At 43.1% G+C, this 72,089-nt stretch overlaps 1 protein-coding gene across 5 annotated transcripts; it reads right to left on the minus strand.

Annotated features, from left to right (window-relative positions):
• Positions 1 to 4,944: 4,944 nt before the first annotated feature.
• On the minus strand, positions 4,945 to 38,235 carry LOC112434484 (NACHT, LRR and PYD domains-containing protein 12-like). Of its 5 annotated transcripts, none has more exons than XM_076882544.1 (11): positions 38,160 to 38,235; positions 35,676 to 35,768; positions 35,414 to 35,563; positions 35,194 to 35,307; positions 32,001 to 32,077; positions 30,018 to 31,881; positions 28,334 to 28,507; positions 26,438 to 26,614; positions 8,773 to 8,949; positions 6,229 to 6,402; positions 4,945 to 5,553 (listed from the first exon to the last, which is right to left on the minus strand). In XM_076882544.1, exons 2-11 carry the CDS (start codon positions 35,762 to 35,764, stop codon positions 5,544 to 5,546), a joined length of 3,006 nt encoding a protein of 1,001 aa, XP_076738659.1. In that variant the 5' UTR covers positions 35,765 to 35,768; positions 38,160 to 38,235; the 3' UTR covers positions 4,945 to 5,543. The 5 variants fall into 5 exon arrangements, with proteins under 5 accessions (XP_076738659.1, XP_076738657.1, XP_076738658.1 ...); XM_076882542.1 differs by having other exon boundaries at positions 30,018 to 31,884; XM_076882543.1 differs by having other exon boundaries at positions 30,018 to 31,884; positions 35,676 to 35,765; positions 38,160 to 38,210.
• Positions 38,236 to 72,089: the final 33,854 nt, after the last annotated feature.

The raw sequence follows: 72,089 nt of genomic DNA on the forward strand, positions 1-72,089 counted from the left end.
GTTGTGCTAAGCTAACAGGCAGAATGCTACAAGCATAGCTCTAAATAATGTAGCATCATGGGCAGAATGGACTGCCATACACGTTATGGGTCTGTGAGGGCGAGGAGGGAGAAAAAGGGGAGTGGAAAGGTACGAGCTGTCATCGAGAAAAAACGGGAGCTGGAAGCATGTAAATATAATAATAACCACTTCAGCCAAGAAGAGTGCCTGACGAGCCCAGTTGTAAGTAAGCTATTAAGACTCGACTGTACACCGTGTTCGTGTTTTCCTCCAAAAACAATAAGTTCCGTTGGAGCAGTCTTTCAACGCCTCTCTCTGTCTCTCGCAAGAAAAGTTGACCCACACAACAAAGTAAAGCTGTTTTTCAGCTACGAGCCGACAGGGACCCCGCCGTATTAGTCAGAGGTCCCTTTACTACAGTTCGGAGTCGCGGACCTTCAGTAATAGTAATAAATCACACAGCAATAGTACATTCATGTAGTTGTAAAAAGCATGATAATATATTAAGTAATCCAAAGTATTCAGAATACGTTACTGTCATTGAGTAACGTAACGGAATACGTTACAGAATACATTTTGGGGCATGTATTCTGTATTCTGTAATGGAATACATTTTAAAAGTAACCTTCCCAACACTGCATTTACAAGAGAGACCTGTTCCAGACAAACATATTAAAATTACAACAATAAAAGAAAAGTTTGTGTAATGTACTCAGTCACATTAAAAACGAGAACAAGTTCCCAGAGATGGTTTCACAAAAACATGTGTACGTCTTTTGAAGTCTGCAAGTGAAATCAACGGAGAGCCTTAAATCCTTCGGTTATGTTTTCCATGAAGACGGAGCAGAAAAGGAGAACGCCTTCTTCCCAAGCTCTGCATGAACTGATGGAACAGTGGATGTAATGATGTCCTGAGACTGCAGGCTGTGACTAAACTGTTTGCCTAACATGTACTCTGATGAATAGGAGGCAGTAACCCAGAAACAGATTGATAGATAAAATGATACTAATGGACCATCCTGTGTAAGACCAATGAGGACCAGTTAACCAGAGAACACAGAGTACAGTGGTGTGTTAAAGGTTTACAGACAGTTATAAATCTTAATGCCCCATGATGGACAAAATCCAACAGATGAAGAGAGCGAGCAGAGTCATTCATATAAATCATGTCATTGTAATCCAGGGCAGGTAAAAAAAAGGTGGCAGCAACAAGCTTTTTCCTGTGAAACATGATCTGTTCCTGGAAGAGAAGCCCAACTTCAGCCTCAGTGTCTTTATTAGATGTTCAATGTGTGGCTTATAGGAATGACTGTCATCAACCACAATACCGAGGTCTGTGTACGAGGCCACAGTTTCAATAGAAATACTTTGAGCAGATACAGGAGAAGGAAATAAAGCCGGACCCTCTTTCTGTTTGTGAACAACATGACTTTGGTTTTTTCTACATTTAAAGCCAGTCTGAGCCAGCTGAGACTGAATACTATCAACAGCTGCTGTAATGGTTTGAAAACTATGTTGATGGTATAAAATGAACAGATGCATCTAGATTTTGTGCCACACCGTTGACATAAGTAGCCCAGGACAGAACCCTGTGCACTCGTTCAGTGACATTTAAAAAGCTGGAATAGAGACCATTGAGCTGAACGCACTGCTGATGTCCAAAAGAACATTAGAGAAGCAGCCAGCTGCTCGGTCTGAAAGGCCTATTTCCAGTAATCTATGACATAAAATGCTGTGGTCAGCAGCTCAGCTCATAAACCAAGGGACTGGGAGCAGCTGCTGCTGAGTGTTGCTGGAGTTCCTGTGCTGTTAGATCCTCATCCTCTCCACGCAGCTTGGAAGTAGGTGAAGTTGTGCCAGAAGAGTTTTTGTTGTGGTCGACAGTGTCAAAGACTTTGATAGATCAATAAAAAGAGCTGCACAGTAGTTCTTTGCATCCAGCGCTTCATAGACGTCTTTGAGAACTTTTATCGAAGCAGTTCCAGTACTGTGCAGTTTCCTAAAACCAGACTGGAAGGGAGATAAAATCATATTTTCATCCAGATAACTTTGAAGTTGATTATTTACCAGCCTTTGAAGAACCTTAGATAAGACACAGAGTTTGGAAATTGGCCTGTAATTACTAACTGTTGAAGAATCACCAGCTTTCAGTGGGGGAGTACAGAGGCACACTTCCACATCTGTGGTAAAGCCTTCTGTTGTAGAGAAACATTAAAACTATAAGACACTGGCTCAGCTATGATATTTGCAGCCAAGTGCAAGAAGGAAGGAGAACGATTGTGAGGACGAGTTTCTGGTGTTGGGGCTATTCAAAGCCTTACAAACCTCTTCTACTGTGACAGGTGTGAAGGAAAAGGTATCAGTAACCAGGAACTACGAGCAGAGTTGTGTGCAAGAGGTTTACCATCAGATACTGTGCTGAACAAAGAACAAGAAGCAACAAAGTGTTTGTTAAAGCAACATTTCAGTTTTGTCTGACACAGGAGTGGAGTCGATATTTAAGTGAGGAGGAAGCTCTGAGGAGTCACAGCTGGCAGAGACACTTTATAGTTTGCCAAAACCTCCTACGGTCGTTTGGACTGTCAGTCGTTAAAGTAAAAAATAGTTACATCTTGATGATGGAGGCAGTAATCCGATTACACAGCTAATGAAAACGTAGCCAATCAGCATCAGAGCCAGACTTCCTGCCCAGGCCTGGTTTCTCTCATGTAGGAGATCGGCCGGTACTGAACCAAACCAGGCCTGTCCCGACCTTTCACCCTGACCTGGCAAAAAGGGGCGTGTCTGTCCACAAAGTAGACACAACTCTCCTGTAAATGTTCCCAAACTGACATTGTCAGCCTGTTTAATACGACCCCAGTTCAAACTGATGCGGGCTCGGAGCGTGAGAGTGTTTCTCACAGCACCAACTACGCAGTGATCACTCAGGTCGTTGGCAAAAACTGCAGACGTGGAAAACTTACGCAGCATATTAGTTAAAAAAGGTCAATAAGAGCAGATTTATCTGGGTGTTTAGGATCAAGACGTGTGAGGCTTTAAATAATTTGAGTTAGTTTTAAAAACAAGCAGCGTGCCTTAAAATCATCAGACACAGAAGAAAGCCAGTCCCAATGAAAATCATCCATCTGAAAGACATCATTAAAATGCAGCTCAGATAAAAGTTGAACCAGAGACGGTGATGTGCTGGGGGAAGCAGATGGAGGCTGATAGCAGCCAACAACAGTCTGATTTCCAAACAGATCAATAGTTAAGGCCAAGATTTCAAATGGCTGAGGTGCAGATGGAGAGAACAAGACTTGAGCAGCAAGACAGACCTTCACATAAACTTCCAGACCTCCGCCTTTTCTGGGACAGTCTGAGTGCTAAATGTTAAATCCATCAGTTGCTACTTCCCCCCAAAACAACAGAAAGACATTTGAAGATAATGAATGACATTTATCCCTCTAAAGAAGGACTTAGACTACGATTTAATATGAATGAGAACATGTTCATAAATGGATGCAATCAAAGATTTCATCAATCCCTGATTTAGAGACAACAGAACATTTGGTTTGATTTCACAAGATAAGAATGACGACTGAGTTGGAAGATTGTTTTATGTTTAGTCAAATCTTTCATACATAAAGTCGGATTACAAAATCATCCCCTAAGTTTGTTGTTTTATTCAAGGAATTGAAATTATAGAGAAAATCTGTGAAATGACTTAAAGAAAACAAACCACAAAAACTCTATGATGCTCTAAACCCCCTGGTTTAGGTCGGCAACCTTTCTGATGTTGAGTGCATCTAAAATTTCCTCAGAAGTCAATGTGCCATATGATTGCATTAGCAATAAATTACACACTATATAGAACCACTTTATAGGATTATATTTGTGTGCAGATGTTTGCAGCTATCAGTGAATATTTATCAGCTATTTTGAAACAAAAAAAAGACTTTTTATCCATAACAGCAAATGAACTGTACAACAGAAAATACAAATGCTATTTATGGTCACCTCACAACAATGATAAGAAAAATAAACTGGGCCAATATGTCATGTTTGTTAATACAGGGACACACATATTAATGTGATCTCTGGTCTCCTCTGAGTGGGAGTTATTATAACTGACTGTAAAAAGTCAGCACAAGGAAAATAAACTGCACCTAAACTTGGTTTATATCTGACCCAGATAGACTGCAGGCCATAACTTCTTACCTGAAGTTCAGTTCACCTGACACTCGGACCGGCAGCCGCCTCGGGTCTCTGCTCCTCCTGCCTCCCCTTTCCCTCATCCACCTGCTGCCTCTGTGGAAGCTCCGCCATAGCCACCACCAAACAACTGACTTATTTCTACACATCGACCAGCATCCGGCCAATCCACCACCTTCCATTGTTTATACCGTTACAAAAAAACAAAACAAAAAAAACATCATCAGCCCATAAAAATGAAAAATCACCATCAGTATGCCCGATGGCCAGTCCAGCTATGGTCGTGCCATCAGTTAACCCTTCATGTGGCAGCTGTGACACGCGTGCCCAGGGTTGCCGACCCCTGCTCTAAAGCATCTGATTTGGATTCCTGAGATCAAATATATTTTCCTTTGTGTTTGTTTTCTTCCCATTTGTGGCTTTAATGTAGTGTTACATCCTGTTTGTTTGCTTCCATCTGTATACATGTCCAGATTCACTGTTATGTTTCTATTCTTACATTGCTGTGTGATCACTGTTCCCTCTGCTGACTGATGTGACCTTTTGTATCTCACACTGATACTTGTCATATTTGTATCTGCGCCTAAAAGATAAAAAGTTTTCCATGCTAAAACACAGCTCCACCTCCTGCAGTTCTCCCTCTGAACCACTAGATGTCTCTGTTATCTAAATGAAGACGTGCAGCACAGCAACCACAGCAGCGCTCAGATCACACGTGTCCTGTTATTATGTATAAAAGCATGAAACAGGTGAGACAGGTGGGATCAATATTAATGTTGTGGAAATATATGAAAAAGCAACAGAAGAGTGAAAACATTTCGTGTTTCTAGAAAGATCTTTCAGCTCACAGCTGCTCACAGACTGTATTTACAAGTGACAAACTGCAACTCTACAGTACATCTACAGTATATATCAAATATATTCTGTATTCAAATCTACTGAGTGATGTTTGAAAGTCTTTCCAGGTGAGTTTGATCCATGAGGGTCTGAAGCCAGAGTCAGACAGAGACTGTGCAGAGACTGTAGAAGGACAGAGCAGCAGCAGAGCAGTCCAGATACACTGATGATCCTCTGTCAGATCCAGAGGGACACACAGGGATGATGCTGGACTCTACATTGTGTCTGACAGTGGAGCTGTTCTCAGAGCAGTTCACTCTGCAGCACTGACAGTCATCTGCACTTCTTCTCATTCCTCTGTCAGTCACTGCTGGATGAAGCTCTCCTCTCCACCTCCCAGTAACATGGCCCAGTCAGAGCGTCTCTACACACAAGCTGCTGCTGCTTCAACCTCTCTGGATCATCAGGACACAGCTCCTCCTCTCTCAGCACACACACCGTCCTGTTTACCATCATCAGCTCCACCTGCAGAGAGAAGAAGGAAGAGCAGAGGAGATAAACGAGTGTTTCCAGAGACTCTTCATCAGCTGTCAGTCAGTGATGCAGCACATCCAGTATAAAGAGCAGCAGGGACTTCAGTGCTGGGACTGTACTAGGACTCATTGTTGCTTCACTTTTTCTAATCTTTGGATTTTTATTGAAGTTGATGAAAATGTTTTTCCCTCCTAGTTTGAGTTTGGACTTTCATTCATTAGAAGAACCTTGGTGTGTCCACTCTGAGCTCTGTAGGAACCCCAACAACAAGCCCAACAATCCAGATGGACGGTTCCAGCTGTTAACTGGAGGAATTCCATCCAAACATCTGCTCTCACTAAATTCTTCCTCACCTACAGACTGTGTTCTTCACTGCTTTAAACTTGGAAATGAATGCAGTCATTGGTCTGCGTGCTGCTTTGTTCAGAGAGCTGATTGGCTGTTGACAGTGTTTGATCAGAGCGTGTCAGCCGTTACTATGGTGACCATAAAGGTCAGAAACAGGAAGTGTTTGTGTCCAATCCTGAAGCCTGTCACCATTCTCCTCTCACAGCTTCACTGAGAAGCTGCAGCTTTACAGGAAACACTGGATCTTTGTTTCATACTGACTGTGTTTAGTACAATACTGCTGACAGCACCACCCACTCACTCCATCACTCTACTTACACCAGAGTCTCCAGTCTGTAGTCTGGACTCTGCTGAAGATCAGACAGCTGCTTCACATCTGGATCCCTCAGGTTGTTGTATCTCAGGTCCAGCTGTCTCAGATGGGAGGGGTTGGACTTCAATGCTGCTGCCAGATAATCACAGCTGATCTCTGACAAACCACAGTCGATCAATCTGTATAAAGAATGAAAGATGTAAGTTTATTAGACAAAGTGTGAGCTTGAAATCATTCAGTGTTTCATCATCTGTTCAGAGCTGAAGAAGGTTCAGAATGTAGAAGTTTAGAAAATGGAAACTCCAAACAGCTGAAGCCAACAGGAAGCAGCTTCAAACAGGAAACTGTGCAGAGTTTCAGACTATATGTCCTGATGCAGCCAGTTGGATTTTGGAGATTTGAATCTCTGTTCTGTGACTAAGTCCTTGAATCATTTCTTCCAGTTGGTCCAACAAGACAGACTAAGTGTTGGACATGTGTTGTGGCTCCATTAGGGGAGCTTCTAAATGTGATGTGATGGCCCCTCTGGGTCTGTCAGGTCACAGGACTGAAGAGAGCTCAAACTGGGCACACAGTTGTTCCAGTCTGGACCAAAGACTCTATACTGGGACTGAGGGACTGCTTTGACTGCACCCACTGGGACTTTTTAAAGGCTCATGTTCTCACTTAGATCATCGATTTCTACTTACATTTCTTTCTGGGAAAAATGGGGATTACTTTGGAAACAGGAAGTATTTTCCCCAATAAGCAGCCCTGGATTAGTAAATCACTCCAACATGTTCTCAGGCAGAAGAAGCTGTCTTGTTATGAGGGAGAGAAGAAAAAGATTGAGGCACAGAAACTTGTTGAAAGAGAGATAAAGCAGCTAAAATCAGGTGTAAAAGTAAAGCAGAGGATGAGCTGAATAAATGACACTCAAGGCTGGCTTGGAAAGGAATGAAGTCCATGGTGGGGATGCAGAACAAGGAGCAAAGATGAATGTGATGCTGAATCAGCAGAAGACTTGGACTCATTGGATTCCAGCTTTGATATCATTGATTTCAATGAAGAGCTTTGTGATTGTAGCAAAGGGCTGGTAGCTCTGAGAGTCCCACTGATGAGGTGTTTGTGTGGAAATCTCTTAGTGGGATCAAAGAGAGAAAAAGCCCTGGTCCTGATGCTGTGGGAGGGAAATGATTGAAGTGTGCTGTGAGGAACTGACTGGGAGATTTTCACACATTTTCCAGTCCTCCTTGGAACAACAGGAAGTTCCCAGCATATGGAAACAAAGGTTAAGTGTCCTATGGCACTCAGTGATGATGGTGCTGTGGCCCCACCACCTCCACCTCTTTGTAAAGGAACTAACTGTAATCTGAAGCTTCAAATGGAACTAAGACTTCCTCCACTAGGTGGCAGTGTCTGATGAGAAAGTGTTAGTGGAGCTGGCCTGGAGTCAGAAACAGGAAGATGCAGGATTTGGGCTGAAATGGGGAAAAGTGGTTGGCACTAGTGCCTTAAAGCAAGAAGGTTGTAGGTTGAAGCTTGTTGGCCTTTCTGTGGAGGTTGGATGTTCTCCCACAGTCCAATGAAATGCTGCTTAGGTTCATTGGTGCTTCTAAATTGGCTGTAGGTGTGGATGTGAGAGAGTGCTTCTCTGTCTCTCTCTGTTGGCCCTGTGATGGACTGCTCACCTGTGCAGGTGGACCACGCCTCTTGCCCTATGACAGCTAGGGCACAGGCTGCAGCCCTGTGAGCCTAAGCTGAATAAATGGTTAGCAAAAATGATTCACAGATGGCCTGAAATCCCCCAGTTAGCAGTTTGGTAGATAACTATGACATGCTAATCCCATCCAGCAGCTGTATTCTACCTGTAAGATGATCCCTGCTGAGCCAAAGCACTTTTTCATATACAAATTACAACCTTTAATAGAAACCTATTGGTCAGCATCTTATTAGCCTGCTGTTAGCTTCATTCCACAGAAAACTGAGAGAAACTAACAGAGTTGATAAAGAATAAAGAGAAATGTGCTGATTTAAAGCCTTTGAAGTGCTTAAAATGATCTCTGTCCACTTCTGTCCACTCATTCATTCATGTAAGCTTTCTAATGCAGCTTTGATCTTCACAGTCTGCTTCATGAAACTCATTCTAACCCTGAATGTCAGAGTGTTCCTCCTTCTCTTTCCCATCATTCATGCTGGCAGTGGAGGAGATTTGGATGTTGGACTGTGTTTTGGATGATGTGTGTATGTTTGTGTTGGACTGCTGTCTGTAAAGCAAACGCACATTTTGCTTTGGATTTCAGTGTCAGACAGACTTTAAGGTGGAATGAAGAGTTGGAGAGTTTCACAGTGAATTATCCAGTGGAGGATTTTTCTTCTTCTTTGAAGGTTTGAAATGTGAACATTGTTCTGCTGCAGTCAATGGACTAAACCAGAGAAGAAGAAAACAGACTTTACCATGAAGATCCTCAGTGTGGATCAGTATAATATCAGCCTGATGTCTGCAGTTTAGTGTCAGCACAACTTTCACATCATATTCATCTCAGCACAACTAAAACATGCTGGCTGACCTCAGAGTTTCAAGTCCACATCCTGGACTCTCCAGGAAACCACACAGATGCTTCACTCCTGAATCCTGCAGCTTGTTGTTGGAGCTCAGGTTCAGCTCTCTCAGATGGGAGGGGTTGGACTTCAGTGCTGCTGCCAGATAATCACAGCTGATCTCTGACAAACCACAGCCCCACAATCTGTATAAAGAATGAAAGATGTAAGTTTATTAGACAAAGTGCTTGAAATCATTCAGTGTTTCATCATCTGTTCAGAGCTGAAGAAGGTTCAGAATGTAGAAGTTTAGAAAATGGAAACTCCAAACAGCTGAAGCCAACAGGAAGCAGCTTCAAACAAACACAACAAGAGAAAAAACTCTGAATGTTTCACATTAAAGTCGTACATTTATCATAAAAACAGGAAAAAGACTTGAAAAAGTCGTGTTTTTCCTTCCAGGAACCACAAGGCTTCACTTTTAAAGGTGAAGTGTGAAAGAAATGGACATATTTGAAGTCCAACACCTTTTTCCAGTCACATTATTAAAGCAGACAAACTACCAGCTCATTTTCATTCCAACAAGTCATCTTCTGACCTGGACTAACAACACTGGTCTCTATGTGCAGCTGGCTGTGAGACCAGTGCTCAGGGAGCGTCTACAAAGTGCAACACTGAAAGAACATCACACACTAATTTGCTTCCAGCACTTTCACACAAACATCTACTGTCATTATTGTCACCAAACTCTGTGGATCCTTTATTGCAAATTCAAATGGGATCAAATGGTCAGACAAAAGAGGGTTATGAGGAAATATGATGAAATGTTGTGTATTAGCAGCAAGTTATTGAATCATTTTCCTCAGAAACCAAACAAAATGATTAACAAACATGTTTTTATCTGTTATCTGTCTGTCACCACTGAGAACCTAAATAATCCACAGAAGTTCTGGAAAATCATTGAGTCTCTTTCAGTGAGTAAAAGCTCCCACACTCTACCCACCTATATTTTTAAGGATTCTGTTCCTCTTCATGATAGGAAGGAGATGATGAATTGCTTTAACAAGCACTTTATATCTTCTGGCTCTTTGTTTGACTCTCTGAACCCAGTCTCTGTAAAATCCGGCACAAACCTTCCGGTGTACACTGGTCAGCCATTTAACTTTGTTCCTTTCTCTGTGCAGGAGGTCTGTAAAGCTCTTAAACTGTTAGATCCTAGAAAATCTCCAGGGCCAGACTTACTAGATCCTTACTTAATGAAACTGGCAGCTGATTTTGTGGCAGAGCCTCTCACAACACTTTTCAACCTCACACTGGATACGAATAAAATTCCTTCTGTATGGAAATCAGCTTTTGTTGTTCCTCTATTAAAAGGGGGTGACCCAGCAGTGTTAACTAATTACAGACCAATATCTAATCTATCTGTGCTGGCCAAAGTTCTTGAATCTCTTGTGTGTGAGCAGTTAAAGGAGTTTTTACACACCAATGCCATTTTATCTGAATATCAACCAGGCTTTAGGAAGAATCACAGTACTATCACAGCTGCAATTAGAGTGGTAAATGATATTACTATTGCACTTGATAAAAAAAACAACACTCTGCATCCCTTTTTATTGATTTGTCAAAAGCATTTGACACTGTTGATCATTGTGTTTTAAAACTTAAACTCTTCCAGGCAGGACTCTCTGAGAGAGCAGTGGATGGTTCTCAAACTACCTCAGTAACAGGACTCAGTGCATTAAATCTGACGGTCTATGTTCTGACTTTGTTACAGTGCACAACGGAGTGCCACAGGGTTCTGTATTAGGTCCCCTTCTATTTATCATTTACGTAAACAATCTTAGTCTAAATGTGCCAGATGCAAACTTGCACTTCTATGCTGATGATGCAGTTATTTACAGCTGTGGTTCAACTCTTGTCCAAGCCATTGACTCCTTGCAGAAAGCCTTTTCTGCTGTCCAGCACTCATTACTTCAGCTTAAACTTGTTCTCAGCGCAGACAAAACAAAGCTCATGCTGTTTTCTAAATCAAGGAATTTGGCCCAAATAATCCCACCAGTAACCACTCTTGAAGGTAATAAAATAGAGTTGGTTCACACCTATAAATATCTGGGAATCTTAATTGATGACTCGCTCACCTTCAAACCACATGTAGAGAATCTTGTAAAAAATCTGAAGTTAAAACTGAGATTTTATTTTCAAAATAAGTTTTGTTTCTCTTTTAATTCAAAGAAGCGGCTTGTTGTTGCAACATTTTTGCCTGTGCTGGATTATGGTGATATTCTATATATGAATGCTTCTGCTCAATGTCTTCGAATGGTTGATTCTGTGTGTCGTGCTTCTCTGAGGTTCATCACTAACCGTAAATTTCAGACTCACCACTGTGAGTTATACTCTCAGGTAGGATGGCCTGCTTTGGTAAGTCGGAGGAACTCTCATTTATACACTTTTATATATAAGGCGATACTTGGGTTGTTGCTTTCCTATATACACTCAACAAAAATATAAACGCAACACCTTTGTTACTGCTCCCATTCCCCATGGGATGGACGTAGAGACCTAAAATTCATTCCAGATACACAATATAACCATCCCTCCCAAACAGTGGTCACAAATCAGTCCAAATGTGTGGTAGTGGGCACATCTGCCATATTGAGATAATCCATCCCACCTCACAGGTGTGCCACATCAGGATGCTGATCTGACATCATGAGTAGTGCACAGGTGTACCTCAGACTGCCCACAACAAAAGGCCACCCTGGAATGTGCAGTTTTGTCTCACAGCAAAATGCCACAGATGCCACAAGCAATGAGGGAGCGTGCAATTGGCATGCTGACAGCAGGAATGTCAACCAGATCTGTCGCCCGTGCATTGAATGTTCATTTCTCAACCATAAGCCGTCTCCACAGGCGTTTCAGAGAACATGGCAGCACATCCAACCGGCCTCACAACCGCAGACCTCGTGTAACCACACCAGCCCAGGACCTCCACATCCAGCAGGTTCACCTCCAAGATCGTCTGAGACCAGCCACCCAGACAGCTGCTGGAACAATTGGTTTGCACAACCAAACAATTTCTGCACAAACTGTCAGAAACCGTCTCAGGGACGCTCAACTGCATGCCCGTCGTCCTCATCGGGGTCTTGACCTGACTCCAGCTCGTCGCCGTAACAGACTTGTGTGGGCAAATGCTCACATTCGATGGCGTCTGGCACGTTGGAGAGGTGTGCGCTTCACGGATGAATCATGGTTCACATTGTTCAGGGCAGATGGCAGCTGAGAATGTCCCAGTTCTTGCATGGCCAGCATACTCACCGGACATGTCACCCATTGAGCATGTTCGGGATGTGCTTGACCGGCGTATACGACAGCGTGTACCAGTTCCCACGAATATCCAACAACCTCGCACAGCCATTGAAGTGGAGTGGACCAACATTCCACAGGCCACAATTGACAATCTGATAGACTCCATGCGACGATGTGTTGCACTGCATGAGGCAAATGGTGGTCACACCAGATACTGACCGGTTCTGGGTCCCCAGACCCCCAATAGCGCAAAAAACTGCACATTCCAGGGTGGCCTTTTGTTGTGGGCAGTCTGAGGTACACCTGTGCACTACTCATGATGTCAGATCAGCATCCTGATGTGGCACACCTGTGAGGTGGGATGGATTATCTCAATATGGCAGATGTGCCCACTACCACACATTTGGACTGATTTGTGACCACTGTTTGGGAGGGATGGTTATATTGTGTATCTGGAATGAATTTTAGGTCTCTACGTCCATCCCATGGGGAATGGGAGCAGTAACAAAGGTGTTGCGTTTATATTTTTGTTGAGTGTATGTTCCCTGCTAGCAATGAAACATGCTGGTCGGTATTCTCTTCGTCCGCATGGCTACTTGTTGCTTTCTGTTCCATTTGCCCGAACTGAACTTGGTAAAAGAGCTTTTGTCCATTTAGCACCCTTGGCTTGGAACAAACTGCAGAAGGAATGGAAAATGACTGAATTAATTTCATTAAGTGCTTTTAAATCTAAACTATGAACCCTTGAGGCCAAGTCCATAACATGAAACTGTTTCAATTAGATTGATTGTCATTTTAACTGACCTTTTTATTTTTATTTGAAATTTATTGACTTTTATTGAATTTTATTTTATTTGTATTCTTTCACTTATTGTTGCTGCCTGTGTTTGATTGAGTAATTTCTGTAACTGTGAGACACTTGCTGCTGCCTATCTTGGCCAGGTCTCCCGTGAAGAAGAGGTTTTTAATCTCAATGGGATCTTCCTGGTTAAATAAAGGTTTAATAAAAGAAAATTAAATTTTTTTTTTTTACAAACGCAGTGTTGGACTTGGATCAACAGGATAAGCTGATGTTTAAAGGCATTTGAGTATCGCTGTATGAGAGTCCAGTTATTACTCAATATTTATGGATGATGTTCTTTCAGTGTTGCACTTTGTAGACGCTCCCTGAGCCTCACAGCCAGCTGCACATGGACCAGCTGACATTACCCAGCATTAGAGGCGGGTGTAAAAAAATGGATTTTCCTCTTTAAATGGTTTTAATTTGAATAAAGCGATGTTGATTCATTCAGTCCTGAATCGATTTTTAATATAAATGTATTTTGCCAGAATCTCAGGTTAAAGCTCCCAAAAGTATTTCAACAACAAGCAAACAGATAAAACAGTAAATGAGAGCAGCTAAACACACAAAGATGGAAACACAGAGCGTGGATCGTACACTCGACAGCACGTACACGGACACGCCGTCGGGGCTGAAAGTGGACAGCTCACAGATCCTGAAGCTGCAGGTTTCATCTGTCTCCAACCAAAACTGACTGAACCAGCAGCAGAAGAAGATCCAAACTACGCTTTACGTTTGATGAACATCGTCATGAATTCTCTCTGACTTTGACGTTTACTTCCTGCACAGCTCTCTCTCTCTCAGTGTACTTCAAGAACAGTTTACCTTCAAAAATCTGTTTCCTGCATTATTCACTGCTTATTACGCACCAGTCTGCTGTTGTGTTCACTGCTGTCGGCCTCCGAAAACAAAGCCTCATTTCTGCTGTTCAATACTGAAGAAATTTAAACCTTTTAAAATGATGACAGATTACAAACTCTCAGCTGTGTCTGTAATCAAACTTCTGTAACTTTGCTTCACTTCAGCAGCATCAGCTCATGTTCACATGTTGATTCATGGTTTGCTTCAGTTTTTGATGGACTGCAGAATATTTTGAAGGTTATCTGCTATAAAAAGCCAGAACAGGAAAATCTGCTTCATGTGTTTCTGTTTGATCCTCAGTGACTTTGACACAAAGGCCTCTGCTGTGATGATCACACCTCTGATCAAGTCTCACAGTGTCAGCTTTGTTTTTATACATATGGATATGTGCTGATAAATGATCAGAATTATAATATTTCCCACTGTCTGCTGTGTGCCGTGACCTTTGACCTGCTAAAGACAGTCAGCTGTGGATTATTCATTGTTGTGTCTGATACTTAGAACTGTGAGGAAGAACACTACACAGTTAATCAGGGTCCCCTCTCTCTGAATCAGGAAAGGTGGGCAGGCCGCGTGTGGGCCGCGGGCCATACGTTGAGTATCACTGTTTGAAATGTGAACATTGTTTTGCTGCAGTCAATGGACTAAACCAGAGAAGAAGAAAACAGACTTTACCATGAAGATCCTCAGTGTGGATCAGTATAATATCAGCCTGATGTCTGCAGTTTAGTGTCAGCACAACTTTCACATCATATTCATCTCAGCACAACTAAAACATGCTGACTGACCTCAGAGTTTCAAGTCCACATCCTGGACTCTCCAGGAAACCACACAGATGCTTCACTCCTGGATCCTGCAGCTTGTTGTTCAGGCTCAGGTCCAGCTCTCTCAGATGGGAGGGGTTGGACTTCAGTGCTGCTGCCAGATAATCACAGCTGATCTCTGACAAACCACAGCCCTTAAAACTGTATAAAGAATGAAAGATGTAAGTTTATTAGACAAAGTGTGAGCTTGAAATCATTCAGTGTTTCATCATCTGTTCAGAGCTGAAGAAGGTTCAGAATGTAGAAGTTTAGAAAATGGAAACTCCAAACAGCTGAAGCCAACAGGAAGCAGCTTCAAACAAACACAACAAGAGAAAAAACTCTGAATATTTCACATTAAAGTCGTACATTTATCATAAAAACAGGACAAAGACTTGAAAAAGTCGTGTTTTTCCTTCCAGGAACCACAAAGCTTCACTTTTAAAGGTGAAGTGTGAAAGAAATGGACATATTTGAAGTCCAACACCTTTTTCCAGTCACATTATTAAAGCAGACAAACTACAAGCTCATTTTCATTCCAACAAGTCATCTTCTGACCTGGACTAACAACACTGGTCTCTATGTGCAGCTGGCTGTGAGACCAGTGCTCAGGGACCGTCTACAAAGTGCAACACTGAAAGAACATCACACACTCATTTGCTTCCATCATCCAACCTGAAGAGGAAACAGAGACGGCTCCCCTTCAAAGTAAAAACTGCTCCTTTTGGACACAGTATCAAAGAAAGTCTACAGTATAACATAGAAAAGACAGAACAAAGTTTTGGTTGTTTTTAAATTGTGCAGAAATGAAACTACACTAAGTTCAATTATGTGACAGACATTTCATCCCATGTCAGTTTGGCCTCATCCTGGGCCGGATTATCCAGCACACACTCTGACCACAGGCCCAGGGACCACGCACAGCTGGGCTCCATCCAAGAGACAGAAAACAAACCAACACAATAATAAAAAGCACCATGTGATCTTCTTACATCTTCAAGACAAACATAGTAAAAACATGAGCATATTTGTTTCCTGATAAAATGATGTGACAGGTAGAACAGAGTAAAGTGGTGGTGTTACAGCCTTTCTCCCCTCTGCTGCCGAGGCTGTTAGTCTCTCCCAAACTCAGCTACAGGACTTCCAAATGAATGACAGCAGCAGAAGTTCCTTTACAAATGAAAGAGGAAGAGCAGAAGAAGAGGAGAGGGAGGCCACCCTGACCATCACTCCAGCTGAAAACATCACACTTCCATTAAAGTTGGTGAGGAAATGTTGAGCAGGATGAGCTGCTGGCTAATCTGGAGGCTGTAGCAGCAGCTCACAGTCACAGTGGATTTCCACTCATGAAAAAGCTCTGGCTGCTTCATTTCTCATCTCATATCAGAGACTTTAATGCTTCACTGAAGCTGTACTGTGATGCTTCCATATCCCAGTGAGGCCTCCATAATGATTTCAGCTGTTCTGTGCACACACTGTGTGCCCTGTATGGCTCAAAGTCTCTGCAGCCTGTTTTTATCTGCTATCATCAGATCTTCATCATCCTCATTCACATCCCTCACACACTCTACAGCCTCATCAGCACCGACTTCATCTTCACTGACTGATGGAGCACAACATGAACCTGTGGAGGCTGAAACACTGTCCTGTCAAACATCTCCCCGTCACCACTCCACTTCTGTCAGCCTTTAAATGAACCCTGCTCAAGTCTGTCACTTCTGTTTGGAACCAGAAGAGGTTAAAGATTACGCCACTACATTCTTGTCTAGAAAATATTAAAAGTGTATTTGGTGACACACAAAAAAGGTTAAAGTTTAAGTATAGTTTGGGTCCACACATGTCCAAACCCTGGTGTGTAGGCCTACTTAGTATTGAGAAAAGCCCACTAAAAGAACGCCCACCAGACCAAAGCAATGGTTTTGACTTGATCAGCATTAACCCAGCCCCCTGACTTTGATGGGTGAAGCTGACAAATAAAATGTATTTATGAACACCGATGCAGGGCCAGGAGTAGCAACGTGAATTAAATAAATACATCATTAAATAATTCATTAAATGTGTCAGTAAAACAATTAAAATAGAAAACAAACCAATAACTGATTAAATATGTAATTAACTAATTAGAATAGTACATAAATAAATAATGAATTGTTTTAAATCAAATTAACTGATAATTCATTATCAATATATTTTTTAATTAATTATGTACATTTTTAATTAATTACTGAAATAAATAATTCATTAGTGATGTATTTATTTAATACAACCATAAAATTATTGCTAGTTTACTCAAAATAAATTTAAGACATCAATATTAAAGGTTAAATTATGATAATGAATACATGCAACTATAACTGATGACGTAAGAATTTGGATTTTTTAAGCTAAAGCGAAGGTGCTGACTCACTTGGCATGTTACTCTCAAATCCTCCCTAATAACAATAACATAATTACACTTTAGCCACAAGAGGGCAGCAGCATTAATACAAGTCACGTATATATAAAGGTACAGTGATTATATTACAGTGATTTTGACAAAAACAAAACAGAAGTTGATGGCACTGTGTTTTTCCATAACATACCAACCAAATTAAATAATAAAAACTTTATAACTTACAGAACTTTTTTAGAGACTTTGACCACTGGCAGCAGCCTCAGAAGAGACTCCTCTGAAGCAGAGTATTTATGCAGGTCAAACACATCCAGATCTTTTTCTGATGACAGTAAGATGAAGACCAGAGCTGACCACTGAGCAGGAGACAGTTCATCTGTTCGGAGACGTCCTGATCTCAGGAACTGTTGGATCTCCTCCACTAGAGAACGATCATTCAGTTCATTCAGACAGTGAAACAGATTGATGCTTTTCTCTGCAGACAGATTCTCACTGAGCTTCTTCTTGATGTACTGAACTGCTTCCTGATTGGTCTGTGAGCTACTTCCTGTCTGTGTCAGCAGACCTCGTAGGAGAGTCTGATTGGTCTGCATTGAAAGACCCAGGAGGAAGCGGAAGAACAAGTCCAGGTGTCCATTTGGACTCTGTAAGGCCTTGTCCACAGATCTCTGGTGGAGAGATTGAAGTTTTGGTTTATCAAATAATTTAGACCACATGGACGTTGTTTGTTGTTCTTCTTCCAGCAGATTAAGTCCAGAGTTGATGAAGGTCAGGTGGACATGAAGAGCAGCCAGAAACTCCTGAACACTGAGATGAACAAAGCAGAACACCTTGTCCTGGTACAGTTGTTTCTCCTCTTTAAAGATCTGTGTGAACACTCCTGAGTACACTGAGGCTGCTAAGGGCTAATCTAAAGAAGGGTATCAAAAAAGCCAAACACGGAGATCACGTGACCCGTCGTCAGGAATGCCAGCATAGTTTTTAGCTCTGCACACATTGTCACTGTTTATCACTATCCTGTCATATAAATTAGTTATCTCAACGCCGATCCCACTATGGACACCGCTTCAACCAGAGACTCGCGGAAAAGGGAGATTGCTCAGTCTCCCTTAAAGAAGAAGTTTAAAGATTCCTCCGTCACTAAGGAAGACCTCGACGAGGCTATTGCTAACGGTGTGAAGCTAGCACTTCAGGAACAACAAAAGTCCCTCGATTCAGTGGTTGCCTCGGCAGTCAGGGAAGCTATGGACTCTATCTTAATTCCTGCTCTGCGCGACCTACGCACAGACCTTCAAAAGACCAATGAAGTGGTAAATAATGTTAGCGGGGAAATCGAGAGGGTAACTGCAATGGCTAAACGCACTCAAGACCGAGTGGACTCAGTGCAAGCCGCCGCGCGTGAGGACAGACGATCGGTTATCGATCTGAAGAAACAACTCGATCTACTCACGACAAAGCTTACAGATCTGGAGGACAGGGGTCGCAGGAATAACATCAGGCTTGTTGGCTTACCTGAAATGCTGGAGGGCTCGGATACAGTTGGCTACATTAAGGCCAATCTCCCCAAGTGGATTCCGTCGTTGGAGGGGCACAACATCGACATCGAACGAGCGCATCGGGTGTACGACGGCCGCGATACTAATACCAAGAAGCCTCGCACCCTAATCTTCAGATTGTTACGGTGGCAGGACAGATCGGCAATTCTCAAAGGGGCACGCAAAGCATATCCAGTGAAGCATGCCGCCAACACCACTCTTCTTTTCTTCCCTGACTTCAGTCCGACTACAACAGCAAAGAGGAAGAGTTTCTCTCCCGTCATGAAGAAGGCTACGGCTATGGGCCTGGAACCATTCCTCATTTACCCCGCCGTGATGAAGATAGAGCACGGTGGTAAGAAGATGGCTTTCGAATCCCCTCAACTGGCAGAAGATTTCATTAACTCCCTGCCGCGTAAGCTGAATCCTGCAACGCCGCAGTGTGTTGATGGGGCCCCCGCTTTTCCTCCCGATCTAAACAGCGCGGCCAACAACGCTGGCAATCAGCATGCGGGAGAAGGCAACTTAGTGGACATGAATGACTGAACGCCGGTTAGTTGTCCTGTTTTAGTTGCAGCAGGCCTCAACTAGGTTGACGGCAGGATCACTTTCATGGGTTAAGGTTGGTTACATTTAATTTAGCGACTTGCTTCGCCCCTACCGGGGGTACTTTTTATTTATTTATTTATTTTTGTATTGTATCTTATTTTGTTTTGTGTATGTATGCATGTGTATGTGTATATGTATGTATGTGTATATGTATGTATATGTATGTGTATATATATATATATATATATATATATATATATATATATATATATATATATATATATATATATGTGTGTGTGTGTATATATGTGTGTGTGTGTGTATGTATGTATATATTTATATATATGTATTTTTTTTTTTAATATTAATTATTTATTTTACTTTTCTTTGAGCTTATCATGGTCAAACATTTGCTGGCTGTTGTTACTGTACATATATAAGATACATTTGTATTATTTTATTTTATTTTTTATGCAAATATTTATATTTTATATTCTTTTTTTTCTTCTTTTTTTTTTCTTTCTTCGCTTTATAAGATAATTTCACTCAGTCGGGAGGGTGTGGGATATACTTACCCACTTAATTTTCGTTGCCTATGTGTGCACGTCTGACCCTCAAGTTTTTTGTGTTGGAGTGGAAGGACCGGTTACGAATCAATCAGAAGTTTGTGTTCTAGCAGACCTATGGAGGGAGCTCTGTGCGGTCTGCACCAGTTTTTGTATATAGTTTTTTCCTCCCCTGTCCCCTCCCTTGCAGACATATCTCTATGCAAAGTTAAAATTCCAGTAGCACTAGTGAAACATTGCAGTACTTGGCAGGGGTATGGTGGCCTTATATTTTACTACACATTGACGTTCCTCTCTTGCTATCTTCACATTGGGACCATTCTTGGACACTTGCCGTACCGATGCTACCATTGATTATTCTGTCACTTAACGTTAATGGTCTTAACTCCGCTATTAAGCGGACACGTGTCCTTGAGTACCTATACCGTAAAAAGGCTGACATTGCTTTAATCCAAGAAACACATCTGAAACAAGGTGATGTGGCACGTTTTCAAAACAAACACTACAAACTAATAGCTTCGTCCTCTGCCCCAAATAAAACGAAGGGTGTCTGTATCTTGCTGAAGAGAAAATTCGACCTTACTACCAGGTATAGCACGAGTGATGAAAATGGCCGGCTGGCACTTGTAACTGGCAGTATCTTAAACCATAAACTGGTATTCGTATCTGTATACTGTCCAAATGAGCCAGACAGGGACTTTTTTACTTATATTGCCAATACACTATTAGAATACAATGATTATTCCATAGTGTTGGGTGGAGACTTCAATGCTGTCGTCAACCCCGTTTTAGATAAATCTCATCCAGATGCAGTAGCTAATCTCTCATCTTCTCTGCTGAATACACTTATAAAAGATCTTAATCTCATCGACCTTTGGCGGATGCAGAATTTCGACATTAGGGATTATACATTCTTTTCTAATAGACATAAGACATTTTCTAGGATAGATTACGTTTTTGTTAGTCCTTCCTTAGTTTCAGGTGATACATCTATTTCTATTCAGCCAATCTTGATATCGGATCATTCAGCTTTGTTATGCTCTGTCGATCTGCCCAATTTAAAGAATAGGGCCCCCAGGTGGTGCTTTAATACGTCCCTATTAACTAACTCTACCTTTCTCAGCCTGCTTAAGCTCCAGCTGAAGGAATTTTTAGATATCAACGCTAATGAGGATATCGACCCACAAGTCTTATGGGAGACTACAAAATGTTTCATTCGTGGCTTTTCCATCTCATTCTCCTCCATGTTGGCAAAAACAAAACTTGCTCAGGTGTCCAATCTAGTAAATCAGATGGAATCTTTACGGAATCTGCAAAAACTTAGCCGGTCAGACGATCAGTCTACACTCCTAGCTTCACTAAAAGAAGAATATGATGCAATAACCTTGTCCAAAGCAGAGTTCATCTTGCATAGAACTAGACAGAAGTACTATTTTGAATCAGAGCATCCTAGTCATTTGTTGGCACTTATGCTTAAAGAATGTGAAACAAGGGCACATATCCCAGCTATAACAGCTGCAAACGGTAAAATTACGACAAATCCTCAGTCCATTAACACCACTTTCTCGTCATTTTTTGTAAATCTGTATAAATCAGATATCAATTTTAAGGATACTATCTGTAATAGCTTTCTCGAAAATCTGGATCTACCTCATTTTCCACAAGCAGATCAGGATGAGCTAGAGGCCCCATTAACTCTAGATGAGCTGCATAGAGCGCTGAAAGACCTTAACAAAGGTAAATCACCTGGACTGGATGGCCTTCCGCCAGAACTATTTCTAGAACTTTGGGATACAATAGTTTCGCTCATGCTCGGCTCATTTAATTTTGCAATCCGGAACGGGTCTTTCCATAGAGACCAGAAAACAGCACTTATTACCCTTCTCTTAAAAAAGGGAAAGGACCCTCTTGAGTGCTCTAGTTTCAGACCGATAGCTCTGCTCACAACTGATCTCAAAGTATTTGCAAAAGCTCTCGCATTGCGCTTGGAAAGAGTTATCCATGTTTTGGTCAATGCAGACCAGACAGGATTTATCCGAGGGCGGCTTGCATCTGATAACATAAGACGGCTGTTGCACATCATAGATGCCGCTAACAGCTATCAAAATCCATGTGCAGTATTTTCACTTGATGCAGAAAAAGCCTTTGATAGGCTAGAGTGGGACTATATGTGGATGGTATTGAAACACTTTGGGTTTAAGCAGAAATTTGTTGCTATGATTCAAACACTATATCACTCACCTCTTGCTAGTGTCTTAACAGGGGACCTGGTCTCTCCCCCTTTCACGCTGCAGCGTGGAACGAGGCAGGGTTGACCTCTCTCTCCTCTCCTGTTCTGCCTCTCTCTAGAGCCCCTAGCACAAGCCATCAGACAGTCCACAATTTCTCCCATAAGAATTGGTGGTCATAATCATATCATATCTCTATATGCGGATGATATTATTCTGTTTTTGGACAACTATGAGACGTCCATCCATCCATTAATTAAAAACTTTGACCATTTCAGCTCTCTATCTGGCTACAAAATAAACTGGTCGAAATCTGCTCTGATGCCTTTGAACGTTAAAGCTACGAAAGTTTCCTTACCCGGTTGTGTTCAGATCAAAAGCACTTTTACTTATCTGGGCATTTCAATTCATAATAGTATTCCAAAGATAATCAAGGACAATTTTACTACTATGCTAAATAAGATCAAATCCGACTTTCAAAGATGGGACAATTTAAAAACTTCGCTTCAGGGTAGAATCAACACAGTAAAGATGAACATACTGCCACGGCTTAATTTCCTTTTTTTTATGTTGCCACTCTCTCCTCCTCTAACTTATTTTAAAGACATACAGTCTGCGGTGTCTAAATTTATTTGGAATGGCAAAAGGCCTAGGATACGTTTGTCAACATTGCAGCGGCCCAAATTGTTTGGTGGCCTGGCAGTGCCAAACTTCGAGTTTTTTTACTGGTCGTTCCAAATCAGGGCGCTTAGTACGTGGGTCAACCCAGAGGCTACTACTGCGTGGAAAATGATCGAATCCGCCAAGGCAGCACCGCATAGACTGCAAGATCTTCTGTTTGCTAATGTTCCACCAATACGCTCTACAACAACAACAAATTCGGACCTATTATTGCCAACTCTATACAGGTATGGAGGAAAATAGAAAGGCGGCTGGGTGCTCCAGTTAAATTTTGTAAAAGCTCACCACTCTGGCATAATTTAAAGTTACTATGTGGCAGTGCCATTTGCCATTTGTTCAACCCTCTTGGTTCTCACTCGGGATAAACCTTTTTGATGATCTATTCAACGCCCAAGGCCTCTGCTCATTTCAGGACTTAAGGACATGTTTTTCTCTTCCTGCATCTTCTTACTTTGTGTATCTGCAGCTCAGATCAGCTTTAAAAGCATATGGTGTCCCCTGGGATTCTCCTCTTCCCTCTCATCCCATGTTGGACTGGATCCTGCCTAAATCTGGCAGACCCTCTGTTTCCAAAATCTACAACAAATTAGCCGAACATGGTATGAAGTCCCTGCCCATTGAATCTATTTGGGTCAGGGAACTGGGAGAACTGCAGGTTAATATAGACTGGGATACAGTTTGGTCTAATCTGAGTTTGACTTCTAAGAACCTGGCACATCAATTAATTCATTTCAAAACCATACACAGAACATACATTACACCCTATAGGAGGTTCCAGATGAAACTACAGGCTACGTATCACTGTCACATCTGCAATGATTCATCACCTGGCACGTTTTTGCACATGTTTTGGGACTGTCCTGTGGTATCCAATTTTTGGGTCTTTGTAAACTCTGTGTTATCTGAGGTACTGGAAGTTTTTTATGTTCCCAATCCTGGTCTTTGTCTCCTTAATGATACCTCTGAAATCTCCTTAAAACAAATGCAATGCAAAATGTTGTTCGCTGGATTCACATCCGCAAAGAAGACTATTACAAAGCAATGGTTCTGTCCTGACATTTGTATGGAATCATTCTGGAGGCGATGTCTTATCCGTGTTATTGGTTTTGAACATACCACAGCAAAATTAAATAAAGCTCGACCCACGACTGTTGACGCTTGGAAAATCTTCTCATCCAGAGTTATCTCCTGGAAGAGGCAATAATTGGTTTTAACTTTGTGTTTTTGTGTCTTTTCTTTGCTGTCCCTATGCCTTGTTTGCTAATGTTTGCTTTGCTACTGCGGTTTACAGTTGTGCTGTATATGTCTGTACCTACCCCCCCCCCCCAACCATAAATCAATAAAATGTTGATCACAAAAAAAAAAAAAGCCAAACACCATTACAAAAAGAAGGTAGAAGAACACTTCTCCAACTCCAACCCCCGACGCATGTGGAAAGGACTCCAGACCATTACAGACTACAGGACCACCAAACCCTCCCCGCATCCTCTGATGTCACCTTCCTCAACGAGCTCAACAACTTTTATGCTCGTTTTGAGTGAGGGAACCCCACAACCACAACCAAAACAGACATGATGCCAGACCACCAACCTCTGACTCTCTCCCCCACCGATGTAGGAGCGGTGCTGAGCAGGATCAATGTCCACAAGGCTGCAGGTCCTGATGGCATCCGATGTAGGAGCGGTGCTGTTCTCAGAGCGTGTTCTGGGGAGCTTGCAGGAGTGCTCACAGACATATTCACTCTGTCCTTGGCCCACGCTGTGGTACCGGCCTGCTTCAAATCCACCTCCATCGTCCCGATACCCAAAAACTCCAACCCATCTAGCCTCAATGACTACGACCCCATCATCACAAAGTGCTTAGAGCAGCTCTTCCTAGCACACTTCAAATCCTGTCTCCCCCCCACCCTGGACCCCCACTAATTCGCATAGCGCCAGAACAGGAGCACAGAGGATGCAGTCTCCATCACACTGCACTCTGTCCTCTCACACCTGGACAACAACAACACCTACGCCAGAATGCTGTTTATAGACTTCAGTTCAGCATTCAATACAATCCACCCCTCACAACTCATCAGGAAACTGACAGACCTGGGCATCAGTTCCCTCATCTGCAAATGGTTACTGGACTTCCTGACCAACCGCCCCCAACATGTCCGGCTGATAACCGCTGCTCATCTACAATCACAATGAACACCGGTGTACCACAAGGCTGTGTGATGAGCCCTTTCCTCTACTCCCTCTTCACCCACGACTGCAGACCTGCTGATGGTTCCAACGCCATCATTAAGTTTGCAGATGACACCGCGGTGATTGGCCTCATCAGTGACAACAATGAGGCCGCCTACAGGGAGGAGGTGGATTGTCTGGCTGAGTGGTGCGACACAAACAACCTGCTGCTTAACACTGAGAAGACCAAGGAGCTCATCGTGGACTACAGGAGGAATGCTGACCCACATCCACCCATCCACATTAAGGGGACGGCTGTGGAGCGTGTGAGCAGCTTCAAGTTCCTGGGAGTCCACATCTCCGAGGATCTCACCTGGACGACCAACTGCTCCAAGCTGCTCAAGAAGGCTCACCAGCTCCTCTTCTTCTTGAGGACTCTGAGGAAGAACCACCTGTCCTCAGACATCCTGGTGAACTTCTATCGCTGCACCATCGAGAGCATCCTGACCAACTGTATAACAGTCTGGTACGAGAACTGCTCTGCCTCGGACCGGAAGGCGTTGCAGAGGGTCGTGAAAACTGCCCAGCGCATCGCCGGGGCACCACTTCCTGCCATACATGACATCTACTGGAAGCAGTGTCTGAAAAGGGCTGGGAAAATCATCAAAGACCCCAGTCACCCATCACATGGACTCTTCACCCTCCTGCCCTGGGAGGCGCTACAGGAGCCTCCGGACTAAGACCACCAGGTACCGGAACAGCTTCTTCCCCACAGCTGTCAGACTCCTGAACTCTGCCTCCTGACATCTGACCCACGTTAAACTCATGGACTGAACATACACACACCCAAAACCACCTACACACACACACACACACAATGGACAACTGTACCCTCAAACACACAATAATAACATGAACTGAACAACCACTCACAACCACTGGCACTTTATATAGCCTCTGTAGAAATTATCGACATATCTCACTTATCTTAACTGCACTACTGTATAGCTCTGTGTAAATAATCATTCTGTACATTCAATAATCTTTAATCCTACAACTGTTTATAACTTGCATAGTTCATATTTCTGTATAGCTGTATATCTCAGATTTCTGTATAGTTTTTTATTTCATATTTATATCCTGTTCATAGCCTGTACATACTTAGTTATAGAATATTCATAACATACTTCATACCGTGTACATTATAACATACCATAATAGACCCATTTCTGTAATATACTTACATATCTATATTATTGCTAATATATATTGTAATATATCTATATCATGGCTAAAGCACTTCTGGATGGATGCAAACTGCATTTTGTTGCCCTGTACCTGTGCATGTGCAATGACAATAAAGTTGAATTCTATTCTATTCTATTCTAATAATTCCCACTGTCTGCTGTGTGCCGTGACCTCTGACCTGCTAAAGAGAGTCAGCTGTGGATTATTCATTGTTGTGTCTGATACTTAGAACTGTGAGGAAGAACACTACACAGTTAATCAGGGTCCCCTCTCTCTGAATCAGGAAAGGTAGGCAGGCCGCGTGTGGGCCGCGGGCCATACGTTGAGTCTCACTGTTTGAAATGTGAACATTGTTCTGCTGCAGTCAATGGACTAAACCAGAGAAGAAGAAAACAGACTTTACCATGAAGATCCTCAGTGTGGATCAGTATAATATCAGCCTGATGTCTGCAGTTTAGTGTCAGCACAACTTTCACATCATATTCATCTCAGCACAACTAAAACATGCTGACTGACCTCAGAGTTTCAAGTCCACATCCTGGACTCTCCAGGAAACCACACAGATGCTTCACTCCTGAATCCTGCAGCTTGTTGTTCCTGCTCAGCTCCAGCTCTCTCAGATGGGAGGGGTTGGACTTCAGTGCTGCTGCCAGATAATCACAGCTGATCTCTGACAAACCACAGTCCCTCAATCTGTATAAAGAATGAAAGATGTAAGTTTATTAGACAAAGTGTGAGCTTGAAATCATTCAGTGTTTCATCATCTGTTCAGAGCTGAAGAAGGTTCAGAATGTAGAAGTTTAGAAAATGGAAACTCCAAACAGCTGAAGCCAACAGGAAGCAGCTTCAAACAAACACAACAAGAGAAAAAACTCTGAATGTTTCACATTAAAGTCGTACATTTATCATAAAAACAGGACAAAGACTTGAAAAAGTCGTGTTTTTCCTTCCAGGAACCACAAGGCTTCACTTTTAAAGGTGAAGTGTGAAAGAAATGGACATATTTGAAGTCCAACACCTTTTTCCAGTCACATTATTAAAGCAGACAAACTACAAGCTCATTTTCATTCCAACAAGTCATCTTCTGACCTGGACTAACAACACTGGTCTCTATGTGCAGCTGGCTGTGAGACCAGTGCTCAGGGAGCGTCTACAAAGTGCAACACTGAAAGAACATCACACACTCATTTGCTTCCATCATCCAACCTGAAGAGGAAACAGAGACGGCTCCCCTTCAAAGTAAAAGCTGCTCCTTTTGGACACAGTATCAAAGAAAGTCTACAGTATAACATAGAAAAGACAGAACAAAGTTTTGGTTGTTTTTAAATTGTGCAGAAATGAAACTACACTAAGCTCAATTATGTGACAGACATTTCATCCCATGTCAGTTTGGCCTCATCCTGGGCCGGATTATCCAGCACACACTCTGACCACAGGCCCAGGGGCCACGCACAGCTGGGCTCCATCCAAGAGACAGCAAACAAACCAACACAATAATAAAAAGCACCATGTGATCTTCTTACATCTTCAAGACAAACATAGTAAAAACATCAGCACATTTGTTTCCTGATAAAATGATGTGACAGGTAGAACAGAGTAAAGTGGTGGTGTTACAGCCTTTCTCCCCTCTGCTGCCGAGGCTGTTAGTCTCTCCCAAACTCAGCTACAGGACTTCCAAATGAATGAAAGCATGGAAGAGGAGAAGAAGAGGAGAGGGAGGCCACCCTGACCATCACTCCAGCTGAAAACATCACACTTCCATTAAAGTTGGTGAGAAAATGTTGAGCAGGATGAGCTGCTGGCTAATCTGGAGGCTGTAGCAGCAGCTCACAGTCACAGTGGATTTCCACTCATGAAAAAGCTCTGGCTGCTTCATTTCTCATCTCATATCAGAGACTTTAATGCTTCACTGAAGCTGTACTGTGGTCCTTCCATATTCCAGTGAGGCCTCCATAATGATTTCAGCTGTTCTGTACACACACTGTGTGCCCTGTATGGCTCAAAGTCTCTGCAGCCTGTTTTTATCTGCTATCATCAGATCTTCATCATCCTCATTCACATCCCTCACACACTCTACAGCCTCATCAGCACTGACTTCATCTTCACTGACTGATGGAGCACAACATGAACCTGTGGAGGCTGAAACACTGTCCTGTCAAACATCTCCCCGTCACCACTCCACTTCTGTCAGCCTTTAAATGAACCCTGCTCAAGTCTGTCACTTCTGTTTGGAGCCAAAAGGAAAAACTGTTGTTCAGTCGTTTGGAAAGACAACATTTCTGAAAGCACTCAAACTTCTTCACATTTGTCTTCAGACACATCCTGAACATGTAGGAACTAAAGAAAGTTTCAAACATCAATCAAAGACCTGAAATATAGAAAAACAACAACAGCCGCAGTCAGTGAACTCACCTCAGAGTCTCCAGTCGACAGTTTGGACTCTCCAGTCCAGCACACAGAAGCTTCATCCCTGAATCCTGTAGCTTGCTCCAACTCATATCCAGCTCTGTCAGATGGGAGGGGTTGGACTTCAGAGCTGAGGCCACAACTTCACAGTGAGACTCTGAGAGTCGACACTCAGTCAGTCTGTGATGATAGAAAATATAAAATGTGTTATTATAAAAGCAGAAAATCTGCATTATAAACACAGACTGAATGTATATGAAGACAAAACAGAGTGAGGTCATAATCTGATGAATCTGCTCTTCACATCTGTGCTTCAGCTCCTCTTACTGTGTTTGACATGACACAACGATTGAGTCTCTCTCAGATCTGCAGACTTTTAATGAGAATCTTTGTTTGGCTTTAATCTGCAGATGAAGGAGGAAGATGGTGTCACATTTAGGCTTCCATAATGTCCACAGTCTGTCACTGAGATCTGATCCAGAGTCAGAGTGAAGACACACATTTGGACTGTTTCCTGTTTTGACTCCAGAACATTTTGAATGAGTTCAGCTCAGTGAAGAGTTCCAGCTGGAAAGATGATCTCTGTTTGCTACCTGCTGTCAGGTACGACTGTTCACGTCCACACGCAGGAAAAACCTGCTGACTGTTACCAAACGGAGCAGAAATCTCATCACTGGACAATAATGATGAATGAACTCAGAGCTGCTGATATCAGATCTGATTTCAGGGGAACTAAACACAGAAATGATTGGCTCATTTTAGCTTTCTGAGCCATTATCTGCTGGTGTGTCGCTAGTTGGCAGAAAATGATTTGTATTCCTGTTCAGGGCTTCAGTGTTTATGAGTCCAGATCCAGGTGACAGCAAGTCAAAATGATGTTACCTGTCTGTGTCCAGCAGCAGCCTGTATTCACTTTGAATATTGTTATAACCTGACATGGATCAGTTTGTCTTTGATTGGTTTGTAAATGTCACTGTTTCCATTGGACCTGAGTGACGTACAAAGACAGAGAGGGAGAGAAAGGAGAGAGAGGATGGAGACAGCAAAGAGAGAGCAAACACAAACAGGTGAGAGTGGACAGGTGACCAAGGTCAGCAACCAATCAGAGAGCTTCTGTTTGACCCACAGTCACTGATGATGACTGCACATAACCAAGCAGTGTGTTACTCTGATATCAAATATGGATCCTGCTCTTATAATAATGATCATCAGATGATATTATTGTGTTATTTTGTAGCTGAATACGATGTTTGTGTGATTATCAGTGAAAGAAGCAGTGAGGAGGATGGAGAGAGAGAGAGGACAGAGGGTGAAGTTAGAAACACTAAAAGGATTTTTCATGGATTTCATGGATGATTTGAGTGATTTCCAGCAGGACACTTAAACATGTCAGTGGACGTCCTAAAGAACATATTCACTGATATGAAACGTGTCATTGAACAGGATTAATATCAGTGGAAACATGGTGGAAACAGCTGTGACTGCATGGATGTGACACACTTCAAATCTGTTCTCCACTCTTGGATTTGGGATCCATGGAGCTGCTGCTGAGTCTGTACAATAAAGGAATGGTGTGGAAGGTTGCAGCGTACGGACACAAACACTTTGTGGTTACAATCTGATTTTATTTTCAACATTAAACTACTAACCTACACTGATCAATGATGCTAATGATCACATCTGGACTCACCCAGCCTTTCTGCAGGTCCTCACAGCTGGAATCAGTCTCTGTCGTCCCTGCTCTGATGTGTTGTACTTCTGCAGGTCCAACTCATCCAGAACCTCCTCTGACATCTGCAGCATGAAGGCCAGAGCTGAGCACTGGATCTCAGAGAGTTCCTTCTCTGATCTGTTCTCTGACTTCAGGAACTCTTGGATCTCCTGATGTACTGAGAGGTCGTTCATCTCCATCAGACAGTGGAAGATGTTGATGCTTCTGTCAGGAGAGATTTCATCACTGTTCATCTCCTTCAGGTTGTTGATGACTCTCTGGATGGTTCCTGGACTGATCTCTGTCTGACCCAGCAGACCTACTAAGAGTCTCTGGTTGGACTCCAGACAGAGGCCATGAAGGAAGCGAACAAACAGGTCCAGGTGGCCATTTTTACTCTGGAGGGATTTCTCCATGGCTCTCCTCGGGAAATCATCCAGAGATGATTCATCCAGAGATGGTTTAATGTGGGGAAACCGAAGCAAATTAGTATAATCATGATAGTCAAAATCAAAGTCAGAATCATAACAAAAATCTCCCAGGAAGTCTTCCACTACCTCTATCTTCCTGTTGGTGTGACAGTGGAACATGTAGACGGCAGCCAGAAACTCCTGAATGCTCAGATGAACAAAGCTGTAGACTGGTTTCTGGAAGATCACACACTCTCTTTTGAAGATCTCTGTACAAACTCCTGAGTACACCGAGGCCTCTGTCACATCCAGACCACACTGCTCCAGGTCTTCTTGGTAGAACATGATGTTTCCTTTCTCCAGATGTTCAAACGCCAGCCTCCCCAGCTTCAGAAGAACTTTCCTATCAGCCTCCGTCAGCTCCTGTGGACTCGTCTCATGTCCCTCATGGTACTTGTTCTTCTTCCTCTTTGTCTGAACCAGCAGGAAGTGTGAGTACATGTCAGTCAGGGTCTTGGGCAGCTCTCCTCTCTGCTCTGTGGTCAACATGTGCTCCAGAACTGTAGCAGTGATCCAGCAGAAGACTGGGATACTACACATGATGTGGAGGCTCCTGGATGTCTTCATGTGGGAGATGATTCTGCTGGACAGCTCTTCATCACTGAATCTCCTCCTGAAGTACTCCTCCTTCTGGGCGTCAGTGAAACCTCGTACTTCTGTTAGCCTGTCAACACATGTAGGAGGGATCTGATTGGCTGCTGCAGGTCGGGAAGTTATCCAGACGAGAGCCGAGGGAAGCAGATTCCCCTGGATGAGGTTTGTCAGCAGCTGGCTGACTGATGACGTCTGTGTGACATCAGACAGCAGCTTCCTGTTGGTGAAATCCAATGAAAGTCTGCTTTCATCCAGGCCGTCAAAGATGAACAAAAGCTGAGAGACAGCCAGCTTCTCTGCTGTGACCTTCTGTAATGTTGGATGGAAAACATGGAGCAGCTCCAGAAGACTGTACTGCTCATCTCTGATCAGGTTCAGCTCCCTGAATGAAAGCAGAACCACCACACTGACATGTTGGTTCTCCAAGCCCTCTGCCCAGTCCAGAGTGAACTTCTGCACTGAGAAGGTTTTTCCAACACCAGCCACGCCGTTGGTCAGAACCACTCTGATGGGTCTCTGTTGGTCAGGTAAGGCTTTAAAGATGTCCTGGCACCTGATTGGAGCGTCATGGAGGGCGTCCATCTTGGAAGCTGTCTCCAGCTGCCTCACCTCATGTTGGGTATGAACCTCTTCACTCTGTCCCTCTGTGATGTAGAGCTCCGTGTAGATCCCGTTGAGGAGGGTTCTACTTCCTGTTTCATCACTTCCTTCAGTCACACGTTCACATCTCCTCCTCAGACTGATCTTATGTTCATCTAAAACCTCCTGCAGACCAACATCTGCTGAAAGAAAGAAAAACAATGAGACTAAAGAGAAAGAAAACTCTTCAATGTCTGAACAACACAAGAAGTCCAGTTTTCAGAAATGAGTCCATCAGCAGACAGATGTTCAGTCTTACTTTGTACACAGCTGCTCTGACTGGCTGTCTGCAGTCCAGCTCTGCTTCTGGATCTTTCTCCACACTGTGCAGAAGCTCTGATGGTGACACAGAAAAGTCACAGTGGAGATACTTCTGTCCACCTTTGATTAGACTCATTATAAAAAGGAAAACAAAGTTTGAACACAGTCATGTTTCCAGTTCACTGACTTACATTTATTCCATGGACACTCACTCTAACCTGAACCACAGCTACAACCCAACATTGTTGAGGCCTCATCTCCTCCTTTCCTGACTGTAGAGGTTAAATATGCAACAACCAACAAATAAAAGAATTTGGTTCATTTCAAAGAAATTCACACGGTGACCAAGTAAAGTAACCGTAGTAAAGGAGACAACATCCCGTTGATGGTGGGATTATTTGAAAGATTTGCTTTAGTCACGTCACCAAATGCAGTTGAACCACCCGTGGATCCATGTTTGACCATTCTACCACTCTGAGCTCTGCTTTTGAATCATTTTATTATTATCATCATTCATTTATTCATTCTTTGGAGGGGGGCTATTTCCTAATGCCGCCCTAATAAGCTGATGTTCAAGGGGAAATATAACAGAAACTCTTTCAGTGTTATTCATTAATAAATTAACAGATAAACTGTGAAGAAGAAACAAACTGAGATTTAAAGGAGAGAGTGAGAAACTTGATCATCCATCCTCATAATACATGTTTATCAGTATCTGCTGTGACCATACTGCAGTAATAACTACAAGTCTACATTTCTGTGACTGTTGATCAATCACAGCAGGAATCTGAGCTCATCTCTGCACACAGAGCAGCTTCAGCTCTGGGATAAACTGCTCGCTTCACGTCCTTCTCAGCTCACAGACACTCATCCTGATATTTTCCTTTAACATTTGATGGTATAATTCATCTGAGTTTACACTTTATCTACATGAATACAGAAAAACAGACCCAAAACACCAGAAACCATCAGTTTCACCATGTAGAATATATTGTTGTTTCCTTGCTTTTAATTCAGAGAAAAACTCTGATTTGGATTTTCTCTGTTCTCTTTGCCACAGCCCATCCCAGCAGCAGCTGAAGCAGCTGACTGTCACAACACTGAATAACACTTTAAGAGGAACGTCTTGATGCATTCTCAATCATCCAGGAAAGTAAATCTCCAAAAGTTGATTCTGTTCATCTGGCCGAAGTGTAAATGTGGTTATCCCAGCTGGACTTTTGTCAAAGCTGGAACGGCTCCTAAAGAAAGCTCCAGCCGATCCAGGAGAGAAGGACAACCGCTGACTAAGAGAAAACCTGTAGTGATGTGTCAGGAGTATCGGAGCAGTTGAGATGCATTTTTTCTAAACACCGGGTCTCTGTGGCTTTTAAACCCCAAAACACGCTGCGCCAAAAATTGGTCCACCCCAAGGATCGGGTCCCCCGACAGAAACAGAGTAACATAGTGTACGCTGTTAAGTGCAGGAGGATTGCCAGGATTTATACATCGGGGAAACCAAACAACCTCTGGCTACAACACAGAAGAGCTACTTCGTCAGGCCAGGACTCTGCAGTCTATTTACACCTACAGGCCAGTGGACACTCTTTCAATTACATCCTCATCATGTGTAGGGAGGAACGCTGGTTGGAGGGCGGAGTCAAGGAGGCCATTTACGTGAAAAGGGAAAGACCATCTCTGAATCGAGGAGGGGGCCTAAGGGTACATCTGTCACCATCTTACAATGCTGTGATTGCAGCCATTCCCCAACTCTCTGTGAATGGGACTCATGGACATTGATCAATGGTCATGAGAATTTGCATAATTAAGATGACCTCCCAGCCCATTTGTCAGCTGGTGATCAGCTGATCACGGGGCCGGGTTTAAAGGAGAGACGCCACCCACCTGTTCGCCGCTCAGACATCGTTCTCTTCATGTCAGGAGCTCCGAAACTTTGCCGACGTCAGTTGCCGCCTGATTCAGCAACCGTGAGTGTTTTTCCCTTCGATCCTTTTTCTCATCCTGGCTCCGCTCGCTCTCCGTCTGTGACGACAGTTCCGAAGCCACGCTTCGTGCACTGATCGTTACTAGAATAACTGCGTGTCTCTTCCAACCCACCGCTAGCCTTCGCCGCGTTGGAGTCTAGCCAGCACGCCACACGGGCACGCCGAACTACTGTGTGTAATTCGCCTGATCGTGACACCATTGTTCCTTCAGTGGGCTGGTTTCAGTCATTATGCAAATGTACTGTTTATACGATTGAAACCTGCAGTCAGCTGAGACTGAAGAAGTCACCTGGATGAGAGACGAAATGTTTCTCCCACAAAACGCTACGTCCAGATGAACAGAATCAACCTTTGGAGAAAGTTGAATCAGTATTTCAGCTTTAAGAAGGTATTTTAACACAAACATCAGTCCTTCTACTTAAGTATGTTTGACACTTTGTTTACGCCTAAATTAACTTTACTGTTAATGAGTTTTCATGTTTCTGTAATCCACCAGTGTGCTCATGCTTTTTTAATTGAAAAGAGATTTTTAATGATCAAATATAATTATGTTTGTTATTTGTGGATTTTAAATGTCCTTGACAGAGACAGATGATGATCATTATCCTGCACTGTGGTCTCAGGTTTGGTCGAGCTAGCACAAAGAATGGCTATGTTGAACTTCCTCCTGGGATCTACACTAAGAAGTGAGTCCAACATTAGCAGGGTCTCGTTCCTTTATCTGGATTCACTTTAGCATTCACAGTCACGTGAAGCTTGTTATTAACTCGATAAGTCAACCCAGGGTTTCAGCTGAGCGCTCACATGAAACACATGGTGTTGGCAGCATCTGATCAATCATATTCATGGAGACGTGTATCAGCAACAGAGCAGCTGAGTTTGCAGAAGGAAGTCAAACTAAACCATAGGCTATACCACCTGAAACACCTGAGTGGAAGCTCCTCCCTACACTGTGTTTGAAGCAAAGCACAAAGGAGACACCTGCTGGAGCAGCTGGAGTCCTACAGACACTCAGCCTCTTCACTACACAAACACCTCCTACAACATCCACTCTTTCCACTCTGACTGCTGTGTTTGTGGAAACACTCCAACACACACCGCTTCACATACCAACATAGAAATGTGTGAAAAAGAGCTGAGCTGATATTAAACATGAGGATTTATTCAAAAATACAGAGTCAGGAACAACATCTAGACACACATTACCTCTCAGCAACAGAAGAACATCCTTTAAAGTTTATATAAAAATCCTTCGACACGTTGCTCTTTAAGGAAACACAGCTGGGTTCAGGTCCAGGAGATTCTGGCCTCTTATTGATCCTAAAAGAAAAACAATAAATGTAACAGCTTCATGAGACAGGAAGGAAAAACTGGAAATATTAAATTAAAGACATGATGAACAAACTCATAAAAATAATGTACTTACTCTTTGTCACATAACAGACTTTTGTTAAAGTTTACACCAATATCCTTTGACCTGTTGCTCTTTAAGGAAACACAGCTGGGTTCAGGTCCAGGCTCTGGATTAGTTTCAGGGTTATGTCCAGCTGAGCCTGGTACGCCCCACAGCTCTGGGCTTTAAAACAACACACACAGAGGTATGAGTGTGAATAATGATGGAGCAGTGATGTGAGTGCTGAGCTGTGACATGGAGAAGAGTCATGGACAGTTAGAGATGGTCATCTCACCTCTGAGCTTTGGTCTGGCTCTCATGTTCCCCACACAGAGTGCTTTTAGAGGGAGGGACTCCCTCCTCTCTGTCCTCACACTGATCCATGCTGCTGAAAACGTCCAGATGAACAGAATCAACTCTTTGGGGATTTACTGGATGATTGAGCATCCAGACACTTTTTAATATTTTACTCATTTCTGAAGCTTTTTACCAACTTTGTTCAAATTGGTCTGCTGTCATTTTATTGTTGACAAAAAGAGACTTTGAGTTTGAGTGTTGACGTTTCCATGTGGGACTGTTGCTGCAACACCAGGATGTTACTACAGAATACACTTTATATTGTGAGCACTTGGATGTTAGTCCAGTGGTCCTAAACTGACACACCTGCACCTGGATTCATTCTGACCAGATTTTAACCCAACAGTGTTTCATACTTAATACATCAGACACAAACTCTGCAGCTGTCATTGTGTGCAGTGTGTGTGCAGTGTGTGTGCAGTGTGTGTGCAGTGTGTGTGCAGTGTGTGTGCAGTGTGTGTGCAGCGGGTCACTGTGTCCTATGAGTGTTATACTACAATAAACAGAGCCTGACCGCGGGCATAAAGAGGGCAAAAACCCACTTATGCTCTAAAGATGAAGTTCTGTTTCTCTTCAAATGAGCCTCAGAGCATGTGGAGGGTCATTGAACGCATCACAGATGACCTCAAGAACAACAGGCTGAAGAACATAAAAACAAACGCAGAGTTTCTGTCTGACGGTTTGAACATGAAACAGGAATTATTGAACAAAAACGGCCAGTTTACTAATTTATGATCAATCATCAACGCATTCACCTACAATACATGAATGAACATCAGCAGTTAAACTGAAAATAACCTGCATACAAATACGACAGCAGACTATAGCGAACGAGCAGAGAAATGCATTTTATAGATGAAGTGTTGGCAGCGACTTCCGAAAAGCAACTCTTAGGACAGCCCTGTCTCACTGTCAGCAGTTAATCAACATCCACCTATGGGCTCAAATTGTGGTCATAAATATTTTGTACTTGTAAATCAGTTTTGTATGTGTAAAAAGAATTTGTGTGTGTGTAAAATAAGGTTTGTGTGTGGACTTAGCCAAAAAATACGTGTGAAACTCTGCACTCAAGTTTCAAGTTACAAGTACAAATTTTGACCCTATTTTCTTCCTTTCATTTGATTGGTCAATGCCATGTCAATCCCTAACTTTCAGTAGCTGTTGAAAGGATAAAGTTGTGGTATGTCAGTGGTTAGAATTACCATTATTACTTTAGGATTAGTTTAACACAAAGTCAGGGCTGACCCGGGACCATTGCTGTGAGTCACATTTCGCAGCATAAAGGTCCTTTCACATCAGACGCAGCATGTGCTGCTAATGCTAACTGCTAACTAAGCACGTAAACCTGTGACACAAAAAATCACAAAACTCGGACCACCACAGACTGTTTTCCTTCTGTTAAATTATAATATTATTTTATGCCACGTTAGACCCCTAATTAAAGATTGTGAATTATTATGTAGTTTTAGTTTGCATTATTCTCCTGAATTAGAAGAAGCTGATAACTATTGCATTTGTTAAACTGATTTGCATTACATTAGACTGCTGGCTTGTTGTGAATGAAGGATATTGTTTTATGATGCATTATACTGCTGAGTTATAAGAAATACTGTTTGCAGAAAGTCATCGCCTTATTTGTCTGATTAGAAGAGAACAGAACATGCTGGAGTTTTCTGCCCCATCTCAGCAGGAGCAGATAAACAGGGAGCCAAGGTCGTAGCTTAGGCGCCGTGTGAGAGAAAGCATGTGAATGTTTAGGCTTTTATGATAAGGTGGAGGCACCAGAGGCTATAAGAGTTTGAGCAATGCTTCACCATTTTGAGATCTGATGCTGTCTGCATACAGTGTCCATCTCCCACGCGTGTGATCATTAAAATCATTGTTTTTCCTCTTGTCTCGATCCCCAATTTTGAACTCGTAACACTTCCTAGTGATGAAGGAATGAAAAGGGGCATTTATTCCCTTCAAGGATCTGAAGCTTCATAAAGCACCACTCAAATAGCCAAACCCACCTGTTCTCTGATTGGATTGTTAAATTTGTGATTGACATGACATTGGCTAATCAGATGAAAGGCAGAAAAATAGGGTCGTACTTGAAACTTGAGTGCAGAGTTTCACACGTATTGCTTGGCTAAGTCCACACACAAATTATTTTTCCACCTACAAATCCTGATTTATAAGTACAAAATATTTATGACCACAATTTGAGCCCATACAGCCACAGACTGATGGAGGCAGGAGAAGCTGCCTACAGACATCAGTCAGTGGATCCACAGTAACATCGAGTTCAGCTGCTGATCATCAACTGTTTCTGTCTCGTTCCCAGACTCTGATCTCACATAAAACGAAGCAGATTTATGCTGAAACTAAGCTGCACACAGCTGATGTCAGCCAGGAAAACAGTACAGACTGCTAACGTTACCTTAACTTCGAGACGATCAACTGCGCCACAACATTCACGAAAGCGAAAGTAAAAGCGACGGAAGGAAACGCCCAGAGAGGCGTTTGAGGGACGGTCAGAGTCAGGAACCTCAGAAACGCATCAGGCTGGAGTTTAATTCTGCTTTCATCTTTAGAAACATCTGGAAATAGTTATAAAAACGCTGCGTAATAAAGAAAAATAGTGTAGATTAGTTTGAGTTGTGTTTAGCTGAGCTGTGTCTTTAATCTGAAGTTCATTTTGTGGAGGAGCAGCAAGACTTTCAGTGTTACTCTCAGAGAAAGCCTCCCAAATGTCTGTTGTCTTAATAGTGGAATTATCTGGAAAATGAACCAGTTCTTATGAGCTGCTTTTCAATATGAGCAGTCACAGCATTTTATACAGCGTGCTTCATTCACACAAGCACTTCTTTTTCTAACAATGACACTATGATGGATGCATCGGAGAGGAAGTCGGGGTTCCACATCTTGCCCAAGGATACCGTGGCGTGCAGACTGGAGCAGCCAGGGATCAAACCTCCAACCTTCCAGTTAGTAATTCTACCTGCTGAGCTACAGTCTGTACTTCCTGAACACCACACCCTCCTTTTGTTTCTTTCTTTATTTTTTGTTTTGGTTCACATACATTGATATTCTGCTGTAAACAACTAATGAGAACATTTTATAAAAGCTTTGAGTGTCCATCAGGATCCTGTAGAAACACCTTCCATCTCAAACATCAATATTCTGAATTCTGTTTAGAAAGAAATAGATTTCTAGAAAATTATCTAAAGAATTCAACATCTGTTTTGTTTTCTACTATTTATTTAAAAAGTCCCTCTAGCACAGATTTCTTTAGTCACATGTCTTTATGTGTCTTCCATACAAATGTTAACAAACACTCAACACAGCAACACTGAAAGCATTTGAATGTAAATTTCATTCAAATTAAACTTTATACACAATTACAATAATGGAAAAATGACTAAATATTAAAACACTACAACCACTGAAGAAATAAAACCAATCACAATCAACATCAACATCAATTCATATACGTTCATGTGATATCTTTGGGTTCAAAAAACCCAATACCCTTGAATCCATCTTTTAAATTACATTTAAATTTCAGCTGGCAGCAAAGAAATTAATCAGAAATTAACCACAATTAATCTGCAGCTTCATCAGTGTGATGCTGAGTTTCTGACTGAAATTCAGTCTGAACATGTCTGACTCTGTTAAACAGTCAGAGTGTTTCTCTAACAGCAGGAGCCTCTTTACACTCAGCTTCACACAGATGAGCTGAGGAATGATCAAGCAAACTTCTTCTTCTGTCATTTTTAACAGCAGCTTGCATCCAAAGATGTTGCACTACTGCCATCCCCTGGCTTTTACTCTTACTTCTCTTCTAGATCCTCTTGATGACATCAGTATTTCTCAAAAATGAAAAACCACTCTGTTGTGTTTACAAGGTTCTATAATAAGGGAAGAAAATTAGTACATGCTGTTACCCTGTCAGACCAGGGGTGTCGCTAATGAGGCTGGGTAAGAGAAAGAGGAGAAGAAGAAAGTAGAGAGCGAGAACAAGATGGAGCTCCGCTGTAAAGCCTAAAATAAAGTGTTGAACCCAGACGTCGCCTCCGCTGCCTGATTACACACCCAACAAATTGGCGACGAAGATGAGCGCTTCAGTGCCGAGCCCACCGCCCTTTTTGCAACATGCGGGTGAGCCGCCAATACCGTTTATGACGTGGCGCAAATTCTTTGAGAACTACATGCTAGTGATAAATGCTACGGGAGATGCATGGCCGGAGGCGAGACGACGAGCCGTCTTATTACATTGCTTGGGACCAGAGGGACAACGACTGTTCTACACACTGCCAAATCAAGGTACGACGTTTGCTGAAGCCATGACTGCGCTTGAAAACCACTTTGTCCCTAAAGTGAATGTAGTGGCATGCAGGCACACATTCAGACAGCGAGTTCAGCGGGCTGATGAAACGGTGACTCAGTATGTTGCCGCCCTCAGAGCGTTAGCTGTGCCATGTGGTTTTGGAATAATGGAGGGTGAAATGATTCGGGATCAACTTGTTGCTAATGCTAATCTCAGTGTTGTTAAAGAAAAATTGCTGCTGGAGGAGGACCTTACATTGGACAAGGCAGTTACTATTGCATGTCAGGTGGAGGCTGCGGTCAAGAATGCTACACTCCTCTCTGCTGCGCCCACGGCCCAGACTGCTGCAGTACAAGCTGTGGGGGTGAAGGATGCACGTCTTCGGGGAAAAAGAGGAGCGCGACCGGCTCAAGCTCGGGGACCTACATCTAAAGAATGGCACAAAAAGGCAAGTGATAAAGAGCAACAGCGTCATTGTTTCAGATGTGGATCCGAGAAAAACCTGGCTAATGATAAAAACTGTCCAGCAGCAACAGTAAAATGTGATAAATGCAACAAAAAAGGGCACTTCGCCAGAGTTTGTAAATCAGCTGTAGCAGTGGTCAGGGAAGTAGTTGTTCCTGAGTTCACAGTTTTATGTGTCGATGATCACAAACTGATGACTGCAGCATGTGATAAGATTACATGCAAAATGAACATTGAAACACCACAGGGAAACTCTCAGGTTCTGGAGTTAATTGTGGATACAGGAGCTTCAGTATCTATCCTCCCAGAAGCCATCTACAAAGAACATTTTGCACCCTGCGCTTTGACTGAACCGAAAGTTAAGCTTGTCACTTATGCAAAAGGTGACTTGCCTGTCATTGGCTGCCTACAGGCTTCAGTGAGGGTTGCAAGCAATGACAGAAAAGTGCCAGGATCATTCTTCATAGTTAAAGATGGATCACCGTTGCTGGGGTTGGACTTAATTAAAGCACTTAACATTGATATCATTGCTGGAAAAGTCATCAACAAAGGAGAGGATCCTGCAAGAGGAGCACCAGCCAGTAAACAAACATGCATGGTGAATAACATTGATTCCTCTTCTTCCCATCATCTTGGAGCTGTTAAAGGGTTTATCCACAAAGTTCAAGTGAACAAGACAGTACAGCCAGTTTGTCAAAAACTGCGGCGTCTACCACTCAGCATACGTGAGGAGGTGTCAGCTGAATTGAAACGTCTACTCCAAGCAGGCATCATCGAACCAGTGGATGCAGCTGAATGGGTGAGTCCTCTGGTGGTTGGAAGAAAAAGTAAGGGAGACTTAAGACTTTGTGTGGATCTGCGTGAACCTAACAAGAGTGTGATCATGGACTGTTACCCTCTTCCTCACATGGAGGATTTGTTCGCACAGCTGGCTGGGGCTACACATTTTAGCCAGATTGATTTAAGTTCAGCTTATCACCAACTGCCTCTTCACCCTGATAGCCGAAGCCTCACAGCATTCATAACCCATGAGGGACTCTTCCAGTTTACCCGAGTTCCATTTGGACTTGCTTCAGCCCCTTCTGCCTTCCAAAAGATGATGCAAACAGTCCTAAAAGACCAGACAGGAGTACAGAACTACTTGGATGACATAATAGTGTATGGACATTCCAGAGAAGAGCATGATGAACGGTTACAGGCTGTCCTCCAACGCCTGAAGGATGTCGGTCTGCAGATCAACTTCAACAAAAGTTCATTTGGACAGACATCTATTCCGTTCTTGGGACACGTCATTTCCAAGGATGGCCTGAGCCCCAGCCCAGACCACCTGACTGCCATTGCCAAAGCCCCTGCACCACAGGACATGGCTGCTCTTCGTTCCTTCTTAGGCTTGACTTCGTGGTTCAGCAAATTCCTAGCAAACTATGCAACTGTGGTTGAACCACTCCGTGAGTTACTTCGGACAAGTCAGACAGCTGAACTTCAATGGACTGATACAGCAAATGAAAGCTTCAACAAACTGAAGGAAATGCTACTAAAAAGCCCAGCACTGGCAATCTTCAACCCAAATCTGCCAACGTTCATCACCACTGATGCGTCAGATTATGGTCTTGGAGCTGTTCTGACCCAGATCAACTCAAACAATGAGGAACGTGCTGTTGCTTTTGGCTCCCGCACCCTGTCCCCTGCCGAGAGGAAATATTCAACAATTGAAAAAGAAGCCCTCGCCTGCGTATGGGCCGTTGAAAGATGGAGGACGTACATATGGGGACGGAGATTTACTCTGAGAACTGATCACCAGGCCCTCACCACCCTGTTAAGTACTAAGGGGATGAACAGAGCTGGCATGAGGATAGCACGTTGGTCAGCCAGACTGATGTGTTTCCAGTATGACTTAGAGTACCGTCCAGGAAGCCAAAATGTTATAGCTGACTGTATGTCCCGTGTTCCCCTGCATACCACAAACACAAGTGAAGACTCTGAACAGGACTTAATCACAGAGATTGCTGAAATTTCTCCTCAGCTAACAGCGCTTCCACTGGCTGACTTCAGAGCAGAATGTGAAGACTGTCCTGAATTAACAAAACTAAGACAGATCGTTCTTTCGGGCTGGCCGAAATTAAGCAAATCCTTACCAGATGATGTCAAACCCTACTTCCTGGTCCGACATGAACTGGCAGCAGAGTCACCGCTGATATTTAGAGGAACACGGCTGATTGTTCCCAAATCTCTGCGAGGAAAAGTAGTGCACCTAGCCCATGAAGGACATCAAGGCATGGTCCGAACCAAACAACGCCTGAGAGATCTATATTGGTGGCCAAACATGGATGAACTGGTCCACGAAATATTGTCCACATGCACAACCTGCCAATTGTGTGACAAGACTGCAGCTGTTTCACCTGCACCGTTACAACCCATCAAATTCCCAGAGGGTCCGTTTCAACATGTTGCTGTCGACATTGTTGGTCCGTTGGAACAAGGAACCTATGACTGCAGGTTTGCCATCACACTAGTTGACTATTTCAGTAAGTGGCCTGAAGTCGCATTCACACCAAACGCCTCAACTGCGACAGTGATTGCATTTCTGACTTCCATTTTCGCCCGTGAAGGAAACCCTTATGAAATTACAACTGATAATGGTCCGCAGTTCACCTCAGCTGCCTTTGCTGAGTTTCTCGCTGAAAGGGGCATAAAACACATCAGGACAAGCGTTTATCATCCTCAAGCAAATGGATGTGTGGAGCACTTTAATAGAGTACTGAAGGACTCCATACAGACAGCACAAGCTACTCAGCGACCATGGAAAACTGTGGTTACAGAACTGCTTCAAAGTTATCGAGCGACTCCCCACGCTACAACCGGTGAGTCCCCTTTCCAGCTCCTCAGAGGAAGAGCCATGCGGACTAAACTCAACATTCTGCCACCACCAAAGGATGCTGGACAATATGACCACATCAGATCCAAAGTGACATTGACACAGAAAAGAAGTGCACTTTATACAGACAGAAAGAGAGGTGCTAAACCTACTAAAGTGACTGTGGGTGCGTCAGTGAGAGTACGAAAGCCATTCCATGTGGGAAAAGGAGAGCCACAATACACCAAGCCACTGGAGGTACAGCAGCAGACGGGTGAGAGTTCTTTCATCCTCAGCGATGGGAGAAGATGGAATGCAGCACGTCTCTCACTTGTCCCAGAGAACTCAAAACACACACAAAGAGCTGATACAGAGACAGAAAACATCAGCTCAGCACAGACTGCTACACGTCCCACACTGCAGAGGGACAGACAACCACCAAGATGGACAAAAGACTGTTATGAAATAGTTCAGAGGTAAAAAGAAAGGAGAAATATGCAGATGTGAGAAATGACTGTGAAGGGAAAGTGCATTTGAGTTTCATTAGTTATCTTTAATTCCAGCTGTGACTTCTGATAAGCTGAGAAGAGGGCACATGGTTGTTACTGTTGATTCAGGGTTGATCCGGGGCACGTTTACTTTGCCATTACAGTTCTTTTATCAGGATATATATATAATACTGTTCTGAAGTTACTAATTGCCTCAAAAGTAAAAGGCTGTCGAATGGTTCATGTTGTGCTACAAGGGAAAGAGTATTATTTGAGAAAAGGGGGAGATGTTGTGTTTACAAGGTTCTATAATAAGGGAAGAAAATTAGTACATGCTGTTACCCTGTCAGACCAGGGGTGTCGCTAATGAGGCTGGGTAAGAGAAAGAGGAGAAGAAGAAAGTAGAGAGCGAGAACAAGATGGAGCTCCGCTGTAAAGCCTAAAATAAAGTGTTGAACCCAGACGTCGCCTCCGCTGCCTGATTACACACCCAACACACTCCTTTCACCTCATCATGACCAGTGTTGGGAAGGTTACTTTTAAAATGTATTCCATTACAGAATACAGAATACATGCCCCAAAATGTATTCTGTAACGTATTCCGTTACGTTACTCAATGAGAGTAACGTATTCTGAATACTTTGGATTACTTAATATATTATCGTGCTTTTTACAACAACGTGAATGTACTATTGCTGTGTGATTTATTACTATTACTGAAGGTCCGCGACTCCGAACTGTAGTAAAGGGACCTCTGACTAATACGGCGGGGTCCCTGTCGGCTCGTAGCCGAAAAATAGTTTTACTTTGTTGTCTGGGTCAACTTTTCTTGCGAGAGACAGAGAGAAGCGTTGAAAGGCTGCTCCAACGGAACTTATTGTTTCGGAGGAAAACACGAACACGGTGTACAGTCGAGTCTTAATAGCTTACTTACAACTGGGCTCGTCAGGCACTCTTCTTGGCTGAAGTGGTTATTATTATATTTACATGTACTCGTACCTTTCCACTCCCCTTTTTCTCCCTCCTGCTCACAGACCCATAACAGTCCATTCTCCCTGCAGCACGGACTACACTGCCCATGATGCTACATTCTTTAGAGCTATGCTTGTAGCATTCTGCCTGTTAGCTTAGCACAACAACAACGAAAAGGCGCTCTCTCACCCAGGAAACACACAGTCGCAGAGAGAGAGAGCGCCGCCCTGTAACCATGGCAACCGTAACGCTGCCGCCTGGAACAACAGAACGTAGCTGTCAAACAAAACCCAAACAGTCCTGACCCGCGACAAAATGAAACAGGAAAGTACCGCAGTGTAATCCATTTATTTCAACAAAGTAACTGTATTCTGAATACCACCTTTTTAAACGGTAACTGTAACGGAATACAGTTACTCATATTTTGTATTCTAAATACGTAACGGCGGTACATGTATTCCGTTACTCCCCAACACTGATCATGACTTAACTGATTAACCACTTTTTCAAACGTAAGTTTACTTACTTAACTTATAGGTTTCCAGTTCAACCTACCTCTATGTTGTAAATCACTGAGTAGGTGTCATATTTCAGTTTAAGTACAATTATTGGGTTACGGCATTTACTTGAAAATATCTCGGTTGTTTGATACTTATTGTGTTCATCAAAGCTGGATGGGAGGAGCTGTTATGTAAAATCAGATTATATTTTTGTGGTACTACTTTCTGTGTAAAGTAGAGAACACCAAATGTGGTATATGTGCACATTGATATGCCTCTGCCTTTCCACAACAAGGTTAATAAAGTAAGTTACTAACAACCAAACAGGTGTTGTTACTTTAACAGTTAAGTTATAAGAGAGAACATAACAAACTGGTTGAGATCCTGGATTCTTTAATCCAGGAATGGGAAGGGAAGAGGAATACAGAGGGCTGATTGGTCGGTTCGTGAGGTGGTGTGAGGAGAATCACCTGAAACTGAATGTGGCCAAAACAAAGGTGCTGGTGGTGGACTTTGGCAGAAACAGATCCCTCCTCTGTCTGCACTGGTGGGAATGATGTTGAAATAGTCACATCCTTTAAGTATCTGGGAGTTCATCTGGATCACAAGTTGGAGTGGTCTGCCAACATGGACGCTGCCTACAAAAAGGGTCTGAGCCAGCTTTACTTTCTACGAAGGCTCAGATGGTAAATGGACCACCTGGAGGAGGTGATCTGTGACACACTGCTGTCAATCATGGACAATGACTCTCACCCCTCCATGATACACTGGACAATCTGCACAGCAGTTTCAGCAACAGGTTCCTTCAACCCTGCTGTCTGAGGGAACGTTACAGGAGATCGTTCCTTCTGCTGCCTTCAGACTCTTCAATTCATCCACTTGGGTCATGAAGACGGAGCAGAAAAGGAGAACGCCTTCTTCCCAAGCTCTGCATGAACTGATGGAACAGTGGATGTAATGATGTCCTGAGACTGCAGGCTGTGACTAAACTGTTTGCCTAACATGTACTCTGATAAATAGGAGGCAGTAACCCAGAAACAGATTGATAGATAAAATGATACTAATGGACCATCCTGTGTAAGACCAATGAGGACCAGTTAACCAGAGAACACAGAGTACAGTGGTGTGTTAAAGGTTTACAGACAGTTATAAATCTTAATGCCCCATGATGGACAAAATCCAACAGATGAAGAGAGCGAGCAGAGTCATTCATATAAATCATGTCATTGTAATCCAGGGCAGGTAAAAAAAAGGTGGCAGCAACAAGCTTTTTCCTGTGAAACATGATCTGTTCCTGGAAGAGAAGCCCAACTTCAGCCTCAGTGTCTTTATTAGATGTTCAATGTGTGGCTTATAGGAATGACTGTCATCAACCACAATACCGAGGTCTGTGTACGAGGCCACAGTTTCAATAGAAATACTTTGAGCAGATACAGGAGAAGGAAACAAAGCCGGACCCTCTTTCTGTTTGTGAACAACATGACTTTGGTTTTTTCTACATTTAAAGCCAGTCTGAGCCAGCTGAGACTGAATACTATCAACAGCTGCTGTAATGGTTTGAAAACTATGTTGATGGTATAAAATGAACAGATGCATCTAGATTTTGTGCCACACCGTTGACATAAGTAGCCCAGGACAGAACCCTGTGCACTCGTTTAGTGACATTTAAAAAGCTGCAAGAGAGACCATTGAGCTGAACGCACTGCTGATGTCCAAAAGAACATTAGAGAAGCAGCCAGCTGCTCGGTCTGAAAGGCCTATTTCCAGTAATCTCTGACATAAAATGCTGTGGTCAGCAGCTCAGCTCATAAACCAAGGGACTGGGAGCAGCTGCTGCTGAGTGTTGCTGGAGTTCCTGTGCTGTTAGATCCTCATCCTCTCCACGCAGCTTGGAAGTAGGTGAAGTTGTGCCAGAAGAGTTTTTGTTGTGGTCGACAGTGTCAAAGACTTTGATAGATCAATAAAAAGAGCTGCACAGTAGTTCTTTGCATCCAGCGCTTCATAGATGTCTTTGAGAACTTTTATCGAAGCAGTTCCAGTACTGTGCAGTTTCCTAAAACCAGACTGGAAGGGAGATAAAATCATATTTTCATCCAGATAACTTTGAAGTTGATTATTTACCAGCCTTTGAAGAACCTTAGATAAGCAGTGTTGGGGAGTAACGGAATACATGTACCGCCGTTACGTGTTACCGTAACGGCGGTACCGATGCTACTAAAGAATGTAGCATCATGGGCAGTTTAGTCCGTGTTGCAGGGAGAATGGACTGCCATACACGTTATGGGTCTGTGAGCGCGAGGAGGGAGAAAAAGGGGAGTGGAAAGGTACGAGTTATCGTCGAGGAAAAACGGGAGCTGGAAGCATGTAAATATAATAATAACCACTGCAGCCAAGAAGAGTCCCTGACGAGCCCAGTTGTAGGTAAGCTATTAAGACTCGACTGTACACCGTGTTCGTGTTTTCCTCCGAAAACAATAAGTTCCGTTGGAGCAGTCTTTCAACGCCTCTCTCCGTCTCTCAAGAAAAGTTGACCCACACAACAAAGTAAAGCTATTTTTCGGCTATGAGCCGACAGGGATCCCGCTGTATTAGTCAGAGGTCCCTTTACTACAGTTCGGAGTCGCGGACCTTCAGTAATAGTAATAAATCACACAGCAATAGTACATTCACGTTGTTGTAAAAAGCATGATAATATATTAAGTAACCCAAAGTATTCAGAATACGTTACTCTCATTGAGTAACGTAACGGAATACGTTACAGAATACATTTTGGGGCATGTATTCTGTATTCTGTAACGGAATACATTTTAAAAGTAACCTTCCCAACACTGTAGATAAGACACAGAGTTTGGAAATTGGCCTGTAATTACTAACTGTTGAAGAATCACCAGCTTTCAGTGGGGGAGTGCAGAGGCACACTTCCACATCTGTGGTAAAGCCTTCTGTTGTAGAGAAAGATTAAAAATATAAGACACTGGCTCAGCTATGATATTTGCAGCCAAGTGCAAGAAGGAAGGAGAACGATTGTGAGGACGAGTTTCTGGTGTTGGGGCTATTCAAAGCCTTACAAACCTCTTCTACTGTGACAGGTGTGAAGGAAAAGGTATCAGTAAGCAGGAACTACGAGCAGAGTTGTGTGCAAGAGGTTTACCATCAGATACTGTGCTGAACAAAGAACAAGAAGCAACAAAGTGTTTGTTAAAGCAACATTTCAGTTTTGTCTGACACAGGAGTGGAGTCGATATTTAAGTGAGGAGGAAGCTCTGAGGAGTCACAGCTGGCAGAGACACTTTATAGTTTGCCAAAACCTCCTACGGTCGTTTGGACTGTCAGTCGTTACAGTAAAAAAATAGTTATATTGGATCTTGATGATGGAGGCAGTAATCCGATTACACAGCTAATGAAAACGTAGCCAATTAGCATCAGAGCCAGACTTCCTGCCCAGGCCTGGTTTCTCTCATGTAGGAGATCGGCCGGTACTGAACCAAACCAGGCCTGTCCCGACCTTTCACCCTGACCTGGCAAAAAGGGGCGTGTCTGTCCACAAAGTAGACACAACTCTCCTGTAAATGTTCCCAAACTGACATTGTCAGCCTGTTTAATACGACCCCAGTTCAAACTGATGCGGGCTCGGAGCGTGAGATTTTAGTGTTTCTCACAGCACCAACTACGCAGTGATCACTCAGGTCGTTGGCAAAAACTGCAGATGTGGAAAACTTACGCAGCATATTAGTTAAAAAAGGTCAATAAGAGCAGATTTATCTGGGTGTTTAGGATCAAGGCGTGTGAGGCTTTAAATAATTTGAGTCAGTTTTAAAACAAGCAGCGTGCCTTAAAATCATCAGACACAGAAGAAAGCCAGTCCCAATGAAAATCATCCATCTGAAAGACGTCATTAAAATGCAGCTCAGATAAAAGTTGAACCAGAGACGGTGACCACCCACTCACTCCATCACTCTACTGACCACAGAGTCTCCAGTCTGTAGTTTGGACTCTGCTGAAGATCAGACAGCTGCTTCACATCTGGATCCTTCAGGTTGTTCAGGATCAGGTCCAGCTCTCTCAGATGGGAGGGGTTGGACTTCAGCGCTGCTGCCAGATAATCACAGCTGATCTTTGACAAACCACAGACACTCAATCTGTATAAAGAAAGAAAGATGTAAGTTTATTAGACAAAGTGTGAGCTTGAAATCATTCAGTGTTTCATCATCTGTTCAGAGCTGAAGAAGGTTCAGAATGTAGAAGTTTAGAAAATGGAAACTCCAAACAGCTGAAGCCAACAGGAAGCAGCTTCAAACAGGAAACTGTGCAGAGTTTCAGACTATATGTCCTGATGCAGCCAGTTGGATTTTGGAGATTTGAATCTCTGTTCTGTGACTAAGTCCTTGAATCATTTCTTCCAGTTGGTCCAACAAGACAGACTAAGTATTGGACATATGTTGTGGCTCCATTAGGGGAGCTTCTAAATGTGATGTGATGGCCCCTCTGGGTCTGTCAGGTCACAGGACTGAAGAGAGCTCAAACTGGGCACACAGTTGTTCCAGTCAGGACCAAAGACTATACTGGGAATGAGGGACGGCTTTGACTGTACCCACTGGGACTTTTTAAAGGCTCATGTTCTCACTTAGATCATCGATTTCTACTAACATTTCTTTCTGGGAAAAATTCGGATTACTTTGAAAACAGGAAGTATTTTCCCCAATAAGCAGCCCTGGATTAGTAAATCACTCCAACATGTTCTCAGGCAGAAGAAGCTGTCTTCTTATGAGGGAGAGAAGAAAAAGACTGAGGCACAGAAACTTGTTGAAAGAGAGATAAAGCAGCTAAAATCAGGTGTAAAAGTAAAGCAGAGGATGAGCTGAATAAAGGACACTCAAGGCTGGCTTGGAAAGGAATGAAGTCCATGGTGGGGATGCAGAACAAGGAGCAAAGATGAATGTGATGCTGAATCAGCAGAAGACTTGGACTCATTTGATTCCAGCTTTGATATCATTGATTTCAATGAAGAGCTTTGTGATTGTAGCAAAGGGCTGGTAGCTCTGAGAGTCCCACTGATGAGGTGTTTGTGTGGAAATCTCTTAGTTTGATCAAAGAGAGAAAAAGCTGATGCTGTGGGAGGGAAATGATTGAAGTGTGCTGTGAGGAACTGACTGGGAAATTTCTACACATTTTCCAGTCCTCCTTGGAACAACAGGAAGTTCCCAGCATATGGAAACAAAGGATAAGTGTCCTATGGCACTCAGTAGGTATGGGTACCGGTATCCGGTGCCATTATGGCACCAGTTCTGACATAAACGGTAGTAACCAAACCGAAAAGCAGTGCACATTTCGGTGCTTTTTTTTCCCCCTGAGATACACTTTGGATTCTAGCCAATCATTTTACCTTTCCAAGGATAGTAGGTGGGCTCAGGTATGTACGTTCTTTTAGAGCAGAGCTACAGATTAAAAATGCCCAAGGCTTAGCGGTCCAAAGTCTGGCTGTACTTCACAGCAAAAGATGCAAACTCAGCAGCCTGCAACAAGTGCTTTAAGGTGATACTGTGCAGGGAGGTAACACCTCGAATCTGATGAAACACCTGGCGAGGCATAGCGTTTTTTTAAAGCCGAGAAATGCACCGTATTTGATAGGGCGGCCACAAACGATTATTTTGATAGTCGACTAGTCACCGATTATTTTTGCGATTAGTCGACTAATCAGATCATGTATCCGTTGGACGTAAAACGTACAGCTTATTGCACCAGCAGCATCTGCTCTTATATAACTATCATTAGCTTACAGCTTTAAGTGTTTCAGGTATGTGCTAATTAAAAATAAAGACAAGATGATAGCTTATTAAATTTTAATGTAATTTGCAGATTGTTTCGGTGAAGTTTAATAAACTCCTTGCTATCTAAACTATAACGGGACACCGTAGTATATTCTCGAGCATCTCACACTTCTGATAATCAGCTGTCTGCTTGACGTTTATTCAGCTGTGTAAAAACTATAACTTTAATCTCAGCCAAACCGATTTACTCAGGAACAAATAAAATACTAAAAAAAAGCCAAACAATAACATTTTTAAGTTATCTAAGTGACTTATATATCATGTTTAACCAGAGTGGAGAAAGATGGCGGTGGGTTTGAAAACGATTTGCCGGGAGTCCGGTGCTCTCACGGGCTCTAGTGACCTATCGAGCTACAGTGGGGCAAAAAAGTATTTAGTCAGCCACCGATTGTGCAAGTTGCCCCACCTAAAATGATGACAGAGGTCAGTAATTTGCACCAGAGGTACACTTCAACTGTGAGAGACAGAATGTGAAAAAAAAATCCATGAATCCACATGGTAGGATTTGTAAAGAATTTATTCGTAAATCAGGGTGGAAAATAAGTATTTGGTCAACAACAAAAATACAACTCAATACTTTGTAACATAACCTTTGTTGGCAATAACAGAGGTCAAACGTTTACCATAGGTCTTTACCAGGTTTGCACACACAGTAGCTGGTACTTTGGCCCATTCCTCCATGCAGATCTTCTCGAGAGCAGTGATGTTTTGGGGCTGTCGCCGAGCAACACGGACTTTCAACTCCCGCCACAGATTTTCTATGGGGTTGAGGTCTGGAGACTGGCTAGGCCACTCCAGGACTTTCAAATGCTTCTTACGGAGCCACTCCTTTGTTGCCCGGGCGGTGTGTTTTGGATCATTGTCATGTTGGAAGACCCAGCCTCGTTTCATCTTCAAAGTTCTCACTGATGGAAGGAGGTTTTGGCTCAAAATCTCACGATACATGGCCCCATTCATTCTGTCCTTAACACGGATCAGTCGTCCTGTCCCCTTGGCAGAAAAACAGCCCCATAGCATGATGTTTCCACCCCCATGCTTCACAGTAGGTATGGTGTTCTTGGGATGCAACTCAGTATTCTTCGTCCTCCAAACACGACGAGTTGAGTTTATACCAAAAAGTTCTACTTTGGTTTCATCTGACCACATGACATTCTCCCAATCCTCTGCTGTATCATCCATGTGCTCTCTGGCAAACTTCAGACGGGCCTGGACATGCACTGGCTTCAGCAGCGGAACACGTCTGGCACTGCGGGATTTGATTCCCTGCCGTTGTAGTGTGTTACTGATGGTGACCTTTGTTACTTTGGTCCCAGCTCTCTGCAGGTCATTCACCAGGTCCCCCCGTGTGGTTCTGGGATCTTTGCTCACCGTTCTCATGATCATTTTGACCCCACGGGATGAGATCTTGTGTGGAGCCCCAGATCGAGGGAGATTATCAGTGGTCTTGTATGTCTTCCATTTTCTGATGATTGCTCCCACAGTTGATTTTTTCACACCAAGCTGCTTGCCTATTGTAGATTCACTCTTCCCAGTCTGGTGCAGGTCTACAATACTTTTCCTGGTGTCCTTCGAAAGCTCTTTGGTCTTGGCCATGGCGGAGTTTGGAGTCTGACTGTTTGAGGCTGTGGACAGGTGTCTTTTATACAGATGATGAGTTCAAACAGGTGCCATTCATACAGGTAACGAGTGGGGGACAGAAAAGCTTCTTACAGAAGACGTTACAGGTCTGTGAGAGCCAGAGATTTTCCTTGTTTGAGGTGACCAAATACTTATTTTCCACCCTAATTTACGAATAAATTCTTTACAAATCCTACCATGTGGATTCATGGATTTTTTTCACATTCTGTCTCTCACAGTTGAAGTGTACCTCTGGTGCAAATTACTGACCTCTGTCATCATTTTAAGTGGGGGAACTTGCACAATCGGTGGCTGACTAAATACTTTTTTGCCCCACTGTAGTGGGTAACAGACGTCTCCGAAAACGTCGGAGCGCTTTTGAAAATATGTGGTGTCTTGATAAACGGAGCAGATATTTGAGGTTTACACAGCTACATTCTCGCCTGAAAATATGTTGAACGTTTATTTTGTGACCCAGAAAGAATAATAAGAGTAATATTAAAACTAACTAGCTGCCGCCATTGTTGGAAACTGAGCTGGGCTGCGCTATGAATTCTGGGACAGAGCTACTTCTTCTTCTTCGGGGTTTAACGGCAGCTGGCATCCTTGTACATGCAGTGCCGCCATCTTCTGTTTCAGTCCGTTATTACACTCTTAAATCATACTACTTATTCCTGCGTCTTTTGTGATTTTACAAAGCTTCAAACGACGCGTTGACTATTAAATCAGTCGTTGACGAATTTGATAGTCGACGTAATCGTGACCGACGTAATCGTGACTAGTCGACTAATTGTGGCAGCCCTAGTATCTGATAGCTTGCTGCAAGACCTCACACAGAGCACATCTACTGCGGGTGTGGTGCCTGTTATCAGACCCGGAGTTAGCAACATACCCAAAGAAACCGAAGAGGAGAGTCCTGACCCCTAGCCCTGCCAGTGTAGCAGAAATGATGACGGATGATGATGGCAGCAGCAGCCGTTCTTCTCTGCGTGTGTAGCTTTATGTTGTTCGTGTGTAATTTACGTTGAGTAGGTTAACCACGTTATTGCATTAATACATGTAAGGTGAACTAGCAAACACCGTCGTAGTTACATGTGGCTGTCTTCTTGTTTGATGGCAGATACTCCCTTCACCCTGGCCAAAAAGGCTAAAATGACCAAAGAAAAAGTGGAAAACAGCTAAACATGAGAGGTGGCCCCACCATCTCCACCTCTTTTTAAAGGAACTAACTGTAATCTGAAGCTTCAAATGGAACTAAGACTTCCTCCACTAGGTGGCAGTGTCTGATGAGAAAGTGTTAGTTGAGCTGGCCTGGAGTCAGAAACAGGAAGATGCAGGATTTGGGCTGAAATGGGGAAAAGTGGTTCGCACTAGTGCCTTAAAGCAAGAAGGTTGTAGGCTGAAGCTTGTTGGCCTTTCTGTGGAGGTTGGATGTTCTCCCACAGTCCAATGAAATGCTGCTTAGGTTTATTGGTGCTTCTAAATTGGCTGTAGGTGTGGATGTGAGAGAGTGCTTCTCTGTCTCTCTCTGTTGGCCCTGTGATGGACTGCTCACCTGTGCAGGTGGACCACGCCTCTTGCCCTATGACAGCTAGGGCACAGGCTGCAGCCCTGTGAGCCTAAGCTGAATAAATAGTTAGCAAAAATGATCCATAGATGGCCTGAAATCCCCCAGTTAGCAGTTTGGTAGATAGCTATGACATGCTAATCCCATCCAGCAGCTGTATTCTACCTGTAAGCTGATCCCTGCTGAGCAAAAGCACTTTTTCATATACAAATTACAACCTTTAATAGAAACCTATTGGTCAGCATCTTATTAGCCTGCTGTTAGCTTCATTCCACAGAAAACTGAGAGAAACTAACAGAGTTGATAAAGAATAAAGAGAAATGTGCTGATTTAAAGCCTTTGAAGTGCTTCAGATGATCTCTGTCCACTTCTGTCCACTCATTCATTCATGTAAGCTTTCTAATGCAGCTTTGATCTTCACAGTCTGCTTCATGAAACTCATTCTAACCCTGAATGTCAGAGTGTTCCTCCTTCTCTTTCCCATCATTCATGCTGGCAGTGGAGGAGATTTGGATGTTGGACTGTGTTTTGGATGATGTGTGTATGTTTGTGTTGGACTGCTGTCTGTAAAGCAAACGCACATTTTGCTTTGGATTTCAGTGTCAGACAGACTTTAAGGTGGAATGAAGAGTTTGAGAGTTTCACAGTGAATTATCCAGTGGAGGATTTTTCTTCTTCTTTGAAGGTTTGAAATGTGAACATTGTTCTGCTGCAGTCAATGGACTAAACCAGAGAAGAAGAAAACAGACTTTACCATGAAGATCCTCAGTGTGGATCAGTATAATATCAGCCTGATGTCTGCAGTTTAGTGTCAGCACAACTTTCACATCATATTCATCTCAGCACAACTAAAACATGCTGACTGACTTCAGAGTTTCAAGTTTACATCCTGGACTCTCCAGGAAACCACACAGATGCTTCACTCCTGCATCCTGCAGCTGGTTGTTGTTAGTCAACAAATAGGCGGGGCCATTACTCAGGTCTAGCTGTCTCAGATGGGAGGGGTTGGACTTCAGCGCTGTTGCCAGATAATCACAGCTGATGTCTGACAAACCACAGCCCCTCAATCTGTATAAAGAATGAAAGATGTAAGTTTATTAGACAAAGTGTGAAATTAGGGCTGCACGATTTTGCATAAAATGAGAATCACAATTTTTTTGTTTAGAATTGAGATCATGATTCTCTCACGATTTTCTTTTCCAATATAAATATTTATTGCGCTTATTAACAGCACAAGAACTTCTATAACAGTTGAGACATAAAAACCATAAATAAACATAAAAACAACAAATGTCTCACGTTTTGTCATTGCCGTAAAATGTTGTACTGCTTGAAATTCCACCTCCGCCGTTGCTCGACACTGCGTGTATAGAGCAGGTAGTGCAACAATAGAAAAATACGGGGCGGGACGGCACTGTGTAGCGTTTGTCTAGGGTGTTGATCGTTTTCCTAAATCCCTCGTTTTGCACAGTGTTGATGGGAGCCATATCTTTGGTCAGGTGATAAGTGATAGCCTCCGTAATTTCTTTGTGCCTGCGGGAGTTCGACGGGTATAGGGAAGCGCTGTATAAGGTTCCCGTTATTGATGTTTGGGTGGTTGACCGGGACGGATTTTCTCCTGTCACTTTCTCGTCATCCCTGACGTGCTCTCCGTTGTTTTTTCCCTGCTAATATTAGCATCACACGGCACAGCTTCTGTATCACGTGGTATAAGGCTCCGCCCTTGTCATTTCTTGAGCAGGAAGAGTGAGCGCTTGGTCTCATGCAGAGTACGTCCCAGATCAAAATGCGGTACAATCGTCGTCTTTTTTTTTTTTTTTAATTGTTGACATTTGGAAATGAGATCGCACATAAGTATGAATTGAGATCGCGATTTTCTAACAATTAATCGTGCAGCCCTACTTGAAATCATTCAGTGTTTCATCATCTGTTCAGAGCTGAAGAAGGTTCAGAATGTAGAAGTTTAGAAAATGGAAACTCCAAACAGCTGAAGCCAACAGGAAGCATCTTCAAACAAACACAACAAGAGAAAAAACTCTGAATGTTTCACATTAAAGTCATACATTTCTCATAAAAACAGGACAAAGACTTGAAAAAGTCGTGTTTTTCCTTCCAGGAACCACAAGGCTTCACTTTTAAAGGTGAAGTGTGAAAGAAATGGACATATTTGAAGTCCAACACCTTTTTCCAGTCACATTATTAAAGCAGACAAACTACAAGCTCATTTTCATTCCAACAAGTCATCTTCTGACCTGGACTAACAACACTGGTCTCTATGTGCAGCTGGCTGTGAGACCAGTGCTCAGGGAGCGTCTACAAAGTGCAACACTGAAAGAACATCACACACTCATTTGCTTCCAGCACTTTCACACAAACATCTACTGTCATTATTGTCACCAAATTCTGTGGATCCTTTATTGCAAATTCAAATGGGATCAAATGGTCAGACAAAAGAGGCTTATGAGGAAATATGATGAAATGTTGTGTATTAGCAGCAAGTTTGTGATGCCTCAAAGGCATTTATTTCATTTATCTTTAATGTTTGCTTAAAGTAATTCTTTCGTATGTATTTAAGTTAAAAAGAACAGTAAAAAGACTTCAAAATGTTAAGAAGCTTTAAATTTGAAGGTTAGCTTGCTGGTGACCTCACTTCCTGGTGGGTGACCTGTATTACTTCATTTCCTGTTTAATTCCTCTTCCTGGTTGCTCTAAGAGGTAGAGGGACATGCGGTCTTGCTCTGAGGCTTATCCACAGCCATCCACTTGGGAACATTGTTCAGGCAACGTCGTAAGTGTATATATTTCATGGTGAAGGTGTTAAAAAGGCATAAATAGCGGTATTTGTTAAAAATTATATTTTATTTGTGATTCATGGAGGTTGATTTGTACATGTTAAAAAAGGGCAGTTTTGATGATCATTACTGTTGCTAAAGCTAACACGAAGGTGTAAGGTCACATTTTGAGTTATTTCATGATGCAATATTTATGTAAACGATCATTTTTTCTATTCTGTATTTCTTTTCAACTACAGTTTTCACCGCTTGTCAAATGAAGATTCTGAGTAAAAAGTCAACTCTACTCGGACTCGTGTATTCATTGACAGAGGTTTAGCTTGGTGTTTGATCGGAGTTGCTACACTCTGCAACAGAACACTACAGTGAAAAGACGGCACTCGATGGTCCTACGTGTTCATGATGGCAGCAAGCAACAAGTCATCGGTATCAAATACCAGGAGCAACGTGACATCAGCATCATCTGTAAGTGCGGCTCGCGCCAGAGCTAAAGCAGAAGCTGCTAAGGTACGAGCATCATATGCTAGCCAGGAGGCTAAATTAAAATTGGAAAAGGCTGCTAGAGAAGCAGAAAGGAAAACTAGAGAAGCTCAAAATCAGTTGGAAGCTGCTAGAATTGATACAGAGCTGGAAGTGCTAACATTAAATCGTGAAGCAGACGCAGCCATCGCTGAAGCACAGGTGTTAGAAGATGTAGCAGAAATGCATGGAAATGTAGAAAATATGAAATCTGAGTCAGAAGACAGGCTTAGATTGCAACGTACTAGTGAATATGTTTGCTCTCAAAATGATCAGAATCAGTCTACCTTCGCACCAGTATCTGTCCCACCTGTTAAATCTGTAGACCGTACAGAATCACAAGACAGTTTTAGAACATGGCATCCACCTGTAAGCTTAGCGGAATTCCAACATAGCAATAGCAAGCCCAAGCCTGAAGTGGATAATGGGACGCATCCACCCACAACAAACCTGTCTAAACTGACCAGAGCTGAATCGAAGACCGACGTCGAAAGAACAAACCCTCGCATGTATATAAGTGCTCAATCACAAACACCCCAGCATATGCTTCCAGTGAGCGTGCCACAACCTCCAGACCCTCTGGCACAATATTTGGCGCGACGTGATCTCGTTACGTCAGGACTGTACCAATTTGATGATAAGCCAGAGAATTTCCGTGCATGGCGGTCCTCATTCACTAACGCTGTGGCTGAGGTTCAACTTACAGAAACACAAGAATTAGACCTCATGACCAAATGGTTAGGAAAAGAGTCTGGACAGCAAATAAGATGCATACGCTCAGTGCATGTGAATAATGCTGGTTTGGCTCTGCGCAAGGCATGGGAGAGGCTGAATGACTGCTATGGTGCCCCTGAGATGATCGAGCAGTCACTGTTTCAGAGACTTGACAGTTTTCCAAAAATTGCAGCCAAAGATCACATCAGATTACGTGAACTTGGGGATTTGCTTATGGAGATACAAGGCGCAAAGGAGGATGGATACCTCACTGGGCTGTCATATCTAGACACCTCCAGAGGTATCGGACCCATTGTAGACAAGCTCCCATATGGGCTCCAGGATAAGTGGGTGTCATCTGGGTCGTGGTACAAAGAAGAGAATAACGGCTGCTTCCCTCCCTTTAGTTACTTTTGTAACTTTGTTTGTCATGAGGCAAAGAAGCGAAATGACCCCAGCTTTATTCGTCAAAGCAACGGCGCAAGCCCCACAAAACCAGAAAGATTACCTATGAAGAGCTTTAACACCAACAAGTCTATCGCGGTTCACAAAACAGATGTCTCTACAATCAACAACGACGCTAACAAGAACTGCCCATTGCACAATAAACCTCACCCACTTAAAAAATGCAGGACATTCAGAAACAAGTCCATCGATGACAGGAAGGCCTTTCTAAAACAGAAAGGAATATGCTTCAAGTGTTGTTCTTCAACTTCACATGTTGCCAAAGACTGCAAATCTTCCGTGAAATGCTTAGAGTGTGAAAGCATCTATCATGATGCAGCCATGCACCCTGGCCCACAACCTCAACTCACCAAGGCTCCACCACCACCACAAGAGAATGGCGGGGAGGGAGAAGATGACTCTAACGTAACTGATGTTAGAACCAGCTGCACAGAGGTTTGTGGCCCCGGCCAGTGGGGTCGTTCTTGCTCTAAGATCTGCCTTGCAAAGGTCTACCCCAAACATTCAAAACACAAAGCCATTAAAGCTTATGTAATTCTGGACGACCAGAGCAATCGCTCTTTAGCCAGGCCAGAGTTCTTTGAGCTGTTTGGTGTGGAGAACGAACCACTCTTATACCATCTCAGAACATGCTCCGGTGTCATCGAAACGTATGGCAGAAAGGCAGAGGGATTCCAGATAGAGTCGTTGAACGGCAACGTGCTCATACCTCTTCCACCACTCCTTGAGTGCCCCGAAATCCCTAACAATCGAGCGGAAATCCCAACACCAGGTGCTGTTTTGCATCATCCTCATCTCCACCATATAGCCAAACACATCCCCGATCTAGACCCAGAAGCAGAGATACTCCTGCTGCTCGGGAGAGACGTGCTTAGAGCACACAAGGTCAGGCAGCAAGTTAACGGGCCACACAACGCTCCCTTTGCACAACGTCTCGATCTAGGCTGGGTGGTGATAGGGGAGGTGTGCCTAGGTAATGTGCATAAGCCAACGGTGGACACATTCAAGACCCATGTGGTAGACAGCGGTCACCATTCCATATTTCAGCCCTGTGCAAGTTTCATGCATGTCAAAGAAACACAGCCAAGCTTCAGCAAGTCTAACAAAATGCCAGAGAGGATGCTAGGACACACAGTGTTTAACCAATCTGAACATGATAACAAACCTGCTCCATCAATAGAAGACATCCTCTTCCTAGAGATCATGGATACAAATGTCCACAGAGATGACACTGGTAGTTGGGTTGCTCCATTGCCGTTCAAGGAGCCACGGCAACGTTTGCCAAATAATAAAGAGCATGCGGTTAAGAGGTTTGAATCCTTGCAACGCCAATTCAGGAAGAAACCTGAGATGCAGAAGCAATATGTGGCATTCATGGAGAAGATCATTGCCAACGGTCACGCAGAGGTGGCACCACCCTTGAGGGAAGATGAAGAGTGCTGGTTTCTTCCATCATTCGGGGTATACCACCCACAAAAGCCCAACCAAATCAGGGTGGTTTTTGATTCCAGTGCTTGGTACTGCGGGGTCTCCCTCAATGACGTGCTTCTGACTGGTCCCGACCTCAACAATTCTCTCTTGGGCGTCCTTCTACGCTTTCGAAGGGAGAGAGTAGCTATCCTCGCCGACATCCAACAAATGTTTCACTGCTTTTTGGTCCATGAAAGGCACCGCAACTTCCTCCGGTTTTTGTGGTATGAGGAAAACGACCTCACCAAGGCAGTTATCGACTATCGCATGAGGGTTCATGTCTTTGGCAACTCACCATCTCCGGCTGTGGCTATCTATGGTCTGCGAAGAGCCATTGCTGCAGGTGCCCAGAAGTACAGTGCCGACACAATGAAATTTGTGGAAAGGCACTTTTACGTGGATGATGGCTTGGTGTCTCTCCCATCTGAAGCAGAAGCAATCAACCTTCTCCAACAGACTCAGGCTTCACTTGCTGAATCAAACCTCCGCTTGCACAAGTTTGTGTCGAACAGTCCAGCAGTCACTGGAGCTTTCCCGCCAGAAGATTGTGTCCCGCTCATCAAGGATCTGGATTTGAGTGGGGAGACAGCACCCATGCAGCGCAGCCTGGGTTTGCTTTGGGAGATCAGAAAAGACACATTTACATTCTCTGCATCAACTATTATCAAACCTTTCACTCGACGTGGAGTCCTCTCCACCGTCAATAGTGTTTTTGATCCAATGGGTATGCTGGCACCCGTCACAATCCAGGGACGAGCTCTTCTTAGGGAACTTAGTTCGGAACTGACTGACTGGGATGCACCTCTCCCAGAAGACAAGCTGAAGAAATGGGAAACCTGGAGAGATTCTCTCCAAGTCCTAAAGGAGCTTCATGTGCCACGTGCATACACATCAACCTCGCTCACCAAAGCTGTGCGCACAGAGTTGTTTGTATTCTCAGATGCCTCAACTATGGCCATTGGGGCTATCGCTTACTTGAGAGCCATCCAGGAGGATGGAAAAGTGGAAGTAGGATTTGTTATGGGCAAAGCCAAATTAGCACCCCAGTCTGAACCAACAATCCCGAGGCTCGAACTCTGCGCTGCTGTCCTTGCAGTAGAAATGGCAGATCTCATCCGAGAGGAGCTGGATCTGAAATTGGATGCTGTCAGGTTCTACACGGACAGTAAGGTGGTACTCGGGTACATTTGCAATACGACAAAACGCTTCTACACATATGTCCATAACAGAGTCCAACGTATCCGACAATCTACCAGACCAGAACAATGGCATTATGTGTGCACGGAAGCAAACCCTGCGGACCATGCATCCAGATCTCTGCCTGCATCCCATCTGACACAGAGTTCTTGGTTCACCGGACCTTCATTCCTGCATCAGTTATCTGCAGAAACAACACGAACCAGTGAGACGTTTGAGCTCATCGACCCGGGAAATGACTCAGAGATTCGACCACAGGTACGCACCTACACTACTCATCTGAAGGAACCTGTACTTACCCCTGATCGCTTTCGCTGTTTCTCCACCTTTACCTCTCTACTGCGAGCTGTGGCTTTCCTTATCCATGTGGCAAGATCTCACAAACATTCAAACCAAAACAGCAGGTGTACAGGGTGGCACACATGCCGCTTACCTCGTACTGTGGATGAAATAGCTCAAGCGAAACATGTCATTCTGCAAGTAGCACAAAGGCCAGCCTTTGCCAAGGAACTGTCGGCCCTCCAAGAAAACAAAGTGGTGCCCACAAACAGCCCGTTGCATAAACTCAGTCCAACTTTGGAGAGTAGTCTCATCTGCGTTGGAGGCAGACTGAAACATTCTCAACTAACGTGTGAAGAAAAGAACCCAGTAATCCTACCCAAGGACAGCTACGTTTCCTTACTGCTCGTACGACATCACCATGAGCAGGTGAGACATCAGGGTCGACATCTCACAGAAGGTGCAGTAAGGGCAGCTGGACTGTGGATTTTGGGTGGGAAGCGACTAATCAATTCAGTCCTACACAAATGCGTAATCTGCCGGAAGCTGCGTGGGAGACCGGAAGAACAACGTATGGCCGACTTACCGCCGGAACGTCTCAAGGTTTGCCCTCCCTTCACATACGTGGGGCTTGACGTCTTTGGTCCTTGGTCTGTTGTAACCAGACGCACCAGAGGAGGACAGGCAGAGAGCAAACGGTGGGCCATGATGTTTAGTTGTTTGAGTTCAAGGGCCGTCCACATTGAGCTGATTGAGTCTATGGACACATCTAGCTGTATAAATGCTCTCAGGCGGTTCTTCGCTCTCAGAGGCCCTGCAAAGGAACTTCAGTCTGATTGTGGGACCAACTTCATTGGAGCTAGCAAGGAGTTGGAGATGGGTAATACTGTACAGGGGTACCTCAGCAAGCAAGGATGTAGCTGGAACTTCAGACCTCCGCATGCTTCCCACATGGGAGGCTCATGGGAACGGATGATTGGTGTTGCCAGGAGAATCCTTGATTCAATGCTCTTGCAGCAAAAGAGTCGCCTGACCCATGAAGTGCTGTCAACACTAATGGCAGAAATTATAGCTATCATCAATGCACGTCCACTCCTACCTGTGTCTACAGACCCAAACCAACCTTTCATTCTTTCACCAGCCATGCTCCTCACACAGAAATCAGGAGTTCCACCTCCTCCAGGAGATTTCACAGACAAGGACCTCTTCACAAAACAATGGAGGCAAGTTCAAGCGCTCGCAAACCAGTTTTGGGCCCGTTGGAGCAAAGAATACTTACCATCCTTACAACAAAGACAAAAATGGACAGTGACACGCAGAAACCTTCAAGTTGGGGATCTGGTCCTCCTCAGGGACAAGCAGACCCAAATTTGAAGGTTAGCTTGCTGGTGACCTCACTTCCTGGTGGGTGACCTGTATTACTTCATTTCCTGTTTAATTCCTCTTCCTGGTTGCTCTAAGAGGGAGAGGGACATGCGGTCTTGCTCTGAGGCTTATCCACAGCCATCCACTTGGGAACATTGTTCAGGCAACGTCGTAAGTGTATATATTTCATGGTGAAGGTGTTAAAAAGGCATAAATAGCGGTATTTGTTAAAAATTATATTTTATTTGTGATTCATGGAGGTTGATTTGTACATGTTAAAAAAGGGCAGTTTTGATGATCATTACTGTTGCTAAAGCTAACACGAAGGTGTAAGGTCACATTTTGAGTTATTTCATGATGCAATATTTATGTAAACGATCATTTTTTCTATTCTGTATTTCTTTTCAACTACAGTTTTCACCGCTTGTCAAATGAAGATTCTGAGTAAAAAGTCAACTCTACTCGGACTCGTGTATTCATTGACAGAGGTTTAGCTTGGTGTTTGATCGGAGTTGCTACACTCTGCAACAGAACACTACAAAGTTATTGAATCATTTTCCTCAGAAACCAAACAAAATGATTGACAAACATGTTTTTACAAACTCAGTGTTGGACTTGGATCAGCAGGATAAGCTGATGTTTAAAGGCATTTGAGTCTCGCTGTATGAGAGTGCAGTTATTACTCAATGTTTATGGCCCGGTAAATGGCCTGTATTTATATAGCGCTTTACTAGTCCCTAAGGACCCCAAAGCGCTTTACATATCCAGTCATCCACCCATTCACACCACATTCACACACTGGTGATGGCAAGCTACATTGTAGCCACAGCCACCCTGGGGCGCACTGACAGAGGCGAGGCTGCCGAACACTGGCGCCACCGGGCCCTCTGACCACCACCAGTAGGCAATGGGTGAAGTGTCTTGCCCAAGGACACAACGACCGATACTGTCCAAGCCAGGGCTCGAACCAGCAACCTTCCAATTACAAGGCGAACTCCCAACTCTTGAGCCACAATCGCCCATTAACTAGCCACTACTGGATGCGATTATGGATGATGTTCTTTCAGTGTTGCACTTTGTAGACGCTCCCTGAGCCTCACAGCCAGCTGCACATGGACCAGCTGACATTACCCAGCATTAGAGGCGGGTGTAAAAAAATGGATTTTCCTATTTAAATGGTTTTAATTTGAATAAAGCGATGTTGATTCATTCAATCCTGAATCGATTTTTAATATAAATGTATTTTGCCAGAATCTCAGGTTAAAGCTCCCAAAAGTATTTCAACAACAAGCAAACAGATAAAACAGTAAATGAGAGCAGCTAAACACACAAAGATGGAAACACAGAGCGTGGATCGTTCACTCGACGGCACGTACACGGACACGCCGTCGGGGCTGAAAGTGGACAGCTCACAGATCCTGAAGCTGCAGGTTTCATCTGTCTCCAACCAAAACTGACTGAACCAGCAGCAGAAGAAGATCCAAACTACGCTTTATGTTTGATGAACATCATCATGAATTCTCTCTGACTTTGACGTTTACTTCCTGCACAGCTCTCTCTCTCTCAGTGTACTTCAAGAACAGTTTACCTTCAAAAATCTGTTTCCTGCATTATTCACTGCTTATTACGCACCAGTCTGCTGTTGTGTTCACTGCTGTCGGCCTCCGAAAACAAAGCCTCATTTCTGCTGTTCAATACTGAAGAAATTTAAACCTTTTAAAATGATGACAGATTACAAACTCTAAGCTGTGTCTGTAATCAAACCTCTGGAACTTTGCTTCACTTCAGCAGCATCAGCTCATGTTCACATGTTGATTCATGGTTTGCTTCAGTTTTGATGGACTGCAGAATATTTAGAAGGTTATCTGCTATAAAAAGCCAGAACAGGAAAATCTGCTTCATGTGTTTCTGTTTGGCCCCCTGTGCAATTCAGTTTGTCTGTACTTTCATCCACAGCAAGAGAGTATGCAATAAAGTTTTTGCTTCTTTCACACAACTGTGTTCTTAAATCAGTGGCCATCTCACAAACCCAATCAGCAATCGTATTTCTGCTCAGGCTCACATTTTCCAAAATCTGCATTTTGTCTGGACACAAGACGTCGCACAGCTTCATCATGCAGCTCTTCAGAGTGGTACCGGGCTCATTTCGCTCCTCTGCTACAATAAAATTTTCATTCACAACAGCTTCAATTTGTGATTTTGCTCTGATGAAAAAAGTCTGCTGAAATGTCAGATTCTTCTTCTTCCCGTGTGTCTTCTTTAAGACACACGGGTTTACCAGCAATGTATGTAAACATATATTCAGTCACCCACTGGCGCTGAAAGGCTCTGCTTTCAGAATCAACTTTTCTCTCCACCATTGTGAGCGGTTAGCTTCGCAATAACAGAAGTTTAGCGTTCAACAAGGAGGCTGCAGCGCTGCATTATGGGATCTGTAGTTTGTATATTATTAGCGCCTCATATCGCAGGGCCATGCATAACAATAATAGTACATCTATATAAAACGATCTCGCGGGCCGGATATAAATGTACGCCGGGCCGGATGTGGCCCGCGGGCCTTGACCTTGACACATGTGCAGTGTTGCTGTTGAGATCGATCGGTCTGCAAATGTCGGATCCTATACTTATTCCCGGATTCTCCGTTAAAGATTTTTCAGTGGCTCATGTTAATATTTGTAGCCTTAAATATAAGACTCAGGAAATTCAGTCACTGTTGTCAATAAATACGATAAGTTCAATTCAATTCAATTCAATTTTATTTATATAGCGCCAAATCACAACAAAAGTCGCCTCAAGGCGCTTCATAGATACAGAGAAAAACCCAACAATCATATGACCCCCTATGAGCAAGCACTTTGGCGACAGTGGGAAGGAAAAACTCCCTTAGTTAGATAAGTGTGCTGGCTATTTCCGAGACACATTTAGATGCTGCCTTTGAGAATAATGAATTTGAAATAAACGGTTATAAGTTGTATAGGAAGGACAGGAACAGATTTGGAGGGGGCGTAGCCCTATACATTAATGATAATATGGCAAGCAAACTTGCCAGTGCGAGCTGGGTGAGGGCCTCCAGCTCGCACTGGAACGGTTCGCAGCCGAGTGTGAAGCAGCGGGAATGAGGATCAGCACCTCCAAATCTGAGGCCATGGTTCTCAGCCGGAAAAGGGTGGAGTGCCCACTCCGGGTCGGGGATGAGTTCCTGCCCCAAGTGGAGGAGTTCAAGTATCTCGGGGTCTTGTTCGCGAGTGATGGGAGAAGGGAGCCGGAGATCGACAGACGGATTGGGGCTGCAGCTGCAGTAATGCGGACGCTGCACCGGTCCGTCGTGGTGAAGAGGGAGCTGAGTGTAAAAGCGAAGCTCTCAATTTACCGGTCGATCTACGTCCCTACCCTCACCTATGGCCACGAGCTGTGGGTAGTGACCGAAAGAACGAGATCGCGGATACAAGCGGCAGAAATGAGCTTCCTCCGAAGGGTGGCTGGCCTCTCCCTTAGAGATAGGGTGAGAAGTTCGGCCATCCGGGAGGGGCTCAGAGTAGAGCAGCTGCTGCTCCACATCGAAAGGAGCCAGCTGAGGTGGTTCGGGCATCTGACAAGGATGCCCCCTGGGCGCCTCCTGGGTGAGGTGTTCCAGGCATGTCCCACCGGGAGGAGGCCCCGGGGCAGACCCAGGACACGCTGGAGAGATTATATCTCTCGGCTTGCCTGGGAACGCCTTGGTATTCCCCCGGATAAGCTGGAGGAGGTGGCTGGGGAGAGGGAGGTCTGGGCCTCTTTGCTTAGGCTGCTGCCCCCGCGACCCGGCCTCGGATAAAGCGGATGAAAATGGATGGATGGATGGATGGCAAGCAAACTACGTACAGACTTAATGTTTAACGACCTGGAAATTGTGTGGGTTCAGTTACACCCGCTCTATGGCAGGCCTGTATTAGCAGGTTGCTGCTATAGACCCCCAAGTAGTAATATGTTGTATGTAAAACGAATCTGTGAAATGCTGGAAAGAGTAACTGAGGAAAACAAAGACATGTTCTTATTAGGAGACTTTAATATCAATTGGTCAGCTCCTTCTTGTTCTTTAAGGAAAAAGATAAGTTCATCAGCGTCGGCTTGTTGCCTGTCTCAGATGATCACCATTCCCACCCGGGTCACGGTCAACGCTGGAGGTCATAGGTCATCATTATGCATTGATCATATATATACAAATGTTCCTGAGCATTGCTCTAATATTGTTTCTATTCCAGTTGGTTATAGTGACCATAATCTTGTAGGTTTGACCAAGAAAATGAAACCACTGAAAACTGCACAAAAGATTATTTTTCATAGATCATACAAAAATTTCAATGCAGATAAGTATATTAATGACGTAAAAGAAATTCACTGGACTGACATCTGCCTCGAGAGTGACCCTGATATGGCATTATCTATGTTTATTGAAAACTTTTGCTACCTGGCTGACAAACATGCCCCCTTAAAAAGATTTACTGTTAAAAAGAACTACGCACCTTGGTTAGATAATGAACTTAAGGTTGCAATGTCAGAAAGGAATATAGCAAAAGCACATAAGTCTATCAGTCCACAAGAGTGGGCAAGATATCACGAGTTAAGAAATCAAGTAACTAAATTGAATAGGCGCAAGAAGAAAGAATATTATCAACTTAAGCTCAAGGAGGCCAATAAGGACAGCAAAAAGGTGTGGAAAGTTTTAAATAATATAATGGGTAGAGATCTTGCTATGGTGATGTCTCACATCTACACGGGTGGTAGGTTTATAAGTAAAGCTAAGGACATAGCCAATTATTTTGCGAATTATTACAGCAATAAAATAACAAATTTAAAATCTAATATGAGCAAAGGCGATCCCACCTTATCACGTCGTCTTATACAGGATGTTATCATGAATAATAAGCTATGCCAATTTAAGTTTGAGGCAGTGAACGTGCAGATGGTAGAGCGCTTATTGATATCACTTCCTGACGATACATCCTCCGGCTCTGATAACATAGACAGTAAACTGCTCAAACTTCCAGCCAAGTTTGTGTCCCTTCCTATATGTCCCATATGTAATAGATCTTTGGCATGCAGCTTATTTCCATTGCAGTGGAAAGAATCGAAAATAATTCCCATCCCTAAAAACAAGAATGACGTTTTTAATGGTGTCAATAGCAGATCTATTAGTCTGCTCCCCATTCTAAGTAAAATTATGGAGAGGATTGTCTATGAACAAATTCAACGTTACCTAATAGAAAATCAGTTACTCACTCAGTTTCAACATGCCTACAAACCTGGTTATTCCACCAGTTCAGCTCTTATTCACATGACAGATAACTGGTACAAATATCTGGATAATGGGAATTTGGCCGGGGTGGTATTTTTGGATTTTAGTGCTGCATTTGATTTGATAAATCATGATCTTTTGATAGATAAACTAAAATGTTATGGATTTTCACCAGCTGCTTTGTGCTGGATGGAAAGTTATCTGTCTGGAAGAAGGCAAAAGGTTTATTATAATGGTTATTTCTCGGAGGGCTGTGAAATGAACTGTGGTCTACCCCAAGGCAGCTGCTTCGGTCCACTTCTCTACTCAGTCTTTACAAATGATTTGCCGTATGTCCTGGATAAATCTCATCTTGTAATGTATGCTGATGATTCCACCATGTTTTATTCAGCCAGTAGCCACTCTGAATTGACAAGCGTGTTACAACTAGATTTGCTGAATGTGTTTGATTGGATAAGTAAAAACAACATGATTTTAAACGTGTCTAAATCCAAATCCATGTTAATAGGAAGTAGAGTACGCTTAGTCAACAGCCCACAACTAAATCTTTCCATAGCTGGATCGGCATTAGAACAGGTCACCCAGATTAAATTACTTGGTGTTACCATAAACCACCACCTTTCATGGTCTCAGCACATCAACTCTGTTATTAAGAAAATGGGACAGGGCATAGCTATAGCTAGGAAATGCTCTTTTTACATCACTTCTTCAATTATGAAAGATGTCATTAATGCACTAGTATTATCTCATCTAGAGTACTGCTCAATCATTTGTTCTGCAGCTAATAAGACAGATCTGAACAGACTTCAGTTAGTCCAAAATAGGGCGGCCAGATTAGTGTTAAGGTGTTCATACTATACAAGTATTGATAAAATGCACGATAAACTTTCTTGGCTTTCTGTACAAGCTAAATTATACTATGGCTTACTTGTATTTTTAAAGAAAGCAATACTGGTAAACACACCACACTTTTTTTATGCTCAGTTGCAGTATCCAGATGAAATACATAATCATGCTACACGATTCTCAACTAACCACAATTTAGTAACTCCTCGAGTTAAAAGTAACTTTTTGAAAAACTCTGTTATATTTAAAGCATCTTTTCAGTGGAATAAGTTGCCTTATGCAATTAGAGAATTGGCTTCTATTCATAATTTTAAAAATCACCTAAAAGCCTATTTAGGCCGTTTTTAATGTATTTGTAAAAATTGTAGAGGGTAATGTCACTTGTAATGGAAATTGTGTATTTTGTATGAGTGTTGTGTTTTGGTTTTTTTGCTTTTTTATATAATTTTTAATATTCACATGTTTACATTTTCAGAATTGTAAAACCTTATTGTGGATCTAAGAGCCAAATTATGTGGACAATTTGCATCCAACTCATTGTGTAACATTTTATTTGGTGGTATTTGATGGTTTGGGCCCCAGGAAGACTAGCAACCACTGTTGTGGAAGCTAATGGGGTTCCTTATAAATAAACAAAAAAACAAACATGTGCAGTGTTTATACCGTTACGGAAAAAACATGAAAAAAAAAACCCCCATCGGCCCAAAAAAACAAAAAATCACCATCGGCCCACCGGGCAAATGCCCGGTATGCCCGATGGCCAGTCCAGCTATGTATTCATCTCAGCACAACTAAAACATGCTGACTGACCTCAGAGTTTCAAGTCCACATCCTGGACTCTCCAGGAAACCACACAGATGCTTCACTCCTGAATCCTGCAGCTTGTAGTTAGGGCTCAGCTCCAGCAGTCTCAGATGGCAGGGGTTGGACTTCAGTGCTGCTGCCAGATAATCACAGCTGATCTCTGACAAACCACAGACACTCAATCTGTATAAAAAATGAAAGATGTAAGTTTATTAGACAAAGTGTGAGCTTGAAATCATTCAGTGTTTCATCATCTGTTCAGAGCTGAAGAAGGTTCAGAATGTAGAAGTTTAGAAAATGGAAACTCCAAACAGCTGAAGCCAACAGGAAGCAGCTTCAAACAAACACAACAAGAGAAAAAACTCTGAATGTTTCACATTAAAGTCGTACATTTATCATAAAAACAGGACAAAGACTTGAAAAAGTCGTGTTTTTACTTCCAGGAACCACAAGGCTTCACTTTTAAAGGTGAAGTGTGAAAGAAATGGACATATTTGAAGTCCAACACCTTTTTCCAGTCACATTATTAACCCTTTAAGACCTACCATAGAACCAAGTCCGCTAGAGGTTATATTATATGTTTACATGCTGTGGTGCCATTTTTGGGAGCATTTCAAGTTGATATACATCAATACAACCATTATATCCCAAATTTTAATAATATGTCTGAATTAAGTGCAATTACATTTACATATTACATACAATTACATATTAGTAATTACATCCATTGCAAAAAAGTGCAATAAACTACAAAATAATTTAAAATCGTTTTACTTTTTTTTAACATATATTTCTAGTTAGAGAAATTTAAGAGGCTTATCCCTCAAAACTGTAAATACAAAAAAGTTGCACAAAATTGTTTCCCACCACAGGAAATTTATTTTAAGTGTCTTAATAGTTTTATTTTTGAAATACACCAATTTTCATATACTGCAGGAAAAATGAAAATAAATATTATAATGTAAATTTGCAAAAAAAACAGCATTTGCATTAAAATAAACTATTTCCAGCAGTGCAATATGAGTCCTAAGCATCCCAGAAACGACACAGAAAGTCATGAAGTCAAAGATAACTTTTAAAAACACCAGTATAAGCTCATAAGGCCCTGATGGTAAAAAACTACATTTCCACAAAATGACATCACTCCCGCTTTTGGGCAGGACATGGAGGACATATGATAGTTCGCGCTGATGGACGTAGGAAATGTTACAAATAGCTGATCGGATCGGCAAAGCGTGTTTCTGGAATATTATGTTTTTGTTGCTGCAAGTGATTTTTATGCAGTTTTTGCAAAGCTTTATGTGGAAGGAAACTGTGACCGAGGACAAGCTGATGGCATAAGATGTAAGTACAACTCCTCCGGTTTCATATGCAAAAAAATTATTGCGCTAGCTTACGTGGTTGCAGTGATTTAAAAAGAGTTACTCAAAACAGAGCATGCCCGCTCCGACCGGCTTTAAAGGGTTAAAGCAGACAAACTACAAGCTCATTTTCATTCCAACAAGTCATCTTCTGACCTGGACTAACAACACTGGTCTCTATGTGCAGCTGGCTGTGAGACCAGTGCTCAGGGAGCGTCTACAAAGTGCAACACTGAAAGAACATCACACACTCATTTGCTTCCATCATCCAACCTGAAGAGGAAACAGACGGCTCCCCTTCAAAGTAAAAGCTGCTCCTTTTGGACACAGTATCAAAGAAAGTCTACAGTATAACATAGAAAAGACAGAACAAAGTTTTGGTTGTTTTTAAATTGTGCAGAAATGAAACTACACTAAGCTCAATTATGTGACAGACATTTCATCCCATGTCAGTTTGGCCTCATCCTGGGCCGGATTATCCAGCACACACTCTGACCACAGGCCCAGGGGCCACGCACAGCTGGGCTCCATCCAAGAGACAGCAAACAAACCAACACAATAATAAAAAGCACCATGTGATCTTCTTACATCTTCAAGACAAACATAGTAAAAACATCAGCACATTTGTTTCCTGATAAAATGATGTGACAGGTAGAACAGAG

Source organism: Maylandia zebra, linkage group LG3, assembly GCF_041146795.1.
Source record: "Maylandia zebra isolate NMK-2024a linkage group LG3, Mzebra_GT3a, whole genome shotgun sequence".
NCBI classification, from domain to species: domain Eukaryota; kingdom Metazoa; phylum Chordata; class Actinopteri; order Cichliformes; family Cichlidae; genus Maylandia; species Maylandia zebra.

Bases quoted from the DNA above. Each gene is read 5' to 3' on its own strand.
- LOC112434484 (XM_076882542.1), bottom strand. From the start codon at position 35,764: ATGGATCAGTGTGAGGACAGAGAGGAGGGAGTCCCTCCCTCTAAAAGC. The intron at 35,564-35,675 runs GTGAGATGACCA...GTTGTTTTAAAG, and splicing joins AGCCAGACCAAAGCTCAGAG to CCCAGAGCTGTGGGGCGTAC. The intron at 6,403-8,772 runs GTCAGCCAGCAT...TTCTTTATACAG, and splicing joins TGTGGACTTGAAACTCTGAG to ATTGATCGACTGTGGTTTGT.